This window comes from Microtus oregoni, unplaced genomic scaffold (genome assembly GCF_018167655.1).
Source record: "Microtus oregoni isolate MIOR12 unplaced genomic scaffold, Mior012 000162F_ref0000463, whole genome shotgun sequence".
Classification (NCBI taxonomy): domain Eukaryota; kingdom Metazoa; phylum Chordata; class Mammalia; order Rodentia; family Cricetidae; genus Microtus; species Microtus oregoni.
Window position 1 is genome coordinate 255,217 of NW_024544817.1, and position 72,089 is coordinate 327,305.

The following is a 72,089-nucleotide window of genomic DNA, read 5'->3' on the forward strand; positions in this document are numbered from 1 at the left end:
GAAAAATTCGAGAATGAGGGGCTAGGGAGATGGCTACATAAACATGGAAACCTGAGCTTAGTCGGCTACAGTGAGGCGTGGGTGCAGTCACAGTGCCAAGAAGGCAGAGGCAGGAGGTCTCTCTGGATCTGGCTGGACAACCAGGCGAGTCCAGTAGGTGAGCTCCAGATTCAGTGAGAGCCAGTGGAGGGTGACTGAGGGAGATGCTCAGCCTCTAGCCACAGCCATGTGTATCCCACCACCACCACCTCCCGAACACATACACAGAAAAGTAAACACAGGACCGCTCACGTGTCTAGGTAACTGGTATGGTATGTAGAGACCGGGATGGGGGACACCATGGAGACCAATGACAATCTTGGCAGTAGAATAAGAGATGAAAGTCACCATTTATTACAAGCTTGTATTTATTTGTCTGCCCTTAAGTTTATCTTTCCTTCCATCCCAGATACTCCTTGTCCTCTTGCATTCTTGACCTTCTGTTTCTAAACAGGAAGATTTACAGCCCCAGCACACAACTGTCCTCCATCACAGATGCAAATGAAGAAGAATCATGTGCCCCCCTCCAGCACTCCCCCCCCCTGCCACCTAACCCCATTGCCCGTGACAAAACCTGCCAAGTAGCCTGAGAAGAAACAGTCTAAGTGAACCCCAATAGACAAGATCTCCTAATTGTTTCTTCTTCATCCTCCATGGAGTTTCTCCTCCAAAAGTCCACGAACCCTGTTATTTCAGGGTCACCATTGGCTTCTGAGATTCTCTTACTCACGTTATGCCAGGGTGAGTCTGTCATTTGGTCACAGGAATGCTAAGCTTCTGTAACAAATCACCCCCAAATATCAGAGGCTCCACACCGTGTATTATTTCTTGCTTGGGCCAGCACTCTGCTCTTTAGCTCCTAAGTGGCTGTCTGCATGCTGCCTTGGGACTGGGGGGGTGGGGGGGCTTCCATTTATCAACTAGCCTGCAATGGTGAGGACAAAGAGCTTCCCTTTAATTCTACAGTTGCAAAGATGAAGCTGATGTCCCTGCCCACGTAGCTTATAGCACTATGGAGGTTGTCAAATGTTTAACAATAATCACTACAATTATAAATACATTAAATTCCTATTTTCCAGAAGGCATTCATTCAGTCCCGACAACGACACTGTCCCAAAGTTCTTCCACTATTGCTCTAACCAGAAAGGGGGAGGGATATGTGCACTCGTTTATGAAACGCCACTGTGCAACGTGTCTGGCTCCTTCCCCATTAAGCTTTGCGCTTATTCATCTTCCATTTACAATACTCTTGGTCCAGATGTGAAGATGGTTTATTCCCCGCCTCCACTCCAGTATCCAGCTTCATGTCATCTTCTAGAGGGTTCTCGGGGCTCAGTGCACAGTAGGTACTTAGGAAATATTTGTTGAGTCTGTGGGATCTACCTACACACTGCAAATTACGATGGAAAAAAAATCACTGTGTTATTTTCCCCTTTTCTGAACAGAGCTATAGCAAAGCACAGGGGCCCTGAATCCAGAATGCTGTGTTGACACTCACACAGCCTATTCTGGAGAGACCCACCAGCTGCAGCCATCAACTCTCCTGGGGAAAGACTGAAGGGAGGCTTTGGGGAAACAAGGCATACTCCCTCTCTGCCAGTTCCCAGGCATCTCGGTCGTCTGCACAAGCCATAATCAAGTCATCATATCTAGCCAGTGTCTCCTGGATCCCGTCACTTCTGAATGAGAAAAAATTGCTGACAAATTTCTGTCAGCAGGAAGTTGGTGTTCTCCTGCGAGGCTGGATGAAAAGAGCCTGTGACGTCAGCAGTCTCCCGCCTTCCCACTCCTGCTGCGAGCCTTGCGGTTGCAGGGCTCTGTTTAGTGCCTAGCAGCCCACCTGCCCCTCTGAGTCCCGTGCAGACCTCACAACTCTTTAGACTGCATGGACCGAGCTCAAAGCTTCCTAATTATGGGTCCTGCTGCCTTGTGCTGGTCGAAGAGGGTTCTGCCCCAAATCAAAAAGCCGACGGGCACCAGCCAACCCTGGCCTCGCCATTGTCCCCACAGTCAGGAGCATTTATTTGATTGAGTGCCAGGACAGTTTGTTGTAACTTATAAAAGCCCTTGGTTTGAAGGAACAGCTGCCTGGCTTCTCTATATATGCCTGACGGTTTTCACGCAGTAGCAAAAACTGAGAAAAACAAACCCAAACCACTTCTCATCCTTCATCAGAAAGATTCCCCTCTCACACCAAGAATTTTGCTCGAGAAAAAGGGCTGAGGGGATAAAGATATTGGTGGAGCTTAATGCCATAAATCTGATTAATTTACCTTGTGACACTCGTCACAAAAAAGTGAAGGGTCAGAGTCTTGCCTGGGAGCTGACCTTTCACCAGCAGCTAAGGCGGTCACAATGGGGGTCTCCAGGCCTCTCACAGCTACCTGCTGCTTTGGACAATGTAATTGGACACAGTGTTCAACATGATGGAGAATACCTCCGAGCCCAGTCCCTTGTTCTCGCTGTCTGCGGCTGGGAAGGCATCCAGAACAGGGCGGCAGCTTCACTTTCCAGATGGGACCAGACAAGAGCCACCTCGCTGGTACATTTGCAAGCTTATATTTAATATCACGGAACAGCCAAGGAGAATCAAGTCTGGGTCCTTCACTAAGGAAACACAAGGAGCCATGTTCCTGTCTGTCCAGGATGCAGTCAGTGCCTGATGTATGGAAGGTCCTTGGACGTGCACATGGTGACTGATGGATGCTCGCGAGAGCAAATTACACGAAAGAAGATGTGCAAGGAAAGCATCTGACCTTCCTCATCTGAGAAACGCAGGTTGATGCTCCTGTAGCTCTGTTTCCTGATCGGTTTGGTTTTGAGACAGGGTCTCACATGCCCTCAAACGGCTTTGAAATTCCAATGTTCCTGCAGCAGCCTCCTGAAGCCTGGGTTTCAAGACAGGAGCCACTACGTGTGGCTTGCGTCTCTTAAATTTCATCAGTTCACCAAAGGAATGGTAATGAGATGGCCCCTCCGCTGCCAGTCACATTTATGCTTATAAAACCACCTCTCAGGCTGAGCAATCTTGTGAGGCATAGCTAGCTTGTCCTAGGCCCCCACCCCCACTTCCCAGTTGTGCTGTCACGGCCTGGGAACATCTAGGACACTCCCAGAGATGTCTGTGTCGCTGCATGTTGCCAGCCTGTACTGCCAGGAACCTTCCCAGCTTACTGGGTTTATATTTCACCTCAGCCTTAGCAGGATGTGTTGAAGGAGGGAGCAGCAGGCAGAATGGGAGCCAGCCGCTCAGTCAAGCGCCACCAAGAGCTGTTTATCCGTGGAATTAACCTTTTGTTCAGCATTTGCTTTGTGGCGGGCTTGGGCTGTGCTTTTGAATTCACATCCTGCCTGGCGTCTCCAAGAGGCAGCCGGGTTCTGCTGAGTCAGCTCTTCACACGCCTGGCAGCAGTGGTTCCTAGCAACTGGCAGCCAGGAAACCTTGCAGCACCCCCTCTAGCAGCCACTTCCGGCTCCCTGGAGATTTATGGCCGTGGCAGATGGGCCCAGGTGGACTCAAGTGAGACCCTCAGACAGGCCCAGCTCCTCTGCCTGCTGAAATTGTGTCTAGACAAGAAGGAAGGCTCGTGCGCCTCCTCAATTCACTTTGAAACAGCTCAAAAGTGCGAAAGGAATTTATAGCCCCAGGAAGGTCTGGAGCATGCAGGCAAGACACCAGGGTTGCTCTGGAGGAAAGGAGCAAAAGGAGGAAGGAAAAGAGGGAAGGAGGGAGGGAAGGAAGGAAGAAGGGAAGCAAAAAGAGGACACTGAACAGAGCGGGCAAATGCTCAATTAGCCCAGACACCATTCTTCCCACCAGCCTGTCTCCCGGTGTGTACACTGACGGTCAGGCAGATTGTTTACCATGGTTCAACTCTAAGAGAAAACAACACACCTTCACGTGTCAGTCTGGAGAGGGTCAGTTGATGCTGGGCATAATCTCCGTGGAGGTAGTAGGAGCAGTTGGTGGTTTTGATAGGTTTGATAGAAAACAGATCAAAGTGCCTTGCCTCGGCTCTGGTTGAAGAAGTAGGTGGCCAGGAGCCCAACTTCCTGGTACGTTGCTTCCATCTTTCCCCCACAGTGGGCCCACCTAAAGAAAGAACCCCGAGAAGGGAGAACTGACTGAGTTAGTTTGAGTCCTGGTAGCAGCCAGTCTTCCTCACACGCTAAGAGAGCTGTGTTCCCGGGTATATGACCAAAGAAGGCTGCTGTGATCAGAGGAGAAACAGAAGGAAGCAAGCTTGGGGCTGGCGCCCTCCTGGTGGCAGATACACAAACCCAAGCTGCAGCATGCTGCCTGTAACCAACACTTCCTGGAACTGTCCCAGGCCCCAGAATCAGATACCCAGGCTTCATCTGGATGCCATGTGTCTGGCATATTAGAGATTTCATTTTACATCGAAAATACAAACAGCACACTAAAGGGAATGCGGAGTTCATTCGGCATTTTAATGCTTCTTGAAGAAGGTTTACTTGTGACTTACAGGTTTTTTAGAAAAACCACAAAAGTACAAGAAAACAAAGTTAGATAATCAATCAGCTGTGTGTTCTCCAGGAGGCTCAACAGGATAAATGTGACATTTGGGAAAGTACATGTTAGTGGAGAAACTGATGAGAGACTAAGATATAATTTGAAAACATGAAAAAATGTGAGCAAAACATTATTGAAAAGTTTCTGCACCCCAATATGCCTCTCCACCGAAGCAACAATCCAAATCAGACCAAATCAACCCGGATTAGAAAAAAGCCCAGGTTTAATGGATAAAACACTCCCTGATGATTTTCCAGTCCCCTAGAGAGCAGACAAGAAAGGAAGACCAGAAAACCACAAGTCTGTTTTCTGGGGGGCAGTTTAAATACCCTGTGGGAGTGGTCTTGAGCATCTCTGGGGGAGGGGTCATCATTGGTGGGCTTTCTAGGTGTGTCAGGGTTTGGAGAGAGATGGGGGAGGGGGCTTGGGGTGGAGCTTTCGCCTGAACATTCTAGACTCTATGGATATATGGATGCCAGGGGCTGAGGTTAATCTTCCATCCAGAACAGTTGTTTGGGAAGACCATCCGGTCTAAAAATTTAATACCAAATATCAGCATCCAAAAAGACCCTGGTTTGACAGTCTGGTAGGGATTATGAAGAAAACCCAAAGAGCATTTGAAATAAAAGCTACAGAAAGGACTGCTGCCGTGGCCCAGGGAAGCAGTCCCAGAACTCCCGAGAGCCAGAATTTATCACCCATGAAGTTCGGGTAATGTAAAGGAATGGGCCGGGGAACATTCCGGAAGGGTATCTGAGGGTGAGGAAAGGGAAGGCTCTTCAGTGAACTCCACAAGGCAGTCAGTGGTGAGGGGAAGAAGGCCAGGGAGTGCTGCCAGTGGCTGTGATGTGGCTGCAGGGCTGAGGAAGAGGCTCTCCCAACCTGCTATTACAGCAGCTGTGGTCGGGGCCCATGGTGACAGCTCAGCGCTGGCATGGAACGCAAGATGCTGGCTGGCCCCGTTGTTAGGGTTAGTGGAAATAGACAGTTCTCCAAAGTCCTGGACCACGATACACCCTGCAAGCTCACTCTAGCATCCTAACTGTCCGAAATTTTTGCTGCTCAGATGGCTGACGCTGTACCTTCTATGTCTATGGCTAGAATGTTGCTTAAAAGTCCTCACTTCCCTATAGGCTTACATGAAGTGAAACATGCAGATCTTACATGCTTATTCAAGTTTAGCAAATGAATACACACCCGTGTGACCCATCACTTAGCCAGAAATAGGACATGTCTACCACTCTAGAAGGTTTTTTTCATGGCCATTGCTAGTGTCCCTATGTCTGCATGTAGCACGAAGCAGCTGCTAGCCCCATTTCTGATCCCCAGGTTGGATTTGTTTCTCTACAATGTCATACACATGGAATGATGACATGGGTCCTCCTTTCAGCCTGGTTTCCTTTGCTTGCTTTGTTCCTGTGAGCTGTGTTATTACATTATTGAATGCTCCAATAGTTTGTTCTTCTTTTCTTTGGTTTGAATATTATTTTATCGCAGGTATACGTCACAGTTTGCTGTTGATTCCCGCACTATTGCTTGACATCTGGGATGCATTCTTGGGGAGGCCAATGCAAATTCACCTGATTTTATTCTTCCGGGGGAATCAGCTGTTAGTGGGATTGCTGGGTGGTGGGGCAGAGCTATGTTAAAATTCCATACAGATTTCCAATGTGGTGGTTCAGAATTTCACATTTGAAGTAGGAATCTAAATATGGCTCCTGCGTCTCAGGCACATAAACACCTATACAATCAGGAGGACAGAGGCTGAGACAGTGCCCTACAGTGCAGGGGCATAGTGGGAGCTGCGACAGCTGAAATAGCTGTCATTTCCTCCTCTGTTGAGTAAACCACTTGAACAGATGCTGTCTAGAATGTTCCTAGCTCCACCATGACACAGAACCTTCCTCCTATTTTTAGTCAAGAAAACATTAGTGATGATCCTCCTTAATAATTGTTACTTTGTAACTTGTGAATGTAGTGATTTGTTGAGTCATCTAACAGATTCAGGCCCTGACTCTCATATAACACTTTGTGCTGGTTGGTTTTATGTCAACTTGACACCAGATAGAGCGATTTGAGAAGAAAGACCCTCAACTGAGAAACTGTTCCTTCCCATCAGATTAGCTTGTGGGCAAGCCTTGATTTTTCTTGGTTAATGAGTGATGCAGGAGGGTCCAGCTCACTGTGGGCAGCTCCACCCCTGTGCTAATGGTCCTGGATGCTATAAGAAAGCCACTGGGAAGTAAGCCAATAAGCAGCTGGTGTGGAATAATCTTTTTGTAGAATGTGAAGGTGTGTCTTTGCTAAGGTGCCTTCTGACTGGTTTAATAAAAGAGCTGACTGGCCAAAAGCTAGACAGGTAGAAGTTAGGCAGGACTTGCAGACACAAAGAGGTCATGGGAAGAGGGTGGAGCCACTAGCCAGATTACAAGGGAAGCAGGAGTGGAATATGTCATGCTGACAAAAGGCACCCCACGTGGTAGAGCATAGATAGGAAATATGGGTTAATTTAAATTGTAAGAGCTAGTCAGTAATAAGCCTAATCTATTGGCCATGCATTTATAATGAATAAGTCTCTATGTGGTTATCTGCAGACCAGTGATCTGGCAAAAACTTTACCTACAAGCAGAATTCCTCCATGGTCTCTGCTTTAGTTCCTGATTCCAGGCTCCTGCTTTGAGTTCCTTCCCCAATTTCTCTCACCAATAGAGTGCAAGCTGAGAGTTGTAATCTGAAATAGACCTTTTCTTCCCCAAGTTGCATTTGGTGATAGTGTTTTATCATATCACAGAGGCCCTCACTAAGTTTAACCAACAAGGACGCATTATTGGCTTGGTCCAGAGGCCATTCCAGTGGGACTTCCTTATGAAGAAGGGATCTTCTGTCCCAGAAGATTCTGGAAAACTCCCTTTCGTGTCTCACCCGTCTATATTAAATTATCTATATCATTCTATATAATACCCTTTCCCAGACAACCTCCATGGTCAGGATAGTGCCCTGAGATTACTGGTGTAGGGCTGGAGTCCTAGGTGGTCAATAATTGGAGTCCTGGGAAATCAGTGAGTGGAGTCTGGGAATGGAGAGACCGGAGGTAGGGGGTTAATGATCTATTACACTCACTAGTTTTGCTAATAAGAACAAGATGAAGCCATTTCCCCCAAAGCACTGCATGGAGATTGACCAAGCAGATCTTTCAAAGTGAAGAGGGACAGATATTTGACAGACAACTAGACCCTGAAGTTTTCTTCACAGGTAGGGAACTTCATCACCCACTCTTTACAGAGACCCACAGAACCTTAGGGGAACACCCAGAGGCCAGGGCCGACAGCAGTTTGGGAACTGAGGCAGGTTGAGTGTATCCTAAACATCTTTCGGCTTTTTCTATCCATGGCAGTCTTTTCTACCTCCTCTGTACTGAGGTTGGTCTGGCTCTGACACACAGAATGTGGCAAAAGCAACCCTGCAGATGCTGTCCAACGTAGCTCTAAGAGATCCTGAGCACCTTCCTGACCCTCTTGCATCACCCCACACCGTATCAGGAGACTTACCTGAACAATAAGCGATCACACAGAGCTGACTGCCAGCACCCACGTACCAACTGAGCCTATGAGCAATCCTCGCTCCTCCACGGCCAGTCAAGTTGACACATGACTGTGGCCCCATGAGTGATTCAACAGCACTCGGCTGAGCACAGCCAATCAACGGGGCCGTAAAGGCAGAAGAAGTCATTGTTTAAACACTACCTTTGGGTAATTGGTTTTAGAATAATAGGTGGATGAGCCAAGAGAACCTTTGAAAAGTCTTCCAGTCTCTCCAGATTGTATATCCTAAAATAGTTTTTGTCAACCCGACACAAACTAGAGTCATCTAGAACCTCATTGGAGAAAATGCTTCCATTGGATTGGCCTGTAGGCAAGTCTGGGGGATTTCTCGATTGATGATTAATAAGGGTGAGCCCAGCCCACTGTAGGCAGTGTCAGCCCTGCTCGGGTGGTTTCGTGAGCTATAATGAAGATGTCCGAAAGCGAGCTCCAGGCACACTCACTGTTGAAGCAGCCTGTTCCATTTTTTCTGAAACTTGTACTAGAATGTTGTCCAGCTATAAACAAAGATTCTGCCTCTCGGATGCTTCCATCCCTTGTCATTGGTCCCTCGTGGTTCATCTGGAGTCCATCCCCTTAACGTACAACCCCACAGCCCCAGGGAAGTACTTCAGCCATCTGAAGTCTCTCTCAGCAATCCTAACTCAGCAATCCCATTCCCAAACTTTTTAATTGATGGAATACAGGAAGGTGGACTTAGAGCAGTTCAGGGGCTATCTCGATGACCGGATGAGTGACCAGAAGCAGCCAGCAGGGTGGGGTCTTTCCCTAGCAGGATTGAACCAATCCTGTGGGAAAACTGGCTAGTCTGTTCAGTGAAGACTAGCTTAGGGGGAAAAAAAAACCAACAGTTTGATGGTCTGAAAGGGGCCTGCAAAAGGGGGAACACAATATTTCAGATGGTATGGGCCCAGGAGAGTGCTCTCCCTCTCCTCCCTCCCCAGTTGTGTGGTGTGGGTGGGAGAGTGTTGGGTCAGGGAGGGAAGAACAGGATGTAGTGGGCAATCCTCAGCTGGAGAGGGCTGTGCAGGGAAGAAGTGGGCAGGGAAAGGAAGCAAACGTGGTCCTGGCTTCAGGGAGTATGCTAGTTGCTTCTGCTTCACAGTAGGAAGGTCTCAGGGGAGTGAAAGGGTCTGTGATTGACAGATGATACAACCTAAGGATTCAGTGCCCTGTGTGATTGACAGCGGAAGACAGACTCAGCCTGGAGGATTGTCAGCCCCTGTTTCCCTCCTGTAGAGATTTCTGGGCTGCTGAGAAGCAAGCTGCTTCTTTCCAGAAGAGCAGAAAACTCTTGATTGTCAGTGACCTGGGGGCCGGTGTGTGTGTGTGTGTGTGTGTGTGTGTGTGTGTGTGTGTGTGTGTGTGAAGCTGCCTTAAATGTCCGGGCCTGGACCACACATCTCTTTGTTCGCCTCATGCTGTGAAGAACACTTACGCACAGGCTTCTAGGAGGCCTTGATAAATATTTGTCTTAAGGGTTTTGCTGCAAACAGAAACTGCACATTGACACTCTGGGCTGAGATTACTTCAGGCTTCTTCTCAAGCCCTTCTCACTGACACCCGGCACCTGGTCTCCTACCTCCACCTCTGTGAGGGCCAGCTGCAAAGGTGGGTTCTGGGGGGCCCTCGAAGAGCGACATATGGACAACATAGTGTATCGTGGGGGAGGGCGACTGCAGGGCCTGACACTAAGAAGTCCCTATCCCACCCCCACACCCCATTCTCTGTGCCCTACTTTACAACAAACAGAGCTCACAAGCCCCTGGTGTGTATGGTGGGGGAGGGGGGACACTCCACAGGAGGAAAACAGCCCTTGAGGAAACAATAGAGCCGGAGTAGCCTACAGGGCAGGCAGACCACCCGGAGCCCGGCATCTGACTCCCACCTACCTTCTCTCCAGACCTTACTCTACTTTTCTTCCTTAGCAGATCCTGTTAGCACTCGCCGCTCCCATAAGCCCCCTGTTCTTACCCCGGGAGCACTGTTTCCTGAGGGTTTGCGCGTCCTTGCTGCAAATTTGCCTTGACATCCCTAGAAGTGGGACAGGGTATCTAGCCAACAGGCCAGCCTAAATGTGACCCCCAAGGAAGCGCTGTGGATCCTACAACACAGCTCAGGCCTACATTCAGGGTAAAACTTAACGAGCTAGCTAAGACTGGATCCCGTGGCGCTGAGCTGTGTGTGTGTGTGTGTGTGTGTGTGTGTGTGTGTGTGTGTGTCTGTGTAAGCACAGGGGTGAAAGCCCATGATGAGGTCACTGTTACCACAGCTGATCTCACAAATATACGGTCACAGACATATGGTATATAGAAACACGCCTTTTACTTAGGATGAAACAAACTTTTCTTTCTTTCCTTTTTGTCAATGCTTATTTGTTTGTTTATGGAAATAGGGTCTCATTTCATAGCCCTGATCAGCCTGGCTGTCTCTCTATATGACAAGCTAGCCTCGGACTCAGGAGCTCCATCTGCCTCCACCTCCACCTTTGCTTCTGCTTCTAGGGTGCCGGGATTGAAGCATGTGCCACCACATCTGTCTCGGAACTATTACTTTTTAAATTCATTCCAAATTGTTAGACTAGCCTGGGGCTGGAGAGATGGCTCAGCGGTTAAGAGCACTGGCTGCTCTCTCAGAGGACCTACCTGGGTTCAGTCCCCAGCACCCACTTGACAGCTCACAACCATCTGTAACTCCATTTTCAACACCCTCTTCTAGCCTCCTGGGGCACCTGGAACACATTTAAGGCAAAACACACACACGCATAAAATATTTTTTTTAAAAAAATAATTCATTTAAGAGTTAGATTATTCTATAATTTAGTGAGGAAGGATGCAGTAAAAATTATGGCATTGGATTTCAAAACCAAGTATAAAACAGAGGTACCTTCCTGCAGGGAAACATAATGTTTAAGGTGGAGAAAGAGTCGTGGGATGTGCTAGTGACTTATGGAAAACCCGTAGACACATTTTCTTTTTATTTTCCACCCTCAGAGTCACAAGGGTTCTGAACAGAACTCTGAAATCCAGCTCACAAGTCTCTGGCAAACAAACAGTGGTGCGCTCTCTCAGTGCCAGGAAGATATCCCCAGGTCGCAGCAGCATCTAACTGCCCCCTGCTTCCTGATGCCCCCACCCACCAACCAGCACAGGGCCACAGGGGTGAAACAGCCAAGTCTCAAGGGGCTCATGCAGAGGTACATGTGAGCCCCAGGGAGAAAGGCTTTCGGAGGTGTTCCTTCTCTTATCTTGATGTGGGGGTATTTGGTGCCCTTTGTGTAACCCCCGATGGCTTGCGTTGGAGGCAAAGTTTGCAAAAATTGTCTCCGGGCTGTGGCCTTTGCAAAGGCTTTTGCAAAGATTAGGGCTGTTTGATAATCAGATAAACTTGGAGCTGAAAGGCACTTTAGAGTTTGCCTACTTGGCCCTCTGCCCTCTCCACCCCGCTTCCTCTGTGTGTGTGTGTGTGTGTGTGTGTGTGTGTGTGTGTGTGTGTGTGTATCTCTGTGTATCTCTGTTTCTGTGTGTGTATGTGTGTTTGTGTCTGTTTGTCTCTCTCTCTGTGTATCTCTGTCTCTGTGTGTATCTGTCTGTCCTCTCCTCTTCTCTTCTCTCTCTCTCTCTCTCTCTCTCTCTCTCTGCAAGAGGGAGTTGCAGCTTTCATCAGAACTACCAGGTCTTTTCTCCATTCAAGCACTCTGAGTTCAAGTTGCTTTGTCATGGCTCACTGCAGGAAGAGAACTGGGGAACACTGGGTGTAAACTGCCTTGGCGGGTCCGTTAGTCTAGGGGTTGTAAACCGCCTGGCTGGTCAGTTATTCCAGGGTCCCTGAGAGGCGGGAGAGAGGAAGAAGGCCATGCTAGGTTCTCTTGTCAAAGCCTTCGTCTATTAGCGTCATGGTTACAGCTTATCCCCTGGATGAGGAATTTGGGGGGGGGGGGGGCAGGGGCATGACCAGAGCAGGAAGGGATCTTGTAGTGTGGTCCCAAGGTCACTGGCCAGGAGGTTACAATCGGTCAGGTCACTATTCCTTGGTCAGGAAGTCACAAGTTGACACACCTAGTTCTCTAGATAGTTAGAATGTGGGGCGGGTTCTGCTAACAGATAGCTCTCTATTAACAGATAATTGGGTGTGGGATAGGCTCTGCCAATAAAACAATTTTAAATACTGTTAGGGTGTGGAGCTCTCTGCAAATTCCTCAGGGCAATGGTTCCTGTAATAATTTTGGGGGAAAATGGCTCCTGACAACTGGGCATGTAGTGGTTTTGGCAGTGGTAGACAATGCCCACTCTAGTCCCAAAGATGCAAATAAATAAGTAAATAAAGAAATAGATAGATAGATAGATATAAATAAATAAATAACAAATAAAGGAAATAAGTAGCACCAACAAAAAGGAAAAAAGGAAGACCTGAGGTTTTTACTAAAACACAGGCCCCTGGGCTCCATGCCACTGTATTGTCTTGAGAACATCATTTTCAACAAGCCCTTCTAGGGACATTCACAACCAGGGCAGTCTGGGGACTTCTTACTGAAGAGACTACAGCGGCCTTTTCATTGTGACTTTTCATTGTGGCATTCGGGGACCTTCATCCTTAGTCAGGTTCCGACCCACCAGCTTCCTACACAGCTTCCTGATGTTTTCATTTGCTTTTTTTCCCCCCAAGTATTTAGTGTGTCTGTGCAACACACATGCAGAGTGGCAATCAACTCTCTCCTTCCACTCTGTGGGATCCTGTGATCAAGCTCAGGTAGTCAGGTTTTGTAGAAAGCACCCTTACCTGCTGGCCATCCTGTTAGTACCTGCTTTTATCTTTTGACAAGGTTTCCCTATGTACTGCAGGCTAGCCTAAAACTCACTGTATAGCCAGGCTGGTCTGCTCTCCACCTCAGGCTGCCACACACTGGGATTCCAGGCTTGTTTCGCCACACCAGCATTTTTGGCATTTAACTTTTTAAAAACTGCATTCAGGTGGCAAGAGCTAGCCTACACTACATGATTCTGAACTCATTCACAAGCACCCTCCCGTCAAGCCCTCTACCAGACACCATCCTGCCTGACATCTCAGGGATGGCAAGTAAGTGACTTCAGAGAGCGGCCCAGCCATTCGGGCCGACTGTTCCCTGATCTTCCTCTGGGGAGGCGCTGTTTTCTCTGCCTGCCTTTTCTGCCCACAATGTCCAGCTCACTTTTCCCAGTCCGCACCATTGCTTTTTTTCCCTCGGCGGAGGTCCTGCATGTCATGTCTAACACTGCAAAGGATTATGGGTACCTTGTCCTCTGACCTCGGCTCTGGGACACCCCAGGTTCTCAGCACTTATTCCACACAACAGCATGTAGGACAGTTCTAAAATGCCAACCAGGTCATGTGACTCAAACATTCTTAAGTGTGGAGTAAACTCCCTTAGGAAGGTCTCCCTCACTCTCTGACTTGTGACTCGGCCTGTTCCCCCCAAATGCCATGAACGCTCTTGCTATGAGATGCTCTCCCCGGTTCATAGAAAGCCCCAGATGTCCATATGGTTCCTCCCTTATTTCCTTCAGATCCAGTTTCTTCCATATACAGACTGCCCAATCATACAGAAAGCTACAAAGCCCTCACTTCCTTAACCATGCTGAGGAGGGAAAAGAGGAAGGCAAGGTCTCCTTGAACCAAATAAACTCTGATTAAACTCCAGCTTGATGCCACCTACTTCTACTTCCTACCTCAGAGGCTGATCTAAATTGGGGGGGGGGGTGACTTATAAAACAATTACAAAATGAGATGCAGGCAGATCTCTGTGAGTTTGAGGCCAGCCTGGTCTACAAAGTGAGTTCCAGGACAGCCAGGGCTGTTACACAAAGAAACACTTTTTTTTTGGGGGGGGGACCACACAGGATGGGATGGGACACAACAGAGGAAGAAAGAAAGGAGGAGGGAGGGAAGGGGGAGAAAGAAAGAAAGAAAGAAAACAAGGTACAAAGACAAATAAGTTTTTACACAATTGTCAAGGGCTACAAACATTTAAAAGTTTTAGAAGCATCACTTTCATAATTATTTGAGAAGAAAAATATTTTAAAATTCTTATTCTTAGTTTTTAAAAATCTTTTTGTTCTTTGACAGTTTTATACCTGTATGCAATTAATGTTAACCCCTCCCATCCCACTCCCCTCACTTGCCTCCTCTCTTTTTCACATTTATGCTCTTCTTCCCACCAAACACACTTCTATTTTGAACCTTTTTTTCTGCACAACCCACTGAGCTAAGAAGGTCTCCTGCACAAGCCTGGGGCTGGGGTGGGGGGGGAGAGTCATTTACAGAGTTTTATCAGTGGTTAGACCAAAGAAGAAAACAACACCCCACAACACCACCACCGTTCCCTGTCAATAGTCTCTCAGGGAGGGGTGGGGCTTTGCAGGCCTTACTCTCCTCCATGAGGCAATGCTAGCAGGCCTCATCTTGTGCAGGTCTTGTGAGGACAGCGCTGGCTAGATTGGGTTCATGGGTATATCCCTGTGGCCTGTCACATTGTTACACAGAAGACATTGTTTGGAAGTCTTTCCTCACCTCTGACATCTTCCCATCCCCGTGACACTTTGTTAACCTACGTTTTTACTGCATTTTTCATTGCTTCTTAATGTACCGAGAATTTTGTTGTACTATTTTTTTTTAACAGAAGTAACACAGAGATAATTTATTCGTTTTTCAAGATTGATCAGAATTCGTTTACTATTAGAATCTGAGAGGCATCCAATTAAGAATTAATTAATATTAATTTTGTAACACCCCAAGTCTGTTTATAAACACAAGAATTTCACACAGTTTCATTTGAAAATCAAAACGCACATGGTAGGGCTGAGCATGGTGGCGCAGGCCTTTAATCCCGGCGCTTGGGAGGCAGAGGCAGGTGGATCTCTGTGGGTTGGAGAGGACAGTATAGTCTACAAAGTGAGTTATAGGGCGTGTAGGGCTGTAAAGTGAGACCCTGTCTCAAGAAAAGAGAACAAATAAACACACACACACACACACACCAACAAACAAAAGGTCTCACGGTAGATTTATAATTTAAGAAACATTTAATAGATACAGCTGTCCAGAACTTTCCTTGGCCCTGCATCGCCAGGATAAGGTAACGGTGGAGCAATTTAGACCCATTTCCATGGGCTGGTTTTCAGCTCCAATCCTTCAGGAACGAGCATACCCTCCCTCATCCATTTCTTCAGGCTTCAATTTTTTGGAGGGAAAGGACTCTGGAGTTGAACCCAGGGTCTTTTCTAGGCAAGGCAAGTGTTCTACCACTGGACTACATCCGCAACACTTGGTTTTGTTTTATTTCATTTTGTTCTATTTGAGTCAGGGTCTCACTGTGTAGGTCAATCTGGTCTTCAACTCACTAAGTAGCCCGGGATGGCTCCGAAGTCACAATCTCTCTGCTTCCCAGTGCTTAAATTCCCCCATGCCTTGGTGTGACCCTTGGTCTGAGGCTCAGTGCTCCAATAGCAAGTAAGGTGCCATGGTGATAAACAGTTGGCAAGGGACAATCAAAGGAGCACATAAAGGGGCCCCCAACTTATGGTCTGATCTTCCTAAGTAGTGAGCACAGTAATTTAGGGTCATTTTTACCCTACTCGGCCCTGGGTAGTCTGGAAGGAAAATCAGAGGTAATATAAATAACATTCTTAACCAAATATGGTCAGAATATCTGAGTTTTGCAAAATTCACGAAGACAAACAGCAGTGTAGACACTTAGAAGCTGACGATTTACTAGCCCCCTAGCCCCCCAAGAAGCTTCCTGTACTTGAAGCAAAGGCCAACTCATTCCACCTACCTACGTGTGACATTTAGCTAGTTTGGTCAGTGAGTTAAATCAAGGGAGAAGAGCACCACCACCACCACCACCACCCCTGACCCCACAAGAGTTTATTTTCCTTCCAAAGACTAACCTCAGTAAACCGCAAACAAGAGCACGTCTGTAGAACAAAGCCTTGATGAGTCCAATTACAGAGGATTACGCAGAGTCCTGCTTAAAAACATTTTGGCCTTGTGTTTCATTCCCGGGGCTTCAATTACCCCAGCATCATTTGTAATCCTGACATTCTTGTAGAGTAGGTAGGTGGCAAGGATTATTCTTTATAGTCTTAAAGCTCTGGATTGGACAAGGCCAAAATCTGGCAAATGAAATATAATTAACAAATTTCATTAAAAAAAAAAAAAAGAAAGAAAAGGAAGCCGAACACAGAAAATCCCACTTTTGCGAACTGCTTACCCTAAATGCCATCGCATGTTTTTTATGACAGGGGTGTGCAACTTCTCAGGCACATTTTCACTGGGCAGACAACATCTGCTTTTTGGAAAGACAAACTTTGAAAAGAGCTAAATATTGCCGCTATGTTATTCCTTCTCAAAGGGATTACAGAGGGAAATAGCTCAAAGATGAAAGCCGGGGTCTCTCATTGAAGGAGCTGTCCACCACTCCTGCTGGCCAAGAGGTCCTTGATATCCATCTGAAGATAAATAGTTAATAAAGGTGTTTGGATTGTAACATCTGTTGCCATCCTTGGAAGCTGCCCTTAATTGCAGAGTGGAGCATCCAATCTTCAGAGGGTTTGTGAGACAGAGATTGATTGGGGTCACCAGGTTACCCAGAAGTAAAATCCCATCCTTATCTTTAAAACGCGGTGTCCAATTGATTGTCCCTGGATCATTACACACAGTACATAGAGGGAAAGGCACGGAGGAGAGTGCTCAAACATTATCCTTTTCAAGGTACTTGCAAAACAAACCATCGTGGTGCTTTGATTTCCGTGGAGGGTTCCCAACACGGAGAGCCAGCCTCGGCTCAGAGATGGAAGCAGCTCCAATATGTGAATCCATCTGGCTGATTAGTATCCAAAAGAGGGGAAGTCTTGCTAGAACCTCACTTGCTTTTTCCACTGTCCAGCCTTGACACAAACACCAAATCTCTCTAAGGAGCTGCAACCGGATGAAGCTGCAACATGTAAGTTAGAGCCCCCCCCCCCCCCCACACACACACACCAGTGCTATTCCCAAGTTAAAGAGTTGGAAGAATAAATGGCATGCCCTTAGCAGTAAGATGTACTAGGCACTGGGCACCAAAGATCATCTTCCATTGAGTCAGAAGAGTGAAATCCATCCATGCTATATCATCTGGTCAATAGGTGCCCTTGAACTAGTCCACTTCCTTTCTGGACTGCCATGGCTCCATCATTGAAACAAAGAAAGAACCCAAGTCATTTTCAACATTGTCTTCAGAATCTGAACTGGAAAATCTACTTTCTCTCTTTCAATTGGCAGTGATACTCTAAGTCTTGCTCTTGGGGCCTATGGCTCCTGAATTGGAGAACCCACATCCCCCCCCCAAAATAGAAACTTCTCAAGAGAGGAAGTCGAAGCCTTGATCGTTAGTGCCGTGGCTTCAAAGGACAAAGCCTGTGATGTTCCAGCTCTGGAGCAGTCATGTTTAGTAGCTTTGGAAGGAAACTGATGAGCAAACCTGTAGATTCCCTAACACGATGTCAGAACATCTTGGAGAGCAGATAGCACCAAAAAAGGACAAGATGAGGCTGGGAGTGGTGGTACACATCTTTAATCTCAGCACTCAGGAAGCAGAGATAGTTCGAGGCCAGCCTGGTCAACATTGTGAGACCCTGTCTCAAAAAAAAAAAAACCACAAAAACAAAATTTAAAAAAAAAAACACAAAAAAGGAAAGAAAGAAGGAAAAAAGAAGACAATTATTTTTCTTTACCAGGTTCAGATACCTGCTGCCGTCCAGCTGGGAACAGAAACTTTGGATCTGCTTACTTCATACGTTGTTTTCAGGCTTGACTGGGGAAAAGAAGAGTGGAGCTGGCATGAGCTTCCATGGTAACACAAAAATGAAAGGCATTTAACTCTTTTTTTTAATAAAGCAAAAAATGTATTTAAACACACATAAGACAAAAACGACATTTCACCCATGGGAACTGTAGAAAATGGCCTGCTGGCTTCTGAAAGCACTCTTATTGTCTGGATTTCCACTTCCCAGTGAACAGTCAGACCTCAAAGGTAACTCCCAACACCAGACTGTCCCTGTGGCCCTGCTACATACAGGAAGCCACTGGATTCAAATAGTCAAAGGAGCTAACAGCACCCGGAGCAGTCTCTACTGAGAATTGAATGGGCGAGCAAACACCAGGGTGGGGTCACGGCTGTATCTGATATTCTTAGAAAAGGAGAGAGGAGTTTGGGGTGTCTGCTTTTTTCTCCTTTTGGCACCTAATAGGTCAGTGTTGAGAAGCTGGGATCTCACAGGCTGTGGATGTGAGGAAGAGTCCCGAAGAGGTCTGTGACTTTGGGCTGCTGGGAAACTGTTGACTCTCCTTTATTCCTAAAACTTAACTGATTAGGCTCACATGTATTTCTACAGCATCAAAAGCTGCAAGGGTCTTGTGTCAACTATCTTGTTACAAGGCCCACTGTTGTGTATAAAGTAGGGTTGAGGGGTTGAGCTCAAAATTTACAAAAGGTTTTTGGCATACAGCCATACTAGAGAATACTGCTCCACCTTTAAGGCCTTTGCACTTTTAACATGAAAGATAGTTAGTTAAGCATTTAGAGTTGTCGTGCAATTTTATCTTTTCTCCTATTCTCATCCCAATCTTAAACCACTCAGGAAAGGAAGAAAGACGACATCTACTTTAGGATCACTCTTGCTCCTTTCAGTAATTGTGTGTGCATGCACCCCCCTGTTCAGATTCCCCCTCGACTGTTCACAAGTCTCTGGTCACCATCTCACAGTTCACCAGCCCGAGTGAGCCCTGCGCAGTTCCAGAGTTTTAGGAGTGCTGACGATGGCTTGCTCCCATTCAACAGCTCGGGTGCTCTCTGCTCTCCAGGAACCCACAAATACATTTATGCCAAATGCAGAATCACACGTAGAAAGAAGAGAGCCATACCAAGGACACAGCTCAACTTGAGTTTGTCTTTATCCTTTTTCCACCGGCACGATGCTTCCGGTTGGCCCACAGCTGAGTTGGAGCACTGTGCCAGGCAGCAGAGACCGCTCCTCCACTAATCCCCTTCTTTGCTAACTAAGCAAGTCAAGCTTAGAGAGTTGGGGTGGGAGGAAAATTATATAATTTGAGTTAATTGGTTTGGGGCTACCCAAAGCCCCAGCTGTATTGAAGGGAATTGTTTGGTCTTCAAAACCCAATTAGAGACATTCAGAAGGTGTAAAATAGATTTTATTCTTTTTCTTTCCAAGTTGTTGTCAAGAGACTGGCCTCCTCCTTACCATCCGGGAAAATATCCTTTCTTTACTGCGGCCCAATGGCATCCTGAAAACAGGTAGATCTAAAGGAGTGGGGCCGGGTATAAAAGAACGTGCTAAATAGCTCGTTTACTTTACAGGGTCAGGAACGCAGCCCTAGTGATAAGACAGGAACTTCAACGACCCTTGAGGGACTATAAAACGTGTGCTCACTAATCAAACGCTTTGAAGAAACAATCTCATCTGTTTTTTTTTTTTTCTTTCTTTTTTTTTTTCCTAAGTAGAGATTGGTTGGACAGGTCTGAAATGTTCAAGGTTGACTTTCCTAGATCTAAAACAATCACACGTGACTTCCTTGATTATCAATGTGTGAGCGGTGGCCACAGATATCGACTTTCAGCCACCCCAGTTTGAGTTTCCACGTGGGCAGACAGTGAGACTCAGCCAATGGCTAAAGTGATTTGAAACCTACTACGTTTTTGCTCCCACACTTTATGCTTAAAACTGGTTTTCTTGCTGATGACTTCCCGATCATTCCTTTTTATCTACCTATTTAGTTACTTTGGTTTCTTGAGACAGGGTCTCACTATGGCCTGGAACTCACTATGTAGACCAGGCTGGCCTCCCACCCAAAGAGATCCATCCACCTGCCTCTGCCTCCTGAATGCTGGGTTTAAAGGCATTTGCCCCCACTCCTGGCCAGGATGGCTCCTTTCTGCGGAAGGTCTGTTTGACCTAAAAAGAAGCTAGAAGGAACAAGCAGCTTGCGGAGATCCCCCCACCTTTGTTTACAGAGCTTTGTACAGCTAATGCACAAATTCAGCCCTCTCCAGAGAGAACACCGCCTGCACAGCACAGGAAAGAAAAGAAGATCAAATCTTATCTCAAAGGACTGGAAACCTCACCCAGATAAACCCTACAGAAATGACTGTATGTCTGAGAGACCCATGCAAAGACGCCGAGATCGACCGAGAGATGTCGTGAGCTGTATCGAGGTGGAAGGTGGGTCTGGGAAGCTCAGGTGCTCTTCAAACCTGTGACTGCACGTGACAGAGGAATCCTTGACCACATTCAAGCCCATGGAGCATCATTTTGTGGGGAAAAAATGTTTCCAAAGAGAAGGAACAAGAAGAAGGAATAGATGAAGACAGGACGTCTTCAGTGAAAAGTCTGGAAAGCATGGCACAGCGCTAAGAAAATGCAGCCATGGGTGGCATGTACGTGTAACCATGGAAATGGAACCATGGGTGGCATGTACCTGTAACTGTGGAAATGGAACCATGGGTGTCATGTACCTGTAACCGTGGAAATGGAATCACGGGTGTCATGTACCTGTAATCGTGGAAATGGAACCATGGGTGGCATACATGATGACTGCAACATTTGCAAGATGAGACTAGAGGATCCCAAATATGGGCCAGCCTCAGCTGCACAAGGAATGCAAAATTACTTGGGCTACTTGAGACCCTATCCTTAACCAAAACAACAACAACAACAACAACAACAACAAACCCAACAAAAAAAAAAGGAAAGAAAAAAAGGAAATGCTGCCAAGAATATTGGTGATGAAAAAATTAAAATTTCACTTGAGAGACTAGGGTGGGTGCCTTGACTGATCAGATGAGAATTTCCTTTTAATTTTAAGAATAGTAGGAAGCCAACTAACCATTAGAAGTAGAAAGTGTAAAGATCTGGACTCTGCTTTCCTCCAGGGGCCTTGACATGGTGGACTGTGTGGGGAGAAAGCAGTGAGGGTTTTAGTGAGAATGGACCCTGGCCCCAAGAGCAAACTGAGAGAAGCCGGTACCACAGTCGCAACCATCCTCCCACCGTCCCCACCATTCTCCGACCATCCCCACCATCCTCCCACCGTCCCCACCATGCTCCCACTGTCCCCAACATCCTCCCACCGTCCCCACCATCATCCCACTGTCCCCACCATCCTCCCACTGTCCCACCATCCTCCCACCATCCCCACCATTCTCCCACCATCCCCATCATCCTCCCACCGTCCCCACCAGCCTCCCACTGTCCCACCATTCTCCCACCATGCCCACCATCCTCCCACCATCCCCACCATTCTCCCACTATCCACACCATCTTGCCACCATCCCCACCATCCTCCCACCATACCCAACATCCTCCCACCGTCCCCACCATCCTCCCACTGTCCCCACCATCCTCCCACTGTCCCCACCATCCTCCCACCATGCCCACCATCCTCCCACCATCCCCACCATTCTCCCACTATCCCCACCATCCTCCCCCCATCCCCACCATCCTCCCACCGTCCCCACCATCCTCCCACTGTCCCACCGTCCCCACCATCCTACCACTGTCCCACCGTCCCAACCATCATCCCACCGTCCCCACCATCCTCCCACCATCACCACCATCCTCCCACCATCCCCACCATCCTCCCACTGTCCCACCGTCCACACCATCCGCCCAGCATCCCCACCATCCTCCCACCATCCCCACAATCCTCCCACCATCCCCACCATTCTCCCACCGTCCCCACCATCCTCCCACCGTCCCCACAATCCTCCTACCATCCCCATCATTCTCCCACTATCCCCACCATACTCCCACCATCCCCACCATCCTCCCACCGTCCCCACCATCCTCCCACCATCCCCACCATCCTCCCACCATCCCCACAATCCTGCCACCGTCGACACCATCCTCCCACCGTCCCCACCATCCTCCCACCGTCCCCACCATACTCCCACCGTCCACACCATCCTCCCACCGTCCCCACCATCCTCCATCTGTCCCACCATCCACACCATCCTCCCACCGTCCCACCATCCTCCCACCGTCCCCACCATCCTCCCACCATCCCCACCATCCTCCCACTGTCCCACCATCCTCCACCATGCCCAAAATCCTCCCAACATCCCCACCATTCTCGCACTATCCCCACCATCTTCCCAACATCCCCACCATCCTCCCACCATCCCCACCATCCTCCCACCGTCCCCACCATCCTCCCACCGTCCCCACCATCTTCCCATCATGCCCACCATCCTCCCACCATGCCCACCATACTCCCCCCATCCCCACCATCCTCCCACCGTCCCCACCATCCTCCCACTGTCCCACCGTCCCCACCATCCTCCCACCATCCCCACCATCCTCCCACCATCCCCACCATCCTCCCACCATACCCAACATCCTCCCACCGTCCCCACCATCCTCCCACCATCCCCACCATCCTCCCACTATCCCCACCATTCTCCCACCATCCCCACCATCCTCCCACCGTCCCCATCATCCTCCCACGATCCCCACCAACCTCCCACCATCCCCACAATCCTCCCACCGTCCACACCATCCTCCCACCGTCCCCACCATCCTCCCACCGTCCCCACCATCCTCCCACCATCCACACCATCATCCCACCGTCCCCACCATCCTCCCATTGTCCTACCATCCCCACCATCCTCCCACCGTCCCCACCATCCTCCCACTGTCCCACCGTCCCCACCATCCTCCCACTGTCCCACCGTCCCCACCATCCTCCCACCACCCCAACCATCCTCCCACCAACCCCACCATCCTCCCACCATCCCCACCATCCTCCCACCGTCCCCACCATACTCCCACCATCCCCATCATTCTCCCACTATCCCCACCATCCTCCCACCATCCCCACCATCCTCGCACCGTCCCCACCATCCTCCCACCATCCCCACCATCTCCCCATCATCCCCACAATCCTCCCACCGTCCACACCATCCTCCCACCGTCCCCACCATCCTCCCACCGTCCCCACCATCCTCCCACCGTCCACACCATCCTCCCACCATCCCCACCATCCTCCCACTGTCCCACCATCCCCACCATCCTCCCACCGTCCCCACCATCCTCCCACCATCCCCACGATCCTCCCACCATCCCCACCATCCTCCCACCGTCCCCACCATCCTCCCACTGTCCCACCATCACCACCATTCTCCCACTGTCCCACCGTCCCCACCATCCTCCCACTGTCCCACCGTCCCCACCATCCTCCCACCATCCCCACCATCCTCCCACCGTCCCCACCATCCTCCCACTGTCCCACCATCACCACCATCCTCCCACTGTCCCACCGTCCCCACCATCCTCCCACCATCCCCACCATCCTCCCACCATCCCCACCATCCTCCCACCATCCCCACCATCCTCCCACCGTCCCCACCATCCTCCCACCGTCCCCACCATCCTCCCACTGTCCCACCATCCCCACCATCCTCCCACCGTCCCCACCATCCTCCCACCATCCACACCATCCTACCACCGTCCCCACCATCCTCCCACCATCCCCACCATCCTCCCACCGTCCCCACCATCCTCCCACCATCCACACCATCCTACCACCGTCCCCACCATCCTCCCACCATCCCCACCATCCTCCCACCATCCCCACCATTCTCCCACTATCCCCACCATCCTCCCACCATCCCCACCATCCTCCCACCATCCCCACCATCCTCCCACCGTCCACACCATCCTCCCACCGTCCCCACAATCCTCCACCATCCCCACCATCCTCCCCCCATCCACACCATCCTCCCACCGTCCCCGCCATCCTCCCACTGTCCCACCATCCCCACCATCCTCCCACCGTCCCCACCATCCTCCCACCGTCCCCACCATCCTCCCACTGTCCCACCATCCCCACCATCCTCCCACCGTCCCCACCATCCTCCCACCATCCACACCATCCTACCACCGTCCCCACCATCCTCCCACCATCCCCACCATCCTCCCACCGTCCCCACCATCCTCCCACCATCCCCACCATCCTCCCACCGTCCACACCATCCTCCCACCATCCCCACCATCCCCCCACTGTCCCACCATCCCCACCATCCTCCCACCGTCCCCACCATCCTCCCACCATCCCCACCATCCTCCCACCATGCCCACCATCCTCCCACTGTCCCACCATCCTCCCACCGTCCCACCATCCTCCCACCGTCCCCACCATCCTCCCACCATCCCCACCATCCTCCCACCATGCCCACCATCCTCCCACTGTCCCACCATCCTCCCACCGTCCCACCATCCTCCCACTGTCCCACCATCCTCTCACCGTCCCCACCATCCTCCCACCGTCCCCACCATTTCCCCTGTCCCCACCATTCTCCAAGCGTCCCCACCACTCCATCCCCAGGCAGAAAGCTCTGGCCCAGTATGGAAACAAGGTACACAGGCACACATTCTCCCATGACCAGCCCTAGCTGTCCTGGAACTTGCTCTGTGGTCCAGGCTGGCCTTGAACTCGCAGAGATCCGTCTGCCTCTGCCTCCTGAGTGCTGGGTTTGAAGGTGTGAGTCACCACTGCAGGACTAACAGAACTGATTTCAAGATGAGCTGACTGCTTTCTGCTTGATTAGCAGGTGCAACTGAGTACCTACTGTGTGCTGAACACCTGGCCCTGGGGATACAGCAGTAAGTGAAACAGAGAGACATCCCTGTCTCAAGAAGGAAGGGATTAGCTCCCACATGGGGCTGAGCATCCCCACAGAGGGCCAGTTTCTTACTACGAACTTGTACTATATCCCTGCTCTCTGAGAATTAAGCTGTCACATAAATTTGGAAGTACTAAAAGGATAATGTTTTCAAAAGTAAGGGCTTTGAAGGAGACAGGCCAAGAGGGTGCAAGCTGTTCATGAGCAAAACAGCCATTCCAACATACAGAGATGCCACCAGGTAGGCGGAAGATACCCCAAAGCGAAAATACATCACAGACCAGAGGCAGGACTGAGGCTTAGAGTAAATGAGACCAAGAATGGTGGGCTAGAGAAACCCTGGCTTGAAAAACCAAAACAACAACAATAACAAAAAGTGGGTTATTGGGGTCACTCGGTGGGAAAGGATGGCTGTCACCAAGTCTGATGACCTTGATCCTGGTCACCCACATGGTAGAAGGAGAGAACTGGTTCCTGCAAATTGTCCTCTGACCTCCTCACACACTCTACAACAGGTGCCTACTGACATACATAGACAGACACACTCACACACTCTACAACAGGTGCCTACTGACATACATAGACAGACACACTCACACACTCTACAACAGGTGCCTACTGACATACATAGACAGACACACTCACACACTCTACAACAGGTGCCTACTGACATACATAGACAGACACACTCACACACTCTACAACAGGTGCCTACTGACATACATAGACAGACACACTCACACACTGCACACACAAAATAGTGTAACTAATTTTTTGTTTTTGAGACAGGGTTTCTTTACGGCTTAGAGGAACCTGTGAGGCTTTTTCTCACATTGGCACCCATATATTAGCACAGTCAGTGCCTTTCAGAGCATGTGGCATGGCAGAGATACTCATACTTGGAATGACTTGTTGGGACCAAAGTGAGTGGCCTCAGGTCAGCTACATGCCCACCTACCTACATCTTTTGTCTGACTCTAATCCCCAAGGAGAGAACTGTAATAACCACAAAGTTTGATGCTTGCTTAAGGCTGCCTTGACTTAGACATTTCTTTGGTTTCCCTCACACGGGTTCTGCCAGGTGGCCACAGTCCTCTGTCTCATTTGACATGTAAGCATCGAAGACAGAAAGATCTGGTAGCTTTGTCCAGCATCATGATGCTCCTCAGCAAGGGGCTTCACCCTTCCTGACACCAAACTGTCCACTGTGATCTGATTAAGGCCCTCAGTGGGACTCAGTTTCCCCGTGTGAGAAGACAGGGGAATGACCTTCACTAGCAATAACATCTTGATTATCCGACAGCTTCGGTGCTGATTTCCTTTTGACTCTGATGCACTGGAGGACACCCGGGGTTGGGGCTTACATTTTATTTGTTATTTTTAGTTTGGCGTTGAGAAAGAGCTTCAAAATCTAGAACCCTAGGAAAAGAAGCAGAAAGGTCACACCAAAACTCCTTTGTACTGCAGCAAAGAGATGGAGTGTCCCCAACCACAACCAGTGGAGATTAATCCCACCTGTCATTAAAACTTACCTGGGTGGGGGGCGGGGTTGTCCCTGTGGGGACCCTAATGGGAGCCCTTGTGGGAGCCAAACTTCTGTATTTTTCTCATTAACTGGTCACAGGTGCACCAGCCCCTGCATAATGTGGCCATGCCGGGCAGGCCCATCAGGGACCCACAGCTGGTGGGCTGAGCCCAAGCTCCCTTTTCTTTCTTTTCTCCCCCTCCTCCCTTTTATTTATCTCTTTACTGAGTCAAACAATTGTGGAGTCCAAATCCTAAACAGCCTTTGTTTCTCCCACCCTGTCAGCCTCTTTAGGTCAAAGAAAGGAGATTCCGAAGCAAAGCCAGGAGACATTTATCTTCCAGAAAGTTAAACAAGGATGGTTGGCGAGAGATGGGAGATAGGATGTGTCTGTCAACATACACTCAACTGTAGAGCTGGTGAGAAGACAGCACCAAAGCCTCCAGCTCGGTGGAGTTACCTGGGTAAGCCTCCAAGCACAGTGGGTGGGGGGAGCGTACCCGAGGATGCAGCAGATACCACCCAACAGGACAGTGGCTTCCTGGCCACTCTGTCCAGGCCACCCTGCACCTCTGCCTAAATTTTCTGTGGCAATGGCAGTTGGAGATGATGCAGCGTTGAAGACCAGCGTCTACATAATTCGTATGTTCCAGGGTAGGAGCGTGAGGATTAGGATTATTAAGAAAAAGGAACAGAGGTATAAGAGAAATAAGCGGCAGAGACACAGAACAGCATCAGGAGGGACATTCTATGAATACTGAATCTGCCTTGTTTATTTACCACACATGCCCAGAGGGGAGGAGTAGTAACAGACTTCATTACCATGATGTAGGGAAAAGACTTGAATTCTCCAACCTTTGGTCCAGGTGGAGCAGATTTACCGCTGCTGCGGGAAAATTGTTTGTATTCTGTCAATCATATTTCAAATAAACGCTGATTGGCCAGGCAGGATGTATAGGCAGGAAAACCAGACAGGAAGTAGAAATGATGTAAGGAGAACAGGAGAATTCTGGGAAGGAGGAAGTTGATTCCTCCCACTCCTGCCCAGATCACCGAAGCAGCAGGATGTGATCTGCCCCACTGAAAAAGATACTGAGCCACATGGCTAACATAGATCAGAAAAATGGGTTAATCAAGATGTGAGAGTTAGCCAGTGAGAAGCTAGAGCTAATGGGCCAATCAGTTTATAATTTATGGAGACCTATGTGTGATTTTCTTTGGGGCTAAATAGCTGGGGGTACTGGGTGGGACAGAAACCCCAATAAACAGGACCCCCTCCATGTTACATACCGCTATACCCAAAATACTAATTAACCACACCCTAGGTCAGAAATCGCTCATTTGTAGCCACACCTGTTGATGAAATCTGAGGGTGGCTGGTCAATAGTTCTGGCAACTCTGAAGGTCCAAGAACTGGGAGGTCCAGTGTCCAATGGTCGGAGGAAATGGACAGCCTAGCTCAGGAAGAGAGAGAAAATCTCTCTGCCCTGCTGCCTTTCCATCTCTCTGGTGCTGCTGTACTGGACAATACTGACGTACTGGACGATGGTGCTGTGCTGGACGATGCTGTTGCCCTGGATGATGCTGCTGCCCTAGATGATGCTGCACAGACGATGCTGCTGCTGAATATGATGTTGCGTGATGCTGCTTCCCTAGACGATGCTTTTGCCCTGGATGATGCTGTTGCCCTGGACGATGCTGCTGCCGAATATGATGCTGCTGCCCTGGACGATGCTGTTGCCCTGGATGATGCTGTTGCCCTGGACGATGCTGTTGCCCTGGACGATGCTGTTGCCCTGGACGATGCTACCACACTGACCAAGAAGCCTGCTCACTCGTGCTGATCTAAGGGCCAGTCCCTTCCAGAATCACCCTCACAGAGCACTAGAAGTAATGTTTTTAATCTTGGTTTGCCTCCACACAATCATATTGGCATAAAAAGTTAATTATCACAATACCATTTATTGTAAATTTCATACAGCTAAATGAGTCTCACAATGCTTTCATGGATTCTATTGATTACCGCTGGAATCTTGACAATGCAGCCGAACTGAGGTAGTCGGTAGCAAATGAGGATCATTATGACATGAATATGGGTGATTATTTTCATTTAAATGAATAACAGTGTGAAATAATAATATATAGAAACTTGTTATGCTTGCCTGCTTGTTTTTTTGAGACAGGGTCTCACTCTGTAGCCCACACTCATTATGAGAGCCGGGAACTCATTATGAGAGCAGGCTGTCCTCACTCCTTTTCCAGTTCTCCTGCCTCTGCTTCTCGGGTACTGGGGCAGCAGGAGACATGGGGGGGGGGAGACTTTATCTCTTTGTAAATGTTCTGAGAAACCTCTTTGTTGAGTGGAATCATAGGTTTGAATGCTAGAAGGATATTCCTTTAGCTTTTATGCTATTCACAATACATACACAATATACTTTAGTATGCGTTATTACAGTTTTTTCATCCCCCTTTAAAGTTTAGGTCTCAGAGAAGTAGTTCATCCATCTCTGATGAGTTGCCCGCTCCCGTGGTGTAAGCACACATCAAGGTTCATCTCAGGTAGCCAGCAGGGCATGAGTGAGGACAGGTTTGGGGAAAGTGGGGTGCCCTGGTGGGGCACCTCTATCGGCAGAGGAGATCAGATAGATGTGAGCAGCCCCAGAGACATGCACGGTGGTAAAAACCCGCTGAAATAATTAGGCACTTATAAGTTTGGAATATTTGTTGTCTTTCAAAAATAAAGTCTAATTAAGTGTAATTTCAGTTTTGTTTGTTTGTTTGTTTGTTTTTTCCAGACAGATTTTCTCTGTGTGACAGTCCTGGCTGTCCTGGAACTCGCTTTGTAGAGCAGGCTGACCTCGAACTCAGAGAGATCCACTTGCCTCTGCCTCCCAAATGCTGGAATTGAAAGTGCGCGCCACCACTGCCTGGTGTAATTTTAGTTTCGGCCATGACTTTATTTAATAGCCTGCTTATAAAATTCTTAAAAATTGAGAATTAACCCTACTGAGCTGGTTGTGAGCCAACTCCAGCACAGCCCTGTGTCTTTTTTTGTTGTTTTGTTTTGTTTGTTTTTTCTCAAGAGAGGGTTTCTCTGCATAGCCCTGGCTGCCCTGGAACTCTCTGTAGACCAGGTTGGGCTCAAGCTCCAAGATTTGCCTGCTTCTGCCTCCCAAGTGATGCAATCAAAGGCATGTACCACCCTACCTGCCCAGCCCTGTATCTAATTCAGATCTGGTCCAGTCTTCACAGCTGACTTTATGGGATCAGGATCTTGGCCTCTCTTCTACCCTTTCCACAGCAACTGTGTAAAGTGAATGATGATTTCCTTTTCTTTCTTTTTTTTAAAGTATTTTATTTATTTTTATTTGATATGCACATTTGTCTGTGTGGGGGTGTCAGATCCCCTAGAACTGGAAAGCTGCCATGTGGGTGCTGGAAATTGAACCCAGGTCCTCTGGAAGAACAGTCAGTGCTCTTAACCTCTGAGCTGTCTCTCCAGCCACAAATGATGGTTTCCTAATGGCATTAACACTGGAAAGCCCCACAGAACCTCCACACCAGAACTTTACAGATCAGGCCACAAGAAAACCCAGAGCACCGTAACTGGCCGAAGTAGAACTCAGCAGGCCTGAGGTGGACAGGAGAGATAGTCTGACCTCAACTGACCATCAGCGTCTTCCTGTCATAGTCCTGTCTGTATTACAAAGTTCCTCATGTGGTGGGTAATTCTCTACCGCTGTGATAAAGCACCAGGACTAAGACACCTTTACATGAAGGGGTTTATTTTGGCTTACAGTTCCCGAGGGTCACAGTCACGGATGGTGGGGGCAGCATGGCAGCGCGACCACCAAGCAGCGGGCTGCAGGCATGCTGACAGCAGAAGGAAGCTGAGCGCTTGCTCTTCAACAAAGAGGCAGAGAGAGTGAACAGGGAAATGGCACATGGCACTTTTTGTTTTTAACTTTCCAACAGCGGTTATAATAGACATTTATCTAAAGGGAGGCATCTACGGAGCAAATAATTCTTAAACTGGGCTTCAGGTTGAACCAACTCCATAGAAACAAGCTGAGGCCAGGCACACCCACAAACCTCAACCAAGGGTCCCTTCTTTGCCCAATCTTCTCTCTCTTCTCTTCCCCAAAGAACGTCTTTCAGATAGGGCTCAAGGGAAAATTTGTCCCCCTCACATTTGTCCTCCTATTTTGTCTGCTGCTTCCTAGGCAAGGTCTGATGCCTCACGATCAGGTCAGGGGCTCTCCTAATGTGAAACATTCTGCTGTTATCGAGGCCCCCAGGAAGCCTTCTTAGGGCGTCTTTCACATAGTCAGTCCTATATATTGTATCCTCCCATTAATTAATGATACACTAATCAAGTATCATTAACCCCAGCTTGTCCCATCCTACAGCATCACAATACCATCTCGCGTGCCATCCGGCCGCTTGCTTGATGCCACAACCTCAGGCCTGCCCACCAGTCTGACCTGAGAGGGGCTCATGACATTTATTTAAAGTCTACCCTAGTCCTGCAGCAAGGAAACACCCCCCCCCCCCCAACACACATGCACACACACAAACATCAATATAAACTGGGAGCCAAGCGTTCACATGCCTGGGACCAAGAGGACGTTTCTCCTTCAAACCACGGCACTAATCTCTAAGGAACAATAGAAGCGCATGCCACCGTGCCATTTGGAGAGAAGCGCGGTAATCAGTGAATAGCACACTCGCTTCTGTGTCTGAATGCGACACAGCGGCGTGTGTTCTGTGCCATTTGAGCGGCTTGAAGATGATGTCTTAGAAAGCTAGCAAAAAATACATCACCAGGTCTCTCTTGCCGTGTCATGCTAGCTAGGAGAAATTTACTAGCTATACAGAATGAGATATGCACGCATTTGTTTCCTAACCCCTGTATTTCATCTCCCTTCCCCCATGTGTTACTTCTATGGCTTAGCTGAGACTATCTATTCCTCCTCAAGTGCTCCACCTTACGCTGCTCCTATCAAATCAAGACTCAGATACCACGACATTCTTGCTGTTAACAAACTGTGCAGCACTCCGTAGGCCTGCGTAGTTCCAGCACTGATGGAATAATGCTGCTCGTGTCGTGAATTTCAGTTGCTGCCAGCAGGCAAATCGGACTGTCTTCAATTTTCAGCCTAGCTCCTCGGGTCCCGGAGAGTGAGGGAGACAAACAACACAGCAGTCAACTAAGCCTTCAGGGGGAGGTCCTAGTGATGGGTGGCTCAGTGCAGCCATGACTCAACGCTTGGCCAAGTTTTTTCATCAATATCCGGGAAGCATCCCACCTCATCTTTCCGCAGCCTCCACCCGACCTGACTTCAAATAGCACTAAAAGGAAACCGAATTCTCCTAACGTCTCTAGAGGGTGAATAAGTTACATCCCTATGTCAGTAACTTTCCAAAGTGACAGACTCCACAGCCTGAGCTAGCATGCTCCCAGCACAGGGGGAGGACCTGAAGTTCCTGTTGATGGGCAATCAGGCTCACCTCCAAGTTCTTGCCAAGGTCAGCATGAGGCGACAGAACAGCACAAGTCCAACAGGAAGCTGGCCTGACTCTGTCACACCAGCCATGGAATCTTGAGCAAGTTGCTCCCCCCCCCCCCCCCCCGCTTCCTCATCTATAAAATGAAAATAATAAGCACAATCCTCTCAGCATACAATGGGGTGATTGTGAGGACTCATGCAGTAACGCGTGTGGAATGGCAGTCACTATTCACAGTGAAAAGAATAAAGACATTTTATTATTATTATTATTATTATCATTATTATTATTATTATTGAGATGGTGGGGCAGGGAAGAAGAAAGCAGGCCAGAATAGAGTGAGTATTCCCTAGGAGATGGAAGTGTGGTATCTAGCTTGCCTGTCACTATTTAGCTCTGGGCCAGAGGCTTAATCATTTCCCTTCTCTGGACACAAATTTTCTCACTTTTATAATTAGGTTCTTGGGTTAAAGCAGTTTTCTCATCCTTTGGGGAAGCTTCCTTAAAGATGGGATCCGCTGACCCACACCTGAGTCAGGCTGAGACTGCAGAGTTCACCAATGTGACTTGTGTTTGCAGTGTCCCAGATGAGTGGCCTTGTTCGAGTTTAGGAGGCACAGGGTTCTATCCCTGGAAGTCCCAGCCTGGGGCCATTGTATTTACTGCCCCCTCTGCCTGGAAAACTCTCTTCCCAAAATGCCCTTTGTCTTTTTTTTTCTTTTAATTTATTTATTTATTAAAGATTTCTGTCCCTTCCCCGCCACCGCCTCCCATTTCCCTCACCGTCCCCCAAATAAGCCCCCCCCCTCAGCCCGAAAAGCAATCAGGGTTCCCTGTCCTGTGGGAAGTCCAAGGAACCCCTACCTCCATCCAGGTCTAGTAAGTTGAGCATCCAAACTGCCTAGGCTCCCACAAAGCCAGTGTGTGCAGTAGGATCAAAAACCCATTCAGCAAGCGATGAAAGGAGACAGAGACAGAGACCAACATTGGAGCACAGGACTGAAATCTCAAGGTCCAAATCAGGAGCAGAAGGAGAGAGAGCCCGAGCAAGGAACTCAGGACCGCGAGGGGTGCACCCACATACTGAGACAATGGGGATGTTCTACTGGGAACTCACCAAGACCAGCTGGCCTGGGTCTGGAAAAGCCTGGGATAAAACTGGACTCTCTGAACATAGCGGACAATGAGAACTACTGAGAACTCAAGAACAATGGCAATGGGTTTTTGATCCTACTGTCTTTTTTCAAACTGTGCCAAAGTTTTGCTCTCCACATACAGCAAGCACAAACGTTACCTGCTTAGACAGGAAGCGGTTCTTCTCACCCTCATGTAACATAATGTGTGAGCATGTGCACACACACACGCGCACACACACACACTAGCACATCTTCTTCACTAGAATGTCCTAATGCCTCTTGGGATAGTGCTGGAACACTGTTGCTAAGGAACCAGTTTGGAATTTTAAAGCAAATAAACGGTAAGTACAAGTTATGACTTAGCTAGAAAATGACCCTAAGGCTCACTGGGTGGGGTCTTCCAATGTTGCTACTGAAGGGGACTGGGTCACGGACTCTCCCACCTGCCTCGATGCTGATGTGGGGGAGGGCATCTCACCCCCCATGCTGCCACATGACAGATGAATGATGGGGACAGCTCTCCCATGCTCACTTAGTGGCTGGCTCACTCACATCTCCACCAACAGGGTCAGCTCTACTGTGTTGTCCAGGTAAGGTGCAGAGGAATTTGTCTTAATTGAAGCTTTTGAAATAAGAAAATGCTTCATTAATCTCGATCTTTTGAGATGAGGAGATCCACTTTTAATCTGGGCCACATCTTCCTTGGTGCCAGCCTAATTTATAAAGAATATTGAAGAAGGAAGCTCTTTCTCTTTGCCTCTGCACAGGCAATCAGGAAGTGGGCCTGGTTGCCAGAAACCCATCACAGTAGAGTAAAACTTTGAAGAAGAGTTCTTGCCCCGGCCTTCCCGGCCTTCTCTTTCTCTCCAATTCTTGGGCATCATGATATAGTCTGTTCTACTATGCCCACTCCCTTGTGACACTGCCTCACCGCAGGCCCACGGGAACCTGGCCTCATGAAGCCTCAGAAACCATAAGCCAAAATAAATCCTCCCTCTTCCAAGTTCCAGGCATTTTGTTACCCGCAATGAAAAACCAGTGAACACAAGCTTCCTCTTTGTCTGCTGTTGAAATAAGGAGCAGCGGGGCTGCATCCCCGGCACCCGGCCGCCCGCACGGCTAGCTTTACGGGAAATAATTACACGGAAACTGTATTCTTTTAAACACTGCCTGACCCATTAGTTTCAGTTTCTTATTGGCTAGCTCTTACATATCAATCTAACCCATTTCTATTAATCTGTGTAGCCCACGAGCTGGCTTACCAGGAATGATCTTAACCTGCGTCTTTCTGGAGTGGGAGAATCATGGCGACTCCTGATTCAGCTTCTTTCTCCTAGCATTCTGTTCTGTTTTCTCCGCCTAACTAAGGCAGTTTCTTTATTAATAAGAAATCACTCCCACATCAGTCTGCGGGTCAGAATGTGAAACTGCAAGCTGTCCACGGAGAGGAGCAGGCAAATGGAAGACCTCCACTGAGGACCTCAGAGGGAGAATGAACTCCCAGGGACTGCCGGTACTGTCTGCCCTTCCGTGGCTCAACTGCCATGTGCCCCAAGGCATGCCAGGTCACCGGCCTTGCCTCTAGGCTTCTTCCTGTCCATGTGGTAGTCTCCTCTAGAATGAAGGGTCCAAATTCAGCCAGTTGCCTCACCATGGTGTCCCAGAACCCCACCACCCTGTTCAGATGTTTCTTTTTAAGGAAGATAGATGACAAACCTTCAGCAGCTGTTTTACAGAGGGTAGAACACCCTCCAGACCCCAACTCCAGAACAATATAGACCAACAGACGTGATGTCATTGAAAAGGCGTTGGAGTTTAAAAACGTTTCCCCAAGTGTTTTAGGGCACTCATAAATGATTAATGAAATTTATACACGTGGGTTATTATCTGAAAATATACTCTATGAAATTCTTTTGAAGGCAAGAGTTTAAGAGTTTATGGATAGGATTTTACTTCCAGATTTCTAGGGCTTTAAGAAATAAACATATTGATCTGAGTCTCTGAACCTTTGAAGAAAATCAATCATCTTTCCTAGGCCATCTTCCAGTTTGCACATTTATGATAGAGTCCCCAACAGCTAATCAGTCACTGTCTTGACCAGAAATGCTCGTCTTGATTTTAAGTCTTTTGTAAGTTCTCTCTTTTGCCTCTCAAATATATATATATTTTCATTGGGGGAAATAGTCAGAGAGGTCAAAATAGACAAGTCCACAAACCATTTCTAACATATTAATGAAGCTTCCCAGATGGCTTACCAAATAGTTTCTTGTGTAGCCAGCATTGTTTACAACACAGACTGGAAAATTGTGGCCCTCAACAGCACTCTAATGCTTGGGTTATTTCTCAAATACGAGTCATATGTTTGTTTTCTTATTTGCTTATTGAAGTATTGGAAGGCAGAAGCTGTGCAAATCACTAAACTCTGAAGCTATGACTTTTGCTGTCTGTTAAGCACATTAAAAAGAAAAGGCCATCACAATGTGCCACGTTTCTCAGATAGACCATCAGAGGAATACATGTATGTGTACTAGTTATTGTTCTTGTTGCTGTTATAACATACCTGGCTTAAGGGAGGTTCATTTTGCTCATAGATTTAGGAGGGTTTCAGCCCACCATCCTGGGAAAAGCACGGGACTAGGCAAGCTCAGTCCTAGGCAAATATGTGGTATAACTTATCACATAGCGGCCAGACGAGGAAGCACTGCCGGTAAAACAGAGAGCAGGCAGGAGTGATGTATGCCTAGGGACCCCCTCCCCCCTCCCCCCCACTGTCCCAAGACATCTTTGATCTTGTCTGTCTCCACCTCCTCAGTTTCCAGAACTGCGCACCTGGAGACCAAGCATTCAGATAAATGAGTGTATGGAGGAAATTAAATATTTAAACCCCAGTAGTACGTATGGGTGAAATTTTATCTTAGATTATGATGGAGCTAACAGGAGCTGGACACTCACCTCCATGGACAAAGATAAGTAAGTGAAATAAAGGAGAGACCGCAACTCTCGTCCGTCATTGATCGACAGGCCCTGACGGTAATTCCCGGAAGAAGGAAACCCACGATGAAGCTCAAATGTGACCTGGCCTTCTGCCTGGGGCCAAGTGGGGGGGGGGGGGGGGGGGAGTTGGGCAGCAGAGCCTGGTGAACAGATTTAGTTAAGAGTGGAGAGGAGAGAGGGAGGGTGCCAAGATTAGTGCTGGAAAGAAGTTGCTATGAATTTGCATTGGAGATGCTCCTGGGTCCCTGACTGAGAGAAGAGCTGTTCAGAGGGCAGGTTAAAAGGGAATGAAATCTGAATGCTGACGTTGGGTTATCCTCAGGGTTGAAAGAGCTTGGAGTTTCAGATAAGCACACAGAAGACACCTTGGTGAGCATTTTGCACACTCATGGTAAGAATCACAGTCACGTGCCACACATCGTGTGATCAGTGGTTGAATGTTTGTACTGTGGTGGTGTTATCAGATAACAGCACACTATCACTGATACCCCTGTTATCACCATAATGTGGCAACAAAGTACGTTAGCCCCATATTCGTGGTGATGCTGGTGTGCACAAACCTAGCCTATCCTGGTGATGTAAAAGTATAGCACATACGAGTATATACAATACATGCTACTTGGTCATGATAAGCAACTATATTACTGGTTTGTGTGTGTAGCATGTTATACTATTATTTGTGTTTGAGTACACCTTTTCTAATAATTAAGAAATACTTTATTGCAAACTGTGTGGATTTATGCTCATGGCAGCCCCATATGTCCTGTGATTTTCCTGTCTTTGAGTTGTATCATTTTCTCTTGTGCCATACCATTCAAGTTTGTGTAAATGCATGCTGTGTGACTCACCCAGTGGCCAAATTACCTAACAGCCTACTTCCCAGAATGTAACCTGTTGTTCAATGGCACTTGACTGTGTATTCAAAGAGCAACACTGAAGTAACCCAGCCCAAACCATCTTTAACACAGGGCTCCACAAAACCAAGGTGAACTACCAGCAATTTCTTTGTGTTCCTGGCTACAGCAATAAGGTGGCATCAGGGGCATGAAGAAGAGTAGGCCACGGGAAAAATGACCTCTCTCACCCTCATACAGCAACCAGTTCAAATTGCATCACTTAAAACTCGTTTGAAGTCTGGCGGAGGTGGCCCTCGCCTTTAATACTCAGGAGGCATAAGAAGGTGGGTCTCTTGTGAGTCTGAGGCCAGCCTGCTCTACAGAGTGAGTTTGAGGCCAGCCTGGTCTACAGAGCAAGTTCCAGGAAATCGAGGGCTGTTATAAACCCTGCCTTGAAAAACCAAAATATAAACAAATAAATACTCATTTGAAACAGAAAAGGCTAAGACTGCTAACGGAACACTGGAAAAACCCTTCAGGATGTAGGTTGGCAACAAATTTCTGAATAGCATTCCATAACACAGGAAATAACCCCAAGAACTGACAGGTGGAATTCCATGACATCAAAAAGCTCCTGCACAGCAAAATAAGCTATGAAGAGAATGGACAGAGAGCCTATAGAATGTGAACAAGCCTTTGACAGGTATACTTCATGCAGGGCTAATGTCTAGAATATATAAAGAACTATCAAAATGAAACAGTACAATAAAACCTTACCATTAAGTAAATGGGACCCAAAGAAGCACAAATAGACAACAGATATTTTTAGAGGTTTAATATCTTTAGCCACCAGAGAAATGTAAGCGAAAATTACTCTGAGAATCTTCTCAATTCAGTCACAATTTCTACCGCCAAGAAAACAAATATCGGCCGGGCAGTGGTGGCGCACGCCTTTAATCCCAGCACTAAGGAGGCAGAGGCAGGTGGATCTCTGTGAGTTCAAGGCCAGCCTGGACTCCAAGAGCTAGTTCCAGGATAGGAACCAACAGCTACAGAGAAACCCTGTCTCGAAAATCCAAAAAAAAAAAAAAAAAAAAAAAAAAAAAAGAAGAAGAAAAAAGAAAAAAAAGAACCAACAGCTACAGAGAAACCCTGTCTTGAAAATCCAAAAAAAAAGAAGAAGAAAAAAGAAAAAAAAGAAAACAAATATCTAGGTGATAATGGTGCACACCTTTAATCTCAGCACTTGGGAGGCAGAGCCAGGTGGATCTCTGTGAGTTTGAGGCTTGTTTGATATACAGAGTGAGTTCAGGTCAGCCAGAACTGCATAGAGAGACCCTCTCTGACCAACCACCACCCACAAAAAAAAAAAAGAAAAGAAAGAAAAAGAAACAAATGCTGTCACGGATGTGAGGAAAAAGGGATACCTGCTACTTACTCACTGCTGGTAAAGGTGCAAATTAATGCGACTGTTGTCACAACCGGTATGGAAGCCAAGTACAGATCTGCCGTATGGCTCAGCTACACTGCTTCCGGACATACACCAAAGGACTCGCCATCCGACTGCAGAGATATGTGTTTATCCCTGCTCATTGCTGCTGTTTTCACTATATCAAGGAAATGAAATCAGCCTAGATACCCTACAGCAGAGGATTAGACGATGAAAATGTGAGATATGCATGGATATATACTCAAGATGGATTTTTACTCAGCTACATAGAAAAATGAAATTGTGAAATTTGCAGGAAAATACATGGTACTAGAAAACATTATTTTAAGCAAGGTGACCCAGACTCAGAAAAATAGATATAGTATGTTCTCATAAGTAGATCCTTGCCTCTAACTGTTAAATATGCGTGTTCAGGTGGGAATAATATGGTAAGGCAAGGAAAATTGAAAAGGGGTCTGAACGAGGTACTTTTCTGTGGTTGTGATAAAACACCATCACCATGACAACTTACAGAAGGAAGGGTTTATTTGGGCTTATGGCCCTACAGACATAACAGTCTACAGAAGTGAAGAAGCAGCCATCATGGTAGATGAAGTAGCAAGCTGAGAGATCACATCTTGAGCCTCACACAGAATGAGAGCAAACTGGGAAGGACTTTGAAACCTGGCATACTTTCTCCAGCAAAGCCACACCTCGTAAGCATACCCAAACACCAACAACAGAAGGGTCGGATTATCCAAACATCTGTGCCTGTGGGGAAATTTGAGGCACAGATGGAGTTCTAAGTGAATGTGTATTATTGACGTGGGCACAGCCAGTGCCTCAGACCCATGGAACAGCGAGGCCTTCCCAGATGAGGCTAACGGAAATGGCACAACTTTTCCCTGGTCGGAGTACGAACACTGAGAGACTATACCAAACTCATCAATCATAGCTTCCTCTTTCTGGGTGACTGCAGCCTTAGACTACATCCATGTAGAGATGACCTACCAAGATTAGCTAAGTCTGCCTCCTTGTTCAGCTGTATTCGTGCTTTCTTGATGCAATGTATGAAATAAATATGCTGACTTTCTGGGCTTTTGGTACTTCTCCTTGAGAGTACACGGTTCACCCGATCCCAACCTTTCTGTGTGACTGTGTGTGTCTTATGTGTGTGTGTCTGTGTGTGTGTCTGTATGTATGTCCATGTCTGTGTATCTGGATGTGTGCGTCTCTCTGTGTGTCCGTGTGTATCTGTATGTATGTATGTATGTGTGTGTGTGTTATATGTGTCTGTCTGTGTATCTGTGTGTGTGTCTTATGTTTGTCTGTCTCTATGTGGGTTTATGTATCTGTTATTTCTTCATTTCCTCCTTGCACCAGTCCAGTCAATCACCAAAGCCATGCAGATTGGCAGACATTTCTCTTTCTTTTTTTTCTTTTTTCTTTTCTTTTTTTTTATTTTCGAGACAGGGTTTCTCTGTAGCTTTTGGTTCCTGTTCTGGAACTAGCTCTTCTATACCAGACTGACCTTGAACTCACAGAGATCCGCCTGCCTCCCAAGTGCTGGGATTAAAGGCATGCGCCACCACCGCCTGGCTCGACATTTCTCTTTCAAACTATTCCATGACTGGAAACAGCAAGGCTTTAGAAAGGTGTAATAGGGAAGGCAACAGAACACAGGGGAAGCGGGTAAGACAGGGAGAGGCTAAAGGTATGGGGAAGATCATGGCACTGGGAAGGGAACCAGGCAACATGAAATGTGCCTGGAAACCCCATGCAGGAGCACAGTACTTTGTGAGCTGATTTTGAAAACAAGGTTTCACATTTAAAATGAAGAAGAAGAGGAGGAAGAGGAGGAGGAGAAAGAAGAGGAAGGAAGAGAAGGAAGGAGGAGGAGGAGGAGGAGGAGGAGGAGGAGGAAGAAGAAGAAGAAGAAGAAGAAGAAGAAGAAGAAGAAGAAGAAGAAGAAGAAGGTGGTCAATTGCAGTAGCACATTCTGCAATACCGTGACTGGTGAGGAGGTGGGGAGCAGAGGCAGGAGGATCTCGAGTTTAAAGCCAACCAAGGCAATGTATGAAGTTCAAGGCTAACCTGGGCTAGCGAGACCCTGTGGGAGTAGTGGGGAGACATAGCATAAAGACTGGACAGTAGGAAATAAGGCTTTGTTTGCAAATGAAATGAATATTTGTGTATGACGCCCTGAGGAGTCTATAAGTCTTCTGTGAAAACAGCAAATTCTCATAGCAAGCTATCGAGTCAACTATATTAAGAATCAATTCTGGTTTTATATACAAACAACAAACAATTAGAAAACAAAACTTGCAAAATAACCAGTCAGGATAGCAACACAATACTTAAAATGGGAGCTAGTTTGACAAAAATCACCTAAAACTTCAGTACTAAAAATTACGCAGTATCACTAAGAGACAAATAAATTGAACAATAAATATTCATTCACTGAAAGGCTCAAACTGTTCAGTTGTTAAATTCTCCTGCTAGTGAAACTGATCTACACAGATTCACCTCCTGCGAGCAAAATCTCCAGGCATTTTTTTTTAGAAATTGACAAATTAATTCTAAAGTTTATGCAAAATTAAAAAGGACTTACTATGACCAAAATAAAGTTATTTAAAAGATCAAGACTTAAGGACCACACATTAATCTAATATCAAGACATTAAAAATATACAACAATCTTGGCAACGGGTTATTGACATATAGGCAAAGAAATGAAAAGGGAACTGGAGAAAGTCACGCATAATCAATTGGCTTGTAACAAAAACACCAGAGAAACTCAACAGGGGAAGCCTTTGTGAAATGGTACTGAACTACTAGATACTTTTTTAAAACAAAATAGCCCTCCAACCATTACTTCACACCATATATCACAAGGTTAATTTGAGGGTTAAAGTGATAATGCATTTTCATGAGGACCTGAGACAAATCTCCAGTTTGGCAAACAAACACGAACAAATAAAGAATTTGAGGGTAGGGTATAGCTCCACGGAAGAGGGCTCGCCTAGCATGATCCCTGGGTTCGATCCAAAGCATTAACTTTAGATGAATAATAGATTTCATCACAAAAGCTAAATTTGCACAAAAGCTAGGAGTAAGCAGGAATCCTCACAGCGCTGGGATGGACAGAGTTCTCAGAGAAGACAGACGCAGGAAGTACTCACCATCAAAAACAACCACCGGAAATTCCTTATTTCATAAAGTAATAAGCTTGGTCATTAAAAAGAGTCCAGTAAGAAAATTAAAATTAAGCCCCCAGCCGAGACAAAATATTTGCAATCTCTACACATTAAAAGAGACTTTCATCCTGAATACATAAAGAAAAGTTATATATTAGTTTTTTAAATAGAAGTAGACAATAAATTTAAAGAAAGTTTGTGAAAGAAACTACGCAGGAGGCTTTGACAATGTGGGAAGCACCCACCATTATTAAACACAAGAGAAGGACAAGGTAGAACTGTGAGGAGATAACCTTTTCAGATAGCTATGGTTACCATGACACCAAGCTCCTCTTAAGAGGCAGAAACACCTTAATGTTAATCATACTACTGGGAAGGGAAATGGTAAAGCCACTTTAGAAAACTGTTGGTTTCCTTCTCTCTCTCTCTTCCTCTAAAAAAAAAAAAAAAATTATCTGTGTTTGTCTGTGTGTCAGTGTGTGGGTGTGTGCTCACAAGTGGAGTACTCCTGAAGACCAGGGGAGAGTGTCAGATCCACTGGAACTGGAGTTACAAGAGTCCCTCAACACAGTGCTAGGAACCAAAGTAAAAGATACACCCAACCTATGAGCAAGCAATTTCACTCCTGGGTAAACTGCCTGTGGAAAGTAAAAACATATGGCCACCAAAAACTTATTCCAGACTCTTTGTATCAGCTCTATTCATCCTAGTCCAAGAGTTCAAATATCAATCAACACAAGAATGGATACATTGTGGACCTGTGTCGCACAATCAAATACTGTTTATAAACAAAAGTATAGATTACTAATACACTCAGCATCAAGATGAATCTCGATAAGGAATAAATAAATAATTTATTTGATTTTATAATTAATTTTTATAAATTTTTATAATTATATTTTTAATTACATATAATTTTATGAAATAATTAAGCAAAAGGTGCCAGATATAAAAGGATTCATGCCATAGAATTTTATTTATGTAAAATTCAAAAACAAGCTCAACCTCTCTATAGAAATAAAACAGAAGTCATGATTGCCTGAAGAGGTGGAAGCAGGAGACTTCAGAGACCATTAAATATTGAACATCTTTGCGTGGATTAGGAGATGCACTACAAACACCCAGTGGCAACTTGGAGTGTGTGCAGCTCACTATGTGGGGGGAAGAAGTGAAGTGGGGAGTCCAGAGAAGGAGACTCTCAGACGGAAGGAAAAGGAAGATGTTTCAGTTATTCTTTACTTGCAAGCATGAACGCAGGCCGTGGAAACATAGGTTCAGGCATTCGCTGTGAACTGAGTCAGGGGCACAGAAGTATCATGGATTTCAGTCAACAGAGAACTTCGACTCTCGTTATGAGAAAGGTCTTTTCTCTGTTGTTTGGTTCCCTCTTGGCCTTTATTATCAAAATACCCACACACGCCTGAAAAGAGAGGGAACAGAAACACTAATTCTGATTTTCACACATACAGGGTGCAGGACAAATTGCGCATTGTTGATATTTTCATCTTTTACTTCCTGCCACAGTTCTACCACGGAAAGGAAACTAAAAAGGGAATTACTGTTAACTCTTTAGCCCCCCAAATCTGGCCATTCCATTTTTACAGAGGGTTTGACAGGAGAAAACAAAACACGTTTCTTTAGAGAATTAAAAAATCATCCCTGTCTTTATCATAAGATCGTCCTGTCACAGAACTGATGTCCCCTTCTTCTGAAGATGATCAAGTGACACTCTCAACAACAACAGCCCTCCTTCTTTACTAAAGGTACCAGCCACATTAAAATGTAACCACATGGAAATGGATTTCCCTCTTTTCACATCTCTGTCTTTGGTTTCCATGGAAGAGGGCTAATTACCTTTTTAATAGCCCTAATTGATCGGCTTACAGATCATATCTTTCAGTCTCCACTTGTGTGGGGGAGGTGGGGGCGGGACACCCTCCTTTTCTCTTGACCCCTGGGCTCCAGCTCTTCCTCATTGGAAGGAGGGTGGTGGCCTGGTGAGAGGCCCCTGCCTTGTGCGCCTCTGTTCTGAGAACTACCTGCCGCCCATTGTGGTCTGACCAGGAAGCCTGGCTTTGTCTTGGCCGATTGACACAGCTGCACACTGGGTAAATAGACTCAGATGTTGAGCTTTTGTTTGAAGAATCCTTTCAGATTAATGCTGAGAGAATTAGTTTTAAAACTTAAGCCGGAGCCAGGATGTGTAGAATGGAGCCCTGGAGCCATTGAATTCACATCCACCAAAGGAGACCAACGGTCTTACAAGGGTGCTTAGCCCCTGTTCACTTTGGAGGGAACACGGAGGGACGAGACTCTGGCACTCTTGTCTGCCTTAGGGGCTTTACCCAGCCATTGTGAGATGACCTGACCTGATTCCATGCTGCCTTCCAACTCTGGTCCCCAAAACGAAATTCCACCCCACTCTTGGAGCTATAGATGCTGTGACGCAAAAGTTCTTATCTGCAGTTCTGAGTTCCCTTAGTTCTCTATCACAGGAGAAGACAGGAAATGCTGGACGGGAATGCAGGGGATGACCAAGGGGGTGAATCTCTGGGAGTTTTAGACCAGTGTGACATCTTCTCTCAAAAAATTAAGAGGAAGAGGAGGAAGAGGAGGAAAGAAAATTGAGGAAGGCACTCATAAACAACCTCTAGCCTTCTCTCTCTCTCTCTCTCTCTCTCTCTCTCTCTCTCTCTCACACACACACACACACACACACACCTCTCACACACATACCCACACACACACACACACACACACCTCTCTCTCTCTCTCTCTCTCTCTCTCTCTCACACACACACACACACACACACACACACACAGATGGGAGAACTTGTCAGATTGTATACCTTTATTCTCAGAGCAACTGTTCTCCAGCAGTAAATTAAATTAGAAAAGCTGTTCTTCATTACGTCTCCTACTTTGCCTTTTATGGCTGTGATAAAACACCATGACCAAAGGAAACTCGGGACGGAAAGAGTTTATTTCCCATTACAACTTAGAAGTCATCACTGAAGGAAGCCAGGGTATGAACTCAAGGCAAGCACTCGCAGCAGGAGCTAAGGCAGAGGTTGGGGGGAGGGGAGCGTTGCTTACAGGCTTGCTCCTCTAGGCCCAACCGGCTTTCTTATGCAGCCCAGGACCACCTGCCCAGGGGTGGCACCACCCACAGTGAGGTGGACCCTCCCACATCAATCAAGAAAAATGTCCCTGCAGGCCAATCTGACAGAGGCATTTTCTTAATTGAGGCTCCTTTTCACAGATGACCCTAGCTTGCGTCAAGCGGACAAAAATTAACCAGTACACTATGCCTATGTATTGACTTATAGAAGAGAAAATGATGTTGTAGACAAGAATCACGTTTGACCTGCCGCTTAGAAACCACGAAACCCTAAACAAGCCACTGCTCTGAGCATAGATGTCTTTGCCATGACAGCTGTGATGTGCGGACAGAGGACTGGAGTTGCAGCTGTCATGAGAGAGCATGCTGAACAAGCCTGAAGACCCCCACCCCGCGCTCCTCTCCAGGAACCCAGCCATTGAAATGTAATGACTCATCTCCTGGGGTGCCCGAGATTGAAAGACTTTGTCAGGTCTCTGATTCTCAAAGATTTTGTTTTCATTTTTTAAAGAAAACAGGCCAAAAACATATCTAACTGGAAACGCACGCGGTGAATTTGTTTGTTTGAAACAGGGTCTCTCTATGTAATCCTGAAAATTTCTGTGTAAACTAGGCCGGCTTCGAATTCACAGAGATGCTCTTTCCTCTATCTCCTGAGTGCTGAGATGAACGGTGGGAGCCGCCGTGCCTGGCAGCATGCGTGAATGTTAAAGGGTATATACGCGGAGCAAATTTCCTTCATTCAACCAGGCAATCAAGCAGCGAAGAATGGGTGCTGGAGGCAGTCTCAGGTCTAACCTCTCAGTGTGAGGGACTGTAACCCCATGGGAGGGGGAGGTCTGCACAAACAAAAACGTTCATTTTTATTCCCATAAGATTAAAACAAAAAAAGAAAGAAAAGACTTGTTCATTGTTACTACAAAAATGTTTAACAAAGACCACATAAGGAAGGAAAGGTGTGTTTGGGCTCTCAGTTCTGGGATATAGTCCATCACAGCCGAGAAATCATGGTTGCAGACGTCTAAGGCACTTGTTACATTGTATCTGTAGTCTGGGGGCAAAGAGAGACAAAGTAACATCCCCAACTAGCTTTTTCTTTTCATTCAATCCCAGTGCGTGCAATGGTGTTGCCCTTATTTAGGATGAAATCCACAATTAGCACAATCATTATAGCATCTCCTGGGAGACTGGGCCTGGCCATACCTGAAGGCATTGTCCTCAGAACATTAATGGAGGCGGGGCAAACCACCCCTTGTGAATCTGGCTGTTCCTGGTTGAGATCCTGGACTGTCTAAATGGGGAGAGGGAACAGAATGGCAGCGTGTATTCACTGCCTTTATCTTTTGATTGTGCATGTGACGTCATCAGCTGCTTGAAGCTCCTGCAGCATTGAAGTCTCCACCAGAGTAGGCTGTTCCTGAGCTTTGGGCAGGAATAAAGCTCTGCTCCTTTAGTTGTTCTGCCTGTGGTGTTTTCAAACAGCAATAGAAAAAGCAGCAAAGTCACTGGTGAAACCTAGGAAGCCCCTCATGGACATGCCCTAAGGGTTATTCCAGAGTCTCTCAAACCGACAACCCGAACTAAACATTCACTCCCCAAAGGAGAGTAGTAGAGGTGAGTGGGTGGCTTCCTTGCCTGTTTCAAGCTGTGGGACGGGAGGAAAATGCTGGTGCCTCTGTGTCTTTGGTGGAGACTAGCCAATCCGGGTCCTGCCTTCCAGGATCTCTCCCCAAGCACTTTTTATTAACACTTGGCACTGAGAGCTTATGGCCCCTGGTAAAGGCAATGACTTTGTCTCAGTTGCTTTCTATGGTTGTAATAAAACACCATGATGAAAAACCACCTTGTGGAGGAAAGGGTTTGCTTCTTCTTACAGCTTACATCACGAAGGGAAGTCAGGGCAGGAACCCAAGGCAGGAACCTGGAGGCAGGAACTGAAGCAGAGGCCATGGAGGAACACGGCTTACTGGTTTGCTCCTCATGCCTTTCTCAGACAACTTTTTTATACAACCCGGGACCACCTGCCCAGGAATGGCACTGCCCACAGTGGGCAGGACCCTTCCACGTGGACCATTAATCCAGGAAATGTCCCACAGACTTACTTCCAAGCAATCTGACAGAGGCATTTTCTCCAAGCCATTGCCGAGCAGTCCCAAGCAATCTGATGGAGGTTCTGTCTTCCAAGATGACTCTTGTTTGTGTCAAATGGGAAAAACAAAAAACAAAACTACAACAAAACAACACAGACTTTACGGCTTATTACTCCAATATTCAGGATTCCAATTCTCCTCAAGTTCCCAGAGGGAAAGTTACAAGAGCAAAAAAGCACGAGTTTTGAATCCACCATCACAATTAAGAACGCCTCTGGCTATAGGAAGCCAGTTCCCCCCATGGAATTGGTCGGATTCAGTTTTTGGCTAGTGTGCCTCTGAACTCTGGGAAATAAGCCTGGGCCTTGGCAGATACGAGAAGAGAGAATGCAGTTGAGTTAGATGAGGGGCAGGCAACCTGTCCCTCTGAGCAGCAGACTGAAGAGCTCAGGGCTCTGAGTCAAAAAGGCTGTACTCTCTTGCAGAGAGACCTGAGTAAATTAACAAGCCTTGGTTGCCTCCTCGGTAAGATGGGATAAGTTCTTGCACTGGCGGCAACAAAGAAGCTAAAAATAGTCTAGACCAGTCTAGGACTGTCTACTGCAGGCAGTCCCTCCCCTGGGCCTTGAAATAAGGTCCCCGCTTCCTCCAGCAGCCCCAGCCTCCTGGTGGACAGGGGACACAGCCTCCTGAGAAAAGCAGAACTCTGCAATCTGCTCTCCCTTGGCATTTTAGAAATCGCTGGAAACAGGACTTGAAATACGCCTGGAGGAGACAGCACCGTGGAGTACTGGTTGTGAATGTGGATGCGTCGCGACTCAGAGACAGGCATGTCTTGATGAATTCCAGAGGATGAAGAATGCTGAGCAGGTACCAAGAATGGCAAAGGGACAGTTGATGACAGCCCACAGCATCTGCCTTATTTCTGTCATCAGCTAAGGAGCACCAGGCTTAAGCCAGGAGGCCTTAGGCTGAGTCTGTTGTTTCCTGGCTCTGGGTCTCCATCTCTCTGTCTGCAAGATGAAGGGGCAAGAGTGAGTAGCTCAAGCCTCCTTCCCCCACCTCGGACAGGCTGCAACTGTCCCCAGAAAGCGGCTTAACCTTCCCCTGCCTGTTCACTCAGGGCTCGGGAGCCTGACTTCAGAAACATCCGTCCGTTCTGAAATGAGTCTCAGAGAAATGTCCTCTGGTTCTGAGATTCTTGGCCTCAGAACAGATTTGTGAAATCTTACACCCCTGGCCAGACGCTCCAATCTGCCTAGAGGCAGGCAGAGGTGGCATTGGGAGGATGCCAGGGCAACGGTTGAATCAGCTCAGATCTGTGCTTCCTCTACCCATGGTACGGCTTTGTAGAGGGGCCTGACTCACAGCCACGTGAGACAGACAGGTCTCAGAGAGTGAGAATCCCGAGCAAGGCAACCATTCACAGGCACAGGCAGGGCACTGGGCATGTCAGAATATAGAGCGGCTTCTTAAGTGCCACATGGACTTCCCAAAGCATGGAGTGGGCTCCGTTCCACAGACATTTATTTCTTGTGTATCCACAGGATGTGGGGGACAGCTGTCCTCCACCCCTGATGTGACAATTTTTAGCTGACTGGGCCTCTGCCACTTTCAACATCTGCCTTCAAATCTTTGGGAGTTGTCGGTCACATCTCCTTCTAGTCCACATCTCCTTCTCCCAAACCTCCACCTGTCATATGGTGGCCTCTAACCTGAAGAGGTTTAGGAAGTCCTGAGTCCTTGGCCAGCTACTTCTGTTACAATTTGACTGGTGACGCAGACCCTGCTTCTGAACACCTCAAAAACAGAAGCCACCAGTGTCCCATGCGTGGCACATGGGGAAGCAAGGGAGCTGCTGGTATCTGGGAGTGGCCACGAGAATGACTCAGGTTCTTTTTATTTCCCCCTGGAAATCAGCCTTGCTCCAAAGAAATGACAAAGAAGCCAGCAGCCCAGTGTGAATCGGGGACTCCACCTTTCCCACTGCGGTTTGTAAGGCGCAAACATGAAAGCTAGAATGACTAGCTTGCCACAGAGGAGCCTCAGACCCCCCAGTGTGAAGTGTGGAAAGCCCCTGGCTTTCCCTGGCATTGCCCACAAGTATAGGTGCCTTCTCCAGCCCCTTTCTCTGGTGCCCCGACCTGTCACGCTGCCTGACACCTCGGCTCTATGCCCGGCCTGTGGGCCACTTTAGGCTGGAGCTGAGGGTTGGAAGCCTATGCAGGAGCCTGGCCCAGCCCAGTGGCTTTGATGGGATTTCATCACCCCGCCTGTGACTTGGCCAAGAGCCTGGGAGAGTGCAGAGCATCGTGGCCCCAGGCTATCTTCTTTCACCATAGAGGCTCTCTTCTCTGAATAGAAGGAAACCTGGAAGAGGAGCAAGCCTGGGCTCCCCGAAAGAACTACCCCGAGACTGAGCCATCTGCCTTCACCCTACTTTCCCAAGAGACAGAGACAAGATAAAGGGCCAGAAAATTAACACGGGGACAACTTGTTAATGATTTTATTGCAGGTGAAATAAAATGTCGCAAATAAAACTACAGGAGACCTTTTTTAACCTTACCGGCTGTAAATACGCATTAACTCAATTACTATCAGCAATTAAGGCCAGTTTGGGAACAGTGGTCTCAGACAAAAAAGACATTATCATCCTGGGAAATGAATCCAGAATAAAGGGAATTTATTCCACCTTGGCTAATGAGCAGCTGTATAGGGATGGAAATGAAGGCCTTTGCCTCGGAATTGCTTTTGACCGTTGGGGGGGTGGGGGGGGATGGAGAAAAGGTTTGCCTCTACGTAAAGCTCTTGGAAGGACATTAGGGACATTGTTACAATGCAAACGAGGAAGGCCGTTGTGTTTGGGTGGTTTATGGGTTTAGTAAAAGGAGTAACATTTCAATTAGTGGGGAAGGAATGAGAATCTGCCTCAAAGAGGCTTAATTGGCGACTTGGCATTCCCAGGGGACTTTGAAGTAGCATCAGAGCAGGGCAGTTTTCAAAAATGGGGGGAGAACAGAATAGAGCAACTTAGGTCCTGGGCTGGGGATGTTGGAGGCAGATGGGATGCTGTGAAGGTACCATCCGCAGGGCTAAGCAGATGCCAGCCACATGCAAGTGCCCACTCTAGCTCTCCTGGCTTCTGGATGGTGTTCCCCCACACCACCTCACCCAGCTACCCTGCTGTCTCCAGGAAACCATCTGGCTTCAAGGACTGCAGCCCTAACCTCACCAGTATGGAATTCCTTTTTCTTTCTCAAGAATCCCTTTCCCTGCAAATTCAGCTCCTGATTGCACAGGGTTATGGGGGAAGGGTGCCCTATGGCAACTGAAGTGTTGGGGTTGTGGTGTGTGTGTGTGTGTGTGTGTGTGTGTGTGTGTGTGTGTGTGTGTGTGTCGGCACCCATGCAGAACCCATAAATAGGCTTAAAGTCTGCAGGGTCTGAAGCCTGAGAATCCCTTGTGACCTCTTCTTGGGCTGAGCTTTAAGTAGATGGTATCGAGGTTTCTTTTCAATTTGAGAAGTTACAAAGGTACCTGACCCGTGAGGGTCCTTCAAGTTTTCTCTCTTGCTGTGAGGACGCCACGAGTTTGTCACTGCAGCTTGCCTGTGAGACACTCAAATATCCATTCATCTTGTTTTATTTTCTTTCCCTTTTCCTTCCTTCCTTCTTTTATTTGTTTGTTTGTTTAATTGCTGCTGTCCGTTTTTCATGACAGTGTTTCTTTGTCGTGAACTGGACTCACTCCACAGACCAGGTTGACCTCGAATTCAGAGATCGGCCTCCCGAGGGCTGGGATTAAGGGCGTGCATAGCCATGCCCGACGAGGCATTATCTCACACTTTAGCCCGTTCAGAGATGAAGGCAAGCCTTTCCTCCACTCCAGAGGAGCTATTTTTTAAAAGTTAACAGAATACCATTCAAGACAAGTCTGAAAACCACCTAAGTGGAATGGGAGCGATCTGACCACTCCCACGCAGTAGAGAGCTTCTTAAGCCCCACCCCCTCAGCAGATGGGACATGGAGAAAAAAAAAAAAAACCCTGCAACTCATGGATTTTGACTTTAAGGAAAGTCAGCTTATCCCCTGCCCAGGTAAGTAGTTGTGAACACAGCCAGAATTTTGCCTGAGGGCTTATCGTGAAACTCTTAAGATCTATGGAGTCTGAACACCCAGAACCCTGAGCCAGACTTCCTTCCCCTGATTCCCTTCTCCCGTGCGTGGGTGGCTTCTTCTGGAACGCTGGCTCATATCTCTGGAGCCTGTGGTTTGGGAATTGCTGTTAGCCAACGACAACAGGGCTTGAAGAATTTGCTTTGGGTCTAAAATGGATAGGGACTCGCCTTCTGAGTAACGCCAACCCTCTAGCACGTCTCAGTTGGTGACTTGCCGCCTTCCAAACAACGATCGCCTTCCGTCTCCTTCACCCTGGTAGAGCAGCCACACACCTGGAAAACCTCTTCCCTCAGCTTCTTTGGAGTTGTGTCTGGCAGAAAACATGACAGCTGCATACGCCCTGAAAGCTGGGCCTCCCAGCAGCCTCAGTGGCACCCCGATAGATCATACCATCATGGGGAGCTTGAGTTCAGCAACATCAACTCCTGATTCCATGAGAAGAAAGGAGATGCCAGCAGCTGGCTGATTAGCCGCAAAGCGCCCTTCTTCCCCTAGACGATATTGTTACTCTACGCCTTGGCAGGACACAGAATCCATTTTGTGTGCAGAGAGAGGCTCAAAATTATTCCCCACTGAAATGTGCATCAGAAACCGAGACCCAGGAAGCTCTGTCCTGATGCTCTCAGGGAGCAAAGGACAGAGTTGAGACCCTAATCCAGAGGTAGCACTAAGGCCATCGCCTACTTCCAATGGAGTCAAGCAAAGCCAAGTCTCTGCTTCCCCTTTCCAGTAGGTTTTGCCTGCTCTTAGCATGGGAAATGATTTACAAATCCTACAAAGAGAGAAGGGAAGGGGAAATCTGAAAGGCCATAGGAAGCCAGCCCTGAGACAGCGAACCATGGATTATCACACACTCCTGCCTCGCTGAAGGAGTGCCTTGCATATTTTATGCTTACTTCTCCAAAGTGGGTTATTATAGTCCACGTTGGCACAGTAGGGCTTCCATTAATGCTTGGGAGAAAATTCTCTTACTAGACCGTTACTCAATATCGTCACCCTCAAACATCCCTCAAGCTGCACAGGCAAACCCCGTTTTGTAATGTCCACCCATACAGAGAGGAAATCGGTCTTTGAGGTCTCTGAGAATAGAGACTGCTGATCAAAGCCACACTCCTTACAGATGGTTCACACTGACCACACCCCAAGTCCTCCAGCGTGGACAACTTCACTTACACAAGATCGCCTTACACACTCTTGAGCTGTTAGGCCACAGAAGCAATGTTTGGATAGATACCACACATCCTTGACCCTCCTCTTCCCCGTGTCTTTAGAGTTCCCCATGCCTTCTCCGGGCCCCTCAATGAATGATGGAACTCATCTGTGCCCACATGCTCCTCCCTCCAGAATCCAGAGGGTCCTCCTGCCTCCTCCTAGCATTGCCCAGAGTTCTGGAATAGAGGATGCCACCTTCAGCCTCCTGTACGAAGGATCGGGATGTAAGAAAGTTCATTAGACCACCTAGGGATGTGGAGAAGAGATTTAAAAATTCCTCTTCAGGTTTGCTGCTTGGTAGCTGCTTCTGGAACGTACGGGGGCAGAGAGGGTGGGCAAGTGGCTGAAGGTGGGAGAGATGAGCAAGTCTAAGGAGTTCACAACCCGCACCTGAACTTCGCCAGGAAAGCAATAACAGAAAGCATTTCAAATCAGAGACAAACAGTAACCAAAAAAAAAGCACCAGAAAGAATGGGCAAATTATGTCCATAATAAACACTTTCCCCAAACCGAAATGTAAAAAGCTGGATGTGTGCTCTTTCTTGGTGATGCAGGAGGTATCGTAGAACCCACTCTAATATCTGATAATAAGGGACTTGAGGGCTAGGCGTGTAACTAAGTGACAGAGAGGACTAGGCGTGTGGCTGGGTGGCACAGCACTTGCTTAGCATGCACTGAGACCCTGGGTTCAATCTCCAACACAGCCAGACTCCTTTTCCCTTGTAATGACACGAAAAGATACGCTTCTTTTTGTACCTAGCAGTTCTCCACTGTGTTTGCGCGTGTGGCCGTACTGGGAGTAAAAATGTGTTCCTTCCTTCAAACCCCCACCCACCTTTTTATCTAGAAAGTGAAAACCATCTCAAAACTGCTGTGCCTTCCAGCCAGTCTCATATCTGCTGTCTAAAGTGGGAATCAGGTCTCTAGGACTCTAACGCCATCCGTCTACCAGACAAGTTTGAGGTCAGACTGGTGTACGTGGCAGGTTCTAAGACAGCCAGCGCTACTCGTTGAGATCCTTTCTCAACAAAGCACAGACCAGACCATTCCTTCCCTCTGGCTAAGACTCTCCTGGGTTTCCCACTGCCCACCAGAGGAAGCCCAGTGGCATAGAGACACTCCCTGAAGAAAGCGGCAGAGACTGGGCTGCCTGGAAGAGGCTCAGACCAACTGAGTCTCTGGGAAGGGCACCCTCCAGCCTGTTGAACTGCCTCTGGGCTGTGCAGCGCACCCCAGGTTCCTAGCCTTCTCTTACTGCTGTACTCATTTTCTTCTTTAGGATCACCAGTAAGAAGCTCTTTCTAGTCTCCTGCACATTCTACATGGCTTCCTTCTTGCCTTCTTCTGCTTGCTGGGACCCTCTGTCGGGCACAAAAGCTACATCTTAGGAAAGCTTTATCTAGATCCAAACACATCTCACCGGCCTGACCATTCTCTTACAAGTCCTGGGCATTTCTGTGTCTGCCACTTAGAATTATCTGAGTAGATGTCCACATCTGTCTCTATACTTTTAAACAAAACCAAGGTTTTTATTGGAGAATATCATAACACATAAACATGTTTCAATCTTACTATTGCAATTTGTTAAATGCTTTCATATTTTGACCAACATCTGGAACACGAAGAAGCCACTAGTTTGGAAAAGAGAGACAAACTTCAGTTCCTCTTTGCAACATGGGCACCAAGTATAGTAGCTGACATACAGTATGTATATAGCAATGGCTGTTGAACAATGCAATAAATGGTCGTTTTTCTCTCATTGACCTTTTTAAAATTTCTACCAGTCACCATTTTTTCCTAGGTTGTCCAAGAAGACAAACCAGGATGGCTTGTCCAGGATTTGCGAACTGAGTTCTGAATGCTAGGGGCTGTGAGAAAATGTTAGCGGTGGAGAATGGACCCTCAGGGGGAGACTGATTCCTCAACCTGGTGTTGTGACAGACTTGCTAGGGATCTCTCTCTCTCTCTCTCTCCCTCCCTCCCTCCCTCCCTCCCTCCTACATACCCACGCACCCCAGAAAGTGGCATGCATACATAGGAAGCTCATGACATACATACAAAGTACGGATATCACAAAGTCCAACTTAGTGAACTAAGAGTTTTATTGGGGTTACATATAAGAATATGGATGAGGGGTCATTCACAGGAAAGACTCAAAAACAGTTGCTTCCCAAAAGTGCACCCCAGCATGGGTGACAGCTCACAAAAGCTGGGAACCTGGAGCACACTGCACAGCCTACAGGTGGTTCAGCAGGTTGGAGAGTGTCCTTTCCAGGTAATTCAGTTGGTCTAAACCTCTTCCAGGAAGCTTGGCTGGTTTCTACTTTTTTTTTTATTTGTATAGGTCTTTTGCCTACATGTGTCTGTGTGAGGGTGTCAAATCTGGGAGTTATAGATAGTTGTGAGCTGCCACGGGGGTGCTGGGAATTGAACCCAGGTACTCTGGACAGCAGTCTGTTGTCTGAGGTTTTTGATCTGCCTGGTTCCCACAGTCATTAAGTTCCAAAGAAATCACACAGAGGTCTACATTAGTTATAAACTGATTGGCCTAGGAGCTCAGACTTCTTATTAACTCTTTTTTTTGTTTTTTGTTTTTTGTTTTTCGAGACAGGGTTTCTCTGTGGTTTTGGAGCCTGTCCTGGAACTAGCTCTTGTAGACCAGGCTGGTCTCGAACTCACAGAGATCCGCCTGCCTCTGCCTCCTGAGTGCTGGGATTAAAGGCGTGCGCCACCACCGCCCGGCTTCTTATTAACTCATAACTTATATTAGCTCATTATTCTTGTCTATGTTAGCCACATGGCTGGGTACCCTATTCAGTGAGGCAGTCACATCTTGCTTCTTCTGTGGCTGGGTCACTGCAGACTGGGACTTCTTCCCAGATTTCTTCTGTTCTCATTGCCCCACCTCTACTTCCTGTCTGGTTGTCCCACCTATACTTCCTGCCTGGCTACTGGCCAATGGGAGTTTTATTAAAACACAATTGACAGGGTACAAACCATTGTCCCTCAGCAGCAGTCAAGGCTCTTACTCACTGAGCCATCTCTCCAGCCCTAGTTGGTCTTGGTCTTGTTTAAGTCTCTTCTTTGCAATTTGACTTGTCTGAGGATGATTTTTACCCGACTTGACTGTTTATATATTCTTGGAAAGGCAGGAATGTAGTAAATCTGGTCAGTTTCAGGGACTTCCTGAAGCTATTTTTAATTGTTTAATTCCTGCTTGATGAGCTTTTCCACAGGAGGAAACATTTCAATATGGAGGGAACTGCTTACTCTACAAAGGCCTGGGTAGATCTTACATTGGTAAGATCCAAAGCCTGGAGAAGACTTAAAGTCATAGACTTCTTCATATACTTAAAATTGCCATCATAAGCCGGGTGGTGGTGGTGCATGCCTCTAATCCCAGCACTCAGGAGGTAGAGGCACGCAGATCCCTGTGAGTTCGAGGCCAGCCTGGTCTACAAGAGCTAGTTCCAGGACAGGCTTGATAGCTACAGCAATGCCCTGTCTTGAACCGCCCCCCCCCCCAAAAAAAAAATTACCATCCCAGCTGCCATTGCAAGTCACAGTATCAAAATGAACTTGGGACAACTAAAGAAGTCACTGGAGCGTAGGTGGTGGTGTTTGTCTCTTCTATGCTCAGTTCCTGGGGTCAAGTATCTATCAGTGTGGCCTCAAGTCATCAGTGGGCCTATTATCATAGTATGTATAGCATGGAACAGGTACTCCCTAAACCTTAGTGTCCCCATTCTTTTAGAGAAAGTCCACAGGAAATAAACCTACCATATAGTGAGTACTTACTATGTGCCAGGCCCTGTGTTTTGTAAACATACATTCCAACATTTCTCCTACGTATCTGCTCACTTGAGTGGATGATATCTCATTTCACAGAGAAAGCTGAGTACTAGCACCGGGTTTGAAGCTGTGTCTTTGATGACAAAGTCAGCCCTTTGAAAAGACATTCTGACCCTGTTCAGACCATCCCTCAAGTCAGGGGCCTGTTTAATGCCCACCAGATTCTGGCCCATTCCCTGGCTTGAGGACAGACACAAAGCCAGGGCCTCTGCTGAGCCGCTCAGGCTCCCTATCTTTCGGGTGCCAGCCCACCTAATACCCAGCTCCAGTCTATACCTCAGCCTGGCACTGTTCTCTAACTCAGTAAGAATTAATAACGGGGGCAGGGATGGAGAGATGGCTCAGTGGTTAAGAGCACTAGGCTGCTCTTCCAGAGGTCCTGAGTTCAATTCCTACCTCCCACATGGTAGATATTCAACCATCTATAGTGAAATATGATGCCTTCTTCTGGCATGAAAACATAATACAGATAAAGTACTCATATACATAAGAACAATAAATAAATATTTTTTTAAAAAAGAATTAATAGCCATTACCATGACGGGGAAGAACCAAGTGTAGGGTTTGGTACCAACAGAAGAAAATAGGAGGCAGGGAAATTCAAACATTCCAGAATGTTTCATCCTAGTTGTTCCTGTAAGAGAATGCCCAGGGCACACCCATTTTCCTGAGATGCACTTATTTGTCCCAAACAAAAGTTGGCTTCAACAAAAATAGTCCAACTCACTTTCCGGCTTCTTTTTTTTTTTTTTGTTTTTCAGGGGCAGGAGACCCCTTTGCCTGCTGTTTACTTCAACCCTATTATATTTCCTCTGAGCTTTGAAACTCAACCCCTTCTTTGATGGGTTTTAGTGGAACGTCCTTTCCTGTCTCCCTAATGAACTTTCACTTGGAAAACACCCCCAAACATAGATGCAAGACTGTAGCCGCATCTTGTTCAAAGCACAAGAGACCCTGTCTTCTGGTCCCGCCGCCCCACTCTGGTCCAGCTCAGAAGAGTAATCAGCCAAGGCTCCCAGATGGGATCATTCACAGATTTGCTTTCAAGCTCCCTGGCCCTTTCTGATTGTGTTTACTTGGTCGGAGACTCAGCCCAGCCAGAGGGGGTCCCCTGACAGCCCTGTCTTGTAGTTTCTCAGAGGTTCTGATTGGGACTAAACCCGGGCTAATCCGTGGGAAGTGACTGAGTTGGGGGTGTGCTCCTTTCTGAGCTCCTGGTGAACGAGAAGATGGGGGAGTCCCCGTACAGAAGCAGATTTCCCCAGCATTCGTCAGGGGACCCTTCAGCTCTGACGCCTGGAAACCAGAAGAACAGCCCTGAAATAATTACCAGCTAGAAAAGGAAAATCCACCCCAAATGGAAAACAGCTTGGCCACAGGACAAAAAAAAAAAAAAAAAAAAAAAAAAAACGTCTTTAGTGGAACAGTTCTTTAAATAACTAAACAAACCAAAAACAAACAAAAAAACAAAACAAAATGAAAAACCCCTCTAAAATCAAACCAATATTAATTTTTAAATGAAACTACATATACGTGTTTGGAAAAAACTGTAAAGAAAATAAAGGAGCAATAACGTTCAAGACCATTGTATGTGCCCTCGTTTGTATGTCTTACTTCAGTGGTGTCTCCTTAAGGAGAGATCAGTTAATTAACTAGGTGTAAACAGAAGTATGGGAAGCAAGACAACTATAGTCATCAGATACACTTGTCCACACCCCAAATTTCCAGCGGAACCTGGCAAGAAAAGAAGCAGACTGACCCCAACAAACCTGCGTCTTTTTGTTTAGCCGGTTGTTGGTTGCGGCAAGACTTTGCTTTTAACTCCTGCTTCTTCATCCATGAAGCAGAGCACACAAACAGAATCAAACCAGGCCACAAAGGTGCTAGCACCGGGGCCCCTGTGACTCTGCCAGCCACCTTTGGCTCGTGCACCTTAGAAGCAGAAGTCTTTCCTGATCAAAGTCCCTGCAAGTGGCCACTGAGCACACCCAAGCCCAAGGGTTCAGAACCCTCACCTCGAGAGCATCTGCTGGCTCGTGCTGTGGGCTCAGCTTGGAATGCCCAAGTCCGCCTTCCCCTCTTGTGTGTTTCCAAATGGACTCGTCTTCATCCTCCTATGTGTTAACTCTTTCCTGTGCCTTCTCTAGTTCTCTTGTCCCCGGAGAACAATGACATTTCCCCGAGTCAGCTCTTCATCTCTTATAGCTTCCTGTAGTGTTTGCCTTCATTTTGTTTCCATGTGTGAGCTGACCCTATCCATCTTCACACACACACACACACACACACACCACAAACAGGCATGGCACCTTGTGTGAGGTGGAACCCTATAATTTGTCTAAGAAATGAGAATTATTGTCTTCACATTCTTCATCCACATTTCAATTTAAAAGCAACTACATATAGGCTTTGCTTCACAAAGTACCATATTCCTCAAAATTCATATGTATCACACTTGGGTTCGTAAACTGCAGTTCTATTGAACTGTGCACCTGTAAATATAAGCAAGGAATATATAACATAAAGGTAAACAAAAAAGAGAAAATGTTCTACACGGAGAGCAGCTAGTCATAGGTATAAAACTCAGGGCTCATGCAGTATTTCATAAATCACAACCTTGGCGGAACACAGATGTGCCAGTGTCTGGGCGGGAGGGGCCTCGGTGATTGGCAGCCACGCTGTCAGCTCCTGCACAGGCTTATGGAAGACTGAAAAGGACACACCATGCCTGAAACTAGAGGCAACCTGACAATGCTTCTCGGCGGCTGAAACATGGCCGTTTCCAGAATGCTTTAGTATCTTCTGGAGAAAAAAAAGCAGGCTATTTATAACCTGCACACCCTCAGAAATGCCTTCAAACCCCTGGAATCAAATAACCCTCAGTGTCCCTGGAGTCCTGATGCTTCCGACAGCAGACACAGAGAGGCAGGGAAAACGGTACATTTTCAGCACTAACGAACTAAGGTTCTTACAGGAACTTAATGAAGGCCGCACAGCAAATCCATATTAAAGCTAAAATGTGTTTGTGTAGTCACAATGAGAGGGGCATGAATAAATAATAATGAGGGCAGATTCTCATCGACACAAGTTTGGGCAGCTTGAGAGGGAGCCATGCTGTTTGTCTGTGGCGCTGAGGCAGGACCCGCCGTTAAAGCACAGAAAGCAAGAAACGATGCTGCACCTGTGCTCACAGAGGCCTCCAAGAAACGGCTATGTGGGGCCTTGGCTCCCAACTTCTATGCCAGGGTTAAGGTGAGGTCAGCAGCACATTAAGATAAAATTAAACGAAATGAGCATGAGTTGTGGGATGCGCACTCCAGCTGTTTCCCTGTTGGGGTCCATGGCAGGCTCATTGACTTCTCTGAGACTCATTCTTGTAGATTTTGGGACACGGGGAGTTACCCGTGGTGAGTGGGAGCTGATACTTACTGTTCTAAAGCCGTCCTACAGTACCTACAGCCTCAAGCTAGGGACAACGACTCCATCCGTCCGCAAAATGGGAATTTTAAGCTTTGCCATGTCTAGGGTCGTCACACAGATTAATGGAGGATACGTGGGGAAACACTGGTAAAAATCATGAACAAGTAGGAGAGCATCCTATAACTCCTGTTACTGGATACTTGGGAACCAGACCAATCCCCTAGCTTCTGAAGAGGGACACAACATGGGGCAACCATGAAAGAAATGTCGGACCTATCCCGGATTCAACTGTACCCTCCTGAAAGGTGTCAAGGTCCTCACCCCTCATCCCCAGTATCTATAAATGTGCATTTGTTGAAATCGCATTTTTAGCAAGTGCAAAGGAATGTCATTAAGGTATGCTCTTTTCTTGTATGAACCCTGATCATTGGATTAAATCCTCATGACCACACTGCCGACATCAGCAATCTCGTACGACTTCATTACCCCAGGGAAGTTCTGATCCGGCATGACTAGAGTACCTACTGGAAGAAGAAAATGCCCGAAAAGATTACAGACACCCTGAGAGAATGGCAGGTGAGGCCCCAGCAAAGATCAGAGTGAGTGAGGCAGCTGTGAATTGTGCCAAGGATTGACAGACACCACCATAAGTGATTCTGATAGAGTCCCAGGGGAATGTGGCCCAGCTTCCAGAATGGTCGCTACTATTTAAGCCACACCCTCTGCACTTAACACTTAGACATGGCAGATGTGGCAGACAGACACTCTAATATTCCCTCCTCTTCTCCTGCATACTTCTGTAGCATTTACCACAAAGACTTCTGCAAACTCTACCTGTACCCAGGTATATGCTCCTCTGTCATTTCTAAAACAATTTGCCTCTGTTCTAGCAACTTCACCTGAGATCACTTTAGGGCAGCACCGAAAGACCCTCCTCGGGGTTGGCGCTTCCCACTGCTGTACACACACAAAAAAATCTTATACGGGAGAGTTGGAGAGGAGGCAGCGTTCTGCGGGAAGGTGGTGATTCGTGGGGACTGCAACATTTTCACACACCCTGTCACTTCTATTCTCCTTCAGCCCAACAGGACGTGAGTCCACAGAGCTTCCGTCCAGCTCCGGGCCCAGGAGCCTGAACCAAGGTATCACACCAAGTGTGTATGAGAACTTTACTGCTGGAATCTGTCCCTGGCTGGTTTCTGCCCTCAGCGACTCTACCAGCCTTTCTTCATCTACGTAGCTGGTGTATATCACTCCTACCTCCCAGGGTGATGTTGCTTGGTAAATCAGAAAAACAAAACAAAACAAAACAAAAGGACTCCACCAACCTACCCCACCCCCCACCCCCCCAAAAAATCACCAGCAGCATGTTGAAAATGGTGCAGGGTTGTGGAAATGGAAAATAGTGGAATCATTATCACCACCATCCTCCACTAGTTGTCAGTGCCTGGGCAGGCGGGGGGGGGGGGGTGGGGTGGGGGTGGGGGGGGGAGGCAGGCAAGTGGAACCAAAGTGTCCAGCTGGTAAAAGAGGAGTCCACCGTGGGGCCAGATCCTCTGGTCTTGGTGGCCTGGAGAGAGACCAGCCAAGATGCCTTCTCCTGGTGGGTCATCAAATGAGTTTACGTAGGGAGGAAGCAGGATGTATAAAGCCCAGGAGCCTGATCTCTTTCTGAGATCAAACAGAGCAGCATTGTGCCGGGGTGTGGGGCTGATGTCAGCGTCTAGAATGCTGGTCGGAATCGCCCTGGTTACGCAGCTGGACCGGAATAAGGCAAGTCTGTATCTGAACTCATTAATTTTTACAACCAACTGAACTGTTCTGCCTTTTTGAGGGGGAGTGGGGTTGGGGAGGTGGTGCAGGGGGGAGAACAAGGGAAGGAAGGGGAAAGGGAGGGGCTCACATGTATGGAACAGGGGGCTTCCCACCAGCAGACACTATCTCATTATTCCCTGCAAACCCCGGCTTCCAACCTTCAGTGCCCAAGACAGGCAGAGGCACTACAGTAGCCTTTGCCAGCCCAGGGAGAGGAAGCTGGGGCCAGTGAGCCCAAAGGATAATTAGAGTGGCACAAGCCACTCCTGGGAGTTCAGGTTATGTCAATGTTTCCATTCTCTGCCTCACTTTTCAGGGGTTTATAACGGAGCTATAAAAACTTCTGCCAGCTGAGAATTTGGCAGGCCAGGTCCCAGCAACCGAGGGGCTGTTTTTCTAATTCAATTCAGCTGCTTGTAACTTGAGGTAGGGGAACACGCTGTACGTTTGGACAATGCAAAGGGGTTAGGCTGAAGAACTGTGCGCTGTTTTGCTTTCTGATGCCCCCCCCCCCCCCCGCCTCACTTGGCCTTCATTTCTTTGTGCTTATAGGAAAAAGAAACAGCACTATATAAACGTACCCCAAACACTTCCTGAGCCAAGAGTCTATGGACCCTTTCCAAGTGCCGCGAATACAGCCATTCTCCGTTATTGTCAAGTCCCCGAGTCAATCTTCTGAGCAAGCAAACGTGTGAACCAGCTCACCTAGACCCTGGGAGAGCGGGAGATGAGCTGTCAGCCAGGAACCTGCAACAAACTCCAGTGAGGGACAATCTTCTTGTGTTGTTCTAATGAGATCTGATCTAAACTGATAAGGATTATCCCAGTCTCAGTGAGGAGTTCATCAGCCTCCTGGGCCAAAATCCATGATGCAGTCAAGGAACCCAGGTACAGTAGGATGCTGAAGACTTCTTTTATGCTCTACCCACAAGGTTCTCTCTCTCTCTCTCTCTCTCTCTCTCTCTCTCTCTCTCTCTTCTCCTCCTCCTCCTCCTCTTTCTCCCCTCTCGGATTTATTGTTCATATCATATTTACCACTGATTGCTGCACTTTACAGCAGTTTTTCATGTATGTCTCCTACATATGAGGCGTCCCTTACGATCAAGTACCGAGTTTATCACCTCTGCTTAGGTTGAGGTGGACACTGCACAGTTAATGTGAATGAAATAAATTGCTTACATGATCAGTGGCAAAATGCATGTGGCATACAGTCGTGGCAGAAGTAAAACACAGAACCAACAGAGACTTACTGATTTCTTCCTCCTCGTTAGAAGGGAAGGCGCCATAACCTAATTTCTTACCTTGTTGCTGTCCGCGAGACTAAAAGAATGGGACTTTTGGGTTCTAGGACAGTCAGAGATACACAGAGAAACCTGTCTCAAAAAAAAAAAAATTAAAAAAAAAACAAAGTAAAAAAGTGATAAAATGGAAAATCGAAATCTTCAACCAGGAAATAGTAGTAAGATGCCAATCATAGCATATGAATCTATGTATATTTACACCTATGCTAACTAGAAACACGTAAAGAACATATCACACACACAATACATGCCGCACACCCACATTAACAAATACGAGGGAGCCCACAGACATGGATCCAGTCTACCTTACTAAAGGTCAGAGAGTTCAGGCCTGTTCTTGCTCCTTCAAGGTGATATGGCAGGAGGTTTGACCTAAAGCGTGCCTGCTAACAGGAGGCTTTGACCTAAGGTATGGTTACTTGATGCTTTGGGTATAAGAAGGTAACTACTTTGTTTGCTCTTTGTATCTTGGTGAAGAAGCCTTTTGCCGTCCCCCTCATTTCTGGTTTGGGGTCCATAAAGGCTATGAGAAATCAACACGAGACTGATCACAGGATTTACTGTATGTCCGCCCGAAGCTATGTATTTCTCTTTCAATCATCACACTTCCCCCCAAGCACAGATGAACAGGTCGGGAGGGACCTGACCTGGAAGATGGCCCTCAATGTGGGGCTCAGACACAAATACCTGGATAGCAATGAAATAAATATATTTTCTCTCTCTGCCCTAGTTTCTCTCTCCTCTGGAGTTCAGTTCCTAGTCTCTGCTTAAAACATCTTGAATAACTATAGGAACAGAAAGTTTGCCATCGAATATTTCATAAAAACTTGTATGAGTCCATAAACGAGGGAACTTCTTGGATACTTTGAGATAAATATCATTTTTTCATGTACTGAGAAATATACTACTAGTGATGGTCAGTAATTTAAGTTCCATCATAACTACTCTCATTTAAGAGTTAATAAGAGAACAGACCTCTCACTTCTCAAGGGGTGCAGAGAAGAGAGAAGAGACAGTGGTCATCGGGCACAGTCTAGGTGGCGGAATAAGGAAATTAGACATGCAGATTTCCCGGTCCTGCCTAACCTTTACTTATGACTGAGAGTGCTCTGAAAGGGTGGGTGTTGCTGCCGCCTTCACCCCTCTTTTCTAACCTAATCGTCACAAACCACGTTTTCATAGAGGACAAAACAGGGCATTGGTGAGGTTAAGGGACGAGTCCAAAGCTGTTCTTGAGTGATTCTGAGACTGCTCTCTTTCCAGTCATGTCTATCCACATGTAACCATGTGTCCAACTCTTACATCTCTGCGGGAGCAGTCCTGGCATGTTGAACACCATGGTTCAGGGGCAGAACAACTAATCCTCTATTGGGCCTTCAGAACCCTCTGCGGCTTTGCTCAGGTAGATCTTCCCTCTCTCTTCACTCCACCCCTCAGGGCCCCTCACCCAGCCATAGACATCAGCCCTGATCATGCCGGTCAGCCACACCTGCTTCCTCCCTTGTTTGCACACAACTCTATACACACTCAAGGTCTCAGGTCTCGGTGCAATTCCCACTCCCTGGGGTGCCTTCTGCTTTTTCTGTCTGTTGAACTTTATTCTTCTGTAAATAATGACACAACTAAAATTGACCTCTCTGGGTGATCACAGCATACTGCAGAATTGCCTTGGTCGTAAATACCATCAAGATTTCCTGATTTCAATTCTTCCGCTACCAAGAAGAAGCAACCCTGTAGTGTTTCTTCTAACCTGGCAAGCTTTTCTAAATAGGTCCCAAATGTTGTGATACATAAGCTTCTGGTTCTAGATAGATGATAGATAGATAGATAGATAGATAGATAGATAGATAGATGATAGATGGATGGATGGATAGATAGATAGATGATAGATGGATGGATAGATAGATAGTAGATAGATAGGTAGATGGATAGATGATAGATAGATAGTAGATAGATAGATAGGTGGGTGGATAGATGATAGATAGATGATAGATAGATAGATAGATAGATAGATAGATAGATAGGTGGGTGGATAGATGATAGATAGATAGTAGATAGATAGATAGGTGGGTGGATAGATGACAGATAGATAGATAGATAGATGATAGATAGATAGATAGATAGATAGATAGATGATAGATGGATAGATAGATGATAGATAGATAGATAGATAGATGGAATGACTTCCCAAAACCCAGCCTTGAAATGGCACTCTGTTCAACCTCCACAGCCCTCCGCATAAGCCTGAAATCATATGCATACTTAAAAAAGCCAGGTTCTTCATTTAGGTGATGGATCCTACCATTTTTTTTTTAACCTGTTGATGCTAAAGCAAACCTCTCCTGCCTGGCCTGGGGCTTAGCTCACCAGCTTCTGAGAATTCAGCACTGGGCTGGAGCCCTGTGGGGCTGCTTACTGGAGAACTCCCAGGAGGTGCTATTGATACACCTGTGGACTGCCCATCTAACAGACAGGGCCAACTCAGGACGATCTCCCCAGACACCTAATAAGATGTCCCCTCCTCCTTCCCGAATCCAAGAATGCTTAGAAACTCAGGAGGTTTTGTAGCTTCCAGGAACTGACAAGGAAGGGTTTTGGAAGCGATGCTGAGTCCTGGATAATTACGTTTCCGAAAGGGCCTTTGAAAGAATGCCTTTTGTAATAAAGTCTGAGCGTCAGAAGAGTGGGTGGCAAGGATTCCAAGGACAGACTAAAGAGATGACGTAAGAAGCTGGGGTCTGGGGGCTGGAGAGATGGCTCAGTGGTTAAGAGCATTGCCTGCTCTTCCAAAGGTCCTGAGTTCAATTCCCAGCAACCACATGGTGGCTCACAACCAACTGTAATGAGGTCTGGTGCCCTCTTCTGGCCTGCAGGCATATACAGACACAATATTGTATACATGATAAATAAATAAATATTTAAAAAAAAAAAAAAGAAGCTGGGGTCTGGTGCTGCCTGTTCAAGGACAGGCTGTAAATGCGCAGCAAACGGGAACAATAGCACCCAAGGGTCCCACTGCTCCCTTTTATTCCAGTTATTCTTCAGAATGTTCTAGATGTTCATTTCAAGGAAGTGTCACGAAGGATTCATGGAAGATCTCCAATACTATAGGCCCCGGCTATATGAGGCAAAAGGAGAACTGACACCCTTGACTTTTTTTGTTTTGTTTTTCTTTTTTTTTTTCTTTTTCTTTTTTTAAAAACTCCTTCCCATACTCTCACTCTGTCAGGAGCCGGTGTCCTCCTAAAATCATTACAGGAACCATCACCCTGGGGAGTCTGCAGATCTGTCAGGAGCCCTTTCCTCCTAGGATTATTGCAGGAACCATCGCCCTGGGGAGTCTGCAGAGAACCCCACACCCCCAATTGTGTTAAGAAACTGTTCTATTGACAGAGCCTACCCCACACCCAAATTGGCTGTTAATGGAGAGCTATCTGTTAGCGGAACCTGCCCCACATTCCAAACTATCTAGAGAACTAGGTGTGTTAACTCCTAGTTGTGACTTCCTGGCCTATATGACCTGACCAAAGGTAACCTCCTGGACCACGTGACCAACGTGAACCACGTGGCAAGAGCCCAGGCCCCTGTGCCCACCCCCCAACTCCTTACCCTATATAAGCTGTACCCCATCTCTAATAAACGGAGGCTTTGACAGGAACCCCCGCTTAGCCACCTTCTTCTCTCTTAGCCCATTATCTTCCAGATAGTGCCTCTCCGGGACCCTGGAATAACTGACTGCGGGGTGGGTTACAACCCCTAGACTGAGTAGCCCACCCAAAAGCGGTTTACATCACTCACTGCAAGATATTGCTCTCATTTTACAGATGTGCAAACTGAAGATCACTGACCAAGGCCATGCGGTTTACAAGTAACGGTGCTGGAGCAGCGCCTAGGGGTTTGGCTCCAAGCCAACGTTCTTACCTGTTTACTCTTCCACGCCCAAGACTCATAGCATGCAACCCAGGATCTCAAAATCTGAAAAGCCTTAAAGGAAACTTGGTCACACATCTGGAGGTCAGTGCCGAATTTCCTCCAAGCGTCCTCTGGGATGCGACCCTGAAAGAAATGGAAGTAGAAAGCCAAAGCTCCCTGCAGAGAGAACATAAAGATGACATGTGCCTTGTGCCCGCTAGGAGTGGTGCCACCCTCCCCAGATGGCAGAGGAGAGCTAACACTGGGTCAGATCTTCCAGAGAAAGAGTGGTGGTTCCAAGAAGTGGCAGAAAGACCATGTCCCCCACAGAGCATGCTGTTCCCCCTGTATTGTCAAGTACAGAGAACTAAGGGGGTGTGGTGAGTGGTTATCTCTAAGAAGCCATGACTTAGCCTGGCTGCTGAAGCAGCCATCTCAGGCTAAGCACGTTCATTAAGGGGTGTGTGTGTGTGTGTGTGTGTATGTGTGTGTGTACATACGTATGATGTGGGAGTGTCATATATCAATCTGTTGCTTTCATTGGTTAATTAATAAAGAAACTGCTTGGTCTGATAGGTTAGAACATAGGTGAGTGGAGTAAACAGAACAGAATGCTGAGAGGAAGAGGAAGTGAGGCAGATGCCATGTCTCTCCTCTCCAGAGCAGACGCAATGAAGCAAGCCACCAGGTCAGACATGCTGAATCTTTCCCAGAAAGACTGATGCTACACAGATTACTAACTATGGGTTAGGCAAGATGTGAGAATCAGCCATTAAGAGGCTAGAACTAATGGGCCAAGCAGTGTTTAAAAGAATACAGTTTGTGTGTTGTTGTTTTGGGACATAAGCTAGCCAGGCAGCCGGGAGCCGGGTGGCAGGAACGCAGCCCACCGCTCCAACAACATATGTATGTGTGTATGTTTGTATCTCAAGAAAGCTATACTGTGAGCGACACCAGGAGGGAGCCAACGGAACACTGCTCCAAACTAGGATGCATGTGGAGAGGAGGACAGCAGAGTGGGGTCCCATCTTGTAAAGACAAATGGTGCAAAGACAGTCACTCTCTTCTCAAGCCAGTGTGAGTCCATCTTCCCCTGTCTGCCTCTTCCCCAGACCCTGTCCCTGTTTCTTCTCTTCTGGGCTCCAGCGACAGAAGCCCCAAAGTGCTCACACAAATTCATACCCGGCAGGCAAGTCTGTTCACATTATTTATGAACAAGCATGAAAAGTAGACACACCTTTTATTATTTCTTATAAGTCAACAAAAATCAATAAGGAGATTATCAATGGTAGAGAAGTCAGAGCTCAAAATACGCAAAGAAAGATTATTTTCTTTTAAAGAAGCAAAAACTAATTACAGCTTCTAGAAAACAATTGTAAAAATTCTGATATGTTATCATAAAAATTCAAGGAAAGAGTGGTGAAAGATGAGAGAGACAGTGGTGAAAAGCGCCCAGACTCAGAAGAGGCAAAATACAAAGCAGTTAAAAAATACATACAAGCCGGGCGGCGGTGGCACATGCCTTTAATTCCAGCACTTGGGAGGCAGAGGCAGTCAGATCACTGTGAGTTCGAGACCAGCCTGGTCTACAAGAGCTAGTTCCAGGACAGGCTCCAAAGCTACAGAGAAACCCTGTCTTGAAAAACAAACAAACAACAACAAAAAAAAAACATACCTATTTACACGCATATACATGTAGATACAAAGAAAAGTAGAAAATTAAAGGTTTAATTCAAAACTTTTCAGAATGCACACTACAAAATATTGGAGTTAGTATTATGAAAGAAAACCTTCAAAGGCTGCCATAAAATGAGAGGGAGGAGGAAGCCAAAAGGTTAAAAACAAAGAGAGACAAATTGTTGGGCTTGAAGGACAGAAAATACAGAAAATGCAGATAAGAGGTTATCCTGGGAGTGGGGCAGGAAAAATAAAAACTGAAAATGAAAATAAATACAAGTTTCTTCAGCTGATACAAGTGCAGCCTTTTGGGTTCTTTTGAATTTTTGGTTATTTGAAATAAGGTTTCCCTGTGTAGTTTTGGAGCCTTCCCTGGAACTCACTCTGTAGACCAGGCTGGCCTCAAATTCACAGAGATCTGCCTGCCGCTGTCTCCAGAGTGCTGGGATTAAAGGTGTGCGCCACCATTGTCCATCTACAAATGCAATGCAGTTTTCATTCAAACATTTACATGTCCATCTGAATACCAGAAATTATGTTATTAAGGGAAAAATGTAAATTGCCATAACTAAATAAAAACATATATTTGGCAGTCAAAATATTTTAGTCAGTACCTGGAAAAACTACCTCAGACATTTCAACTGCTACATATACCCAAGTTCAAGAACAAGAAAAAAAATTTACAATTATCTAGGCAAAAAGAAGAAGAAGAAGAAGAAGAAGAGAGCAAAAGGGAGAGAGAGTCAGAGAAAGAAAGAAAGAAAGAAAGAAAGAGAGAGAGGGATAGAGGGAGAGGAGGGATGGAGGGAGGGAGGAAGGAAGAAAGGAAGGAAGGAAGGAAGGGGAAGAAAGAAAGAAAGAAAGAAAAGAAAAGAAAAAAGAAAGTCAATTTAGTGATACAGTTGCAGTTTCGGCCTAGCTTCAGATAGCCCTCTGTCAATAAACAGTAGAGGGGGAGAGAGAAATAGCTGTGGTTTTGAGTACAAAAGGTATTGTCTGCTAGTCAAGAATTCCATAGTTATCTGAGTTATCACTCATATCTGAAAGAAATGTTGCTATTCAAAGATTCCTAGAGCACATCACTTGTACCTTCCAGGAAAAACAATGTATTAAAGTTATACAATTTTTAAAAATGGGAATGCTCTGAACTTATAATGATTACTAAAATCAGTTTTTATAAAAATATGCTTATGTTTGTAAAGAAGTCTTTTTTTCAGGGTGGGTGTGGGCTTGTTTATTTGTTTGTTTCTTTTTGAGGCAGGGTCTCTCTTTTAAGCCCTGGCTGGCCTGAAACTCATAGATGTTTGCCTGCTTCTGTCTTCCGAGTAGTTCTTGGAGCCACCATGCCAGGCTGGAAAGAAGTCTTTAAGTACAGAATAGTAATTCTGGAAAGAACAGGCAATGTTCAAATAGGAGCTGTTATTTATTTTACATACCTAAATGCATGGTTCATTGTTTCAAAAAGTATTATTCCAAAGGGGAAAAATGCAATCAATTGCTAAAAATAGTTAAGGATGAATGTCCTGCAGTACTGAGGAGGAAGTATAATTAGCTATGGCTAATTTCAATTAATTGAAGTGTGAGTATGTGTGTGTGTGTGTGTACATGTTCATGTGGGTGCATGCATATGCAGGCCAGAAGACAGTCTCAGGTGGCAGTCCTTAGGTATCACCCACCACCCTCCCCCCTTTTTTTGAGACATCATTGCTCATTGACCTAGAATTCAAGGAGGCGAGGCTGCTGGCCAGTGAGCCGCGAAGCCACTTGTCTTCTCTTCCCTGGCACAGAAATTCCACCCCTACAGTAGCTTTTCAAAACACAGGTTCTAGATAGAGATCTAACTGAGGACCATCTCCCTGGTCATGAAAAACATTTTATATATATATATAATATATATATATATATTATATATAATAACAATGGTGGAAAGTAAGTGGTTATTATATTGTGTTAACTACAAAATCCATCTTTTTGTATATATTAAATTTGTCAGTAAAGAGGTTGTTGAAGAAAAATAAAAGAAAAATCTGAGTCTAAAACCAAGATTAAACAAAACAGGAAACTGAGAGAAAAAAAAGTAGGAGGAAAAGGAGAAGAAATGCTTATTTCTTGACGTAGGAGATAATGTATAACATTTTAAAAATAATTAGGAAATAAAGATTTATTTATTTTTAATATTTTCAACCAGTCCAAATAGAATTTGAAAATAGCATCATTATCTTCTATTTTGTTAGTGTAAAACCAAAAAAAATAGAGTCTAAACAACACAGCCCCTAAAAGTTAAAGAAGAAAATAATCTAAGAAGACAGAAAGCGGCTGGGTACAGGGGAACACAGCTGCAATCCCTGTATGTAGAAGTGGAAGCCATCCTTAGCTACATCGCAAGTTCCAGATCAGCCTGGACTGTAAGAAATTCAGGTCCAAAAATCTGAAGGCAAGAAAGAAAAGGGAAGGGAAGGGAGGGAAGAGGAGAGGAGGGGAAGGGAGGGAGGGGAGGAGAGGAGAGGAGAGGGGAGGGAAGGGGAGGGGAGGGGAGGGAAGGGAAGGAAATGGGATTGCCTGCTAGTCAAGAATTCTGGTTAGTCTAATCTTTATATTCATACCCCACCCCTAGACAAAGAAATACAGGCAGCTATGAATTCTGAGAGTAGGAGAACTAAGTCTTCCCCAGGGATGCCCCTAATTGGTTATCTAATACCAAAAGGCTAGTCCTGAAATCATATACATACAAGCAACACTAAAAAGACTCAGTGAGTTGTATACCTATATTAATAAATGTATTAATTTTACACATGAGTAACAATAACATATTATGTAACAACAATGACTCTATGTTTGTGTGTTTGTGTGTGTGTGTGTGCATGCGTGTGTATGTGTTTGTAAAACCAGTAATTAAAGGAGGCCATGAACTTGAGAGGGAATATGGCTGGAAGGAGGACAAGAAGTGGGGAGAAATGATGTAATTTTATCTTAATTGAAAAGAATTCTGAAGTAATATAAGTTATCAGTCATATCTGAAAGCAAGGAAGGAAGAAGCAGCCTGGCTGATGCAAAAAGTAATATAGCAACAGCAATAGTAAATACAATGGCTTGAATCCCACCTTTTCCAAGGAGCAGTTCTAATTATAGCCTCTTGCTAATAAATTTCTTTGCTAACAGTCTAACTTCCCCTGTTTGTCAGATTTAGCCAGACACAAAAGCCATAGAGGAGAGTTTTATTATCGATCTGGAGGAAGAGGAAATAATCTTTCAAGTTGTAAGAAGTGGAATATCTTCCTTCCTTCCTTCCTTCCTTTCTTCCTTTTTTTCTTTCAAGACAGGGTTTCTCTGTGTTACAGTCCTGGCTGTCGTGGCTGTCCTGGGGCTCACTTTGTAGACCAGACTGGCCTCTAACTCACTAAGATCCACCTACCAATACCTCCCCAGTGCTGGGATTAAAGCTGTGCACCACCACTGCCTGGCTAAAGTGGAATTTCTTATGTTTATTAACCTCTGGACTATTTCAGAGCAATGGGTCCTGGTGAAAGATGAGGTAATAACATGCAGAATTTGGGGGTCTCTGAAAGAGACCAGTTATTTTTCACTCCCTAGAGCATGCACCCACAGATTGGAATGAGATAGATTGGGAGGTATCAAGGTTAAGTTAATTGACATACTTGAGGCTATTTTGTTTACAGCAATGACAAGATCATTGAGAAGTGTTACAGGCTGTGTGGAAGTATAGAACAGAGCTGGTTTGGCTTGGAGAGGAACCATCACAAAGTGAATTAGAGCCACACGATTCTAGTTATTTGGGGAGAGGACACAGGATTACCGAAGCCCATTAGAGCTAGATGATGATACACTGACTGGATGCAGCTTGGAGAAGTCTGCAGGCAGTGCACAGCCAGCAAAGATTTGGAACCAGGGCAGTCCCTCTAATCATGGAGAAATCCTCTACAGATTAGCTCCGTTTTGCCTGTTCACAACTGAGGCTTCTTCTGCCCTGCAGGCAACACAATGTA

At 46.7% G+C, this 72,089-nt stretch overlaps 1 pseudogene; it reads right to left on the reverse strand.

Annotated features, from left to right (window-relative positions):
* Positions 1 to 28,639: 28,639 nt before the first annotated feature.
* Positions 28,640 to 30,910, reverse strand: LOC121445178 (annotated as a pseudogene).
* Positions 30,911 to 72,089: the final 41,179 nt, after the last annotated feature.